The 52628-nt window shown below is 38.2% G+C and overlaps 2 protein-coding genes and 1 long non-coding RNA gene across 6 annotated transcripts; 2 read left to right on the forward strand and 1 right to left on the reverse strand.

The window, feature by feature from the left end:
* The first annotated feature begins 12084 nt into the window (after positions 1 to 12084).
* Positions 12085 to 23116, forward strand: LOC103715918 (adenylosuccinate synthetase, chloroplastic). The gene is made up of 4 exons (XM_008803714.4): positions 12085 to 12609; positions 20887 to 21579; positions 21671 to 21982; positions 22759 to 23116. Exons 1-4 carry the CDS (start codon positions 12241 to 12243, stop codon positions 22927 to 22929), a joined length of 1545 nt encoding a protein of 514 aa, XP_008801936.1. The 5' UTR covers positions 12085 to 12240; the 3' UTR covers positions 22930 to 23116.
* Positions 23117 to 25855: 2739 nt separating this feature from the next.
* LOC103715917 (DCN1-like protein 2) lies at positions 25856 to 52161 on the reverse strand. 4 transcript variants are annotated; one of them, XM_008803713.3, is made up of 11 exons: positions 51980 to 52161; positions 50946 to 51007; positions 41921 to 42057; positions 33702 to 33760; positions 29582 to 29605; positions 28673 to 28755; positions 28497 to 28561; positions 28206 to 28255; positions 27679 to 27780; positions 27296 to 27355; positions 25856 to 26335 (listed from the first exon to the last, which is right to left on the reverse strand). In XM_008803713.3, the coding sequence occupies exons 1-11, from the start codon at positions 51980 to 51982 to the stop codon at positions 26225 to 26227; spliced, it is 756 nt and encodes a 251-aa protein (XP_008801935.2). In that variant the 5' UTR covers positions 51983 to 52161; the 3' UTR covers positions 25856 to 26224. The 4 variants fall into 4 exon arrangements, with proteins under 4 accessions (XP_008801935.2, XP_026663828.2, XP_026663829.2 ...); XM_026808027.2 differs by lacking the exons at positions 50946 to 51007; positions 51980 to 52161 and adding exons at positions 48125 to 48209; positions 49039 to 49263; XM_026808028.2 differs by lacking the exons at positions 50946 to 51007; positions 51980 to 52161 and adding exons at positions 48125 to 48209; positions 49066 to 49261.
* LOC120111071 lies at positions 36778 to 39280 on the forward strand. The gene is made up of 2 exons (XR_005512203.1): positions 36778 to 36877; positions 36993 to 39280. It is a non-coding gene; the product is annotated as an uncharacterized LOC120111071 (long non-coding RNA).
* Positions 52162 to 52628: the final 467 nt, after the last annotated feature.

Consider the following 52628-nt stretch of genomic DNA (forward strand, 5'->3'; position numbering starts at 1 on the left):
GTGAATAGTGTTTTGATGTGATTTAATTGGAGGGTTTGAGCTGGTGAAACCGAGAGAAAGAGGGAGGGGGTTCTCAGGCGTGAAACAGAGGAAAGAAAGAAAGAAAAAGAGAAGAAGAAGAAGAAGAAAGAAGAAGAGGAAGGGGATTCAAGGAGGAAAGGGATCCCGGTTGCACTTCCAGCTGAAGGAAAAAACGTAGATCTCCTTCCCCTCTACGCAAGGACCTCGATTTCCAAAAAGAAAAAGGTAAATATCCATCCCTATCTAGTCTTTTGATGACATTAGGCTATACAAAGGGTGGATATAGTCTAGAGGGGTCGGATAAGGGTTGTAGAGGTGGTTAAAAGAAGAAGAATCGGATTTTGACAAATTTTTCCGGCACTACGGAAAAACTGTGTCGAAGTCCCAACTTCGGCAAATTATTTAGGGGGTCAAACGGCCTCCGATGATGATGCATGTTATCTCTTGGGAATCCTCTGTGAGTGTAGAATGTTAGGTAAAAATTTCATCAAATTTGGAGTCCTGAAAGTGGATCAAAACCGGGATGAAGTAACCCACTGTCAGTTCGGGTTACTGTTCATCCGGGTGGAAAATAGGGGATTTCATGCCATAATAGGGTATTAAGCCCAGATTAAGCTAAGGGAGACCTTGTACTCGTGCAAGGGAGTCCCTAATACACATAAATGATGAGTTAATTAATAGAAAAAGAAAAAGAGAAAGAAAAGAAAAGATTTAGGGAACGGGGGAGTTGAATCAATTAAAGTTCCCTATATTATAATTGGCACGTAGATTATGGCCCTTGATACAAGACTAAATGTATTGTAAATGCATGTCACAGTTGGGCAAGAAGCTAGGGAACAAGAGGAAGAAGTTCCCCACTGCCTGCTGTAGATTTTTGGAGGCGTATCAGGGCTGTGCCGGATTGACAGGTGAGTGGGAGTCATGTACTTTGCACCATGAGCATCCTTAATTCATTTTCATGAATGTCGCCAAGTGTGAATTGATTCCACTTGAGCATATTGATTGATATTGTAGTAGATTCCTCTATAATTTTGTTTCTCCATACTTGATTATCTTGTGCACGCATTTGAGGGAACATTGAGAGAAATTACGAGGGGTTGATGAGTAATCAAATTGATTCCGAATTGTGAAATGATTTCTTTTGTAAATTGATTTCATTTCCTCTATTTTAAAGACTTGTGAGTCGTAGCTTGATTATACTCCTTTATGAGTAATGAAATTGGATCTGAATTGTGAAATGATTTCTTTTGTAAATTGATTTCATTTCCTCTATTTCAAAGACTTGTACAGCCCTTCTCATGGTATATTGAGTTGCATTGTACTCCCGTGATTCCTCACTCCCAACCCTGATGTTAGTTTATGATTGGGTCATGATCGAGTGAGTGGTAATCTTGATTATACTCCTTTTTAGTAGAGTATTGGGAGGGTGCATTATGGCATTTATGCATGGCTTGGCAGTATCTGCAGGACACCTATAGTCGATGGGGGTTGAACATCGGCCTTTGTGCACATAGTAGCCTTCTGGGTGGGCGGAGCCCAGTCCCTTCCTAGGGGGGGACACGGCCCTAGGCGTAGGATCGGCCGGTCCTACGACTTATATTCTGCTTGCCGCCGGGCATAGTAAGACCCCGCGAGGTGCAGTATGGCTTTCCGCGGATGTAGAATTCCCGCGAGGTGCCGTTTAGTATGTAGATGTGAGATGGATTTCTGTTCTGGATACTGGCCAGCATTTATATGATCAGTGTGGTGTCTTATCCTGCATATGCATGTGACAGTAGGGAGTTGTTGCTGGTTTGCCTGGGGCGTAAAACCCACCTCCCGATAGCTGTCTAGCATTTATGTTATCGGTATGGTGTCTTATCCTGCATATGCATGTGACAGTAGGGAGTTGTTGCTGGTTCGCCTGGGGCGTAAAACCCACCTCCTGATAGCTGTCTAGCATTTATGTTATCGGTATGGTGTCTTATCCTGCATATGCATGTGACAGTAGGGAGTTGTTGCTGGTTCGCCTGGGGCGTAAAACCCACCTCCCGACAGCTGTCTAGTGATGATTTACATATTGGTGTGGTGTCATATTCGATGTATGCATATGGCAGTAGGGAGTTGTTGCTGGTTCGCCTGGGGCGTAAAACCCACCTCCCGATAGCTGTCTTATTGATGATTCAGCCTATTGACACCTGATTTATATGATTCAGTACTATGACCTGTTGAGCATATTCATGAGTAGCATATATATTTACTTGATTATTCCATATATGCTTCAGATGAGTTGAGATTGATTGTGGTGATATTGATGACTTACTCCATATTCTCTATGTTGAGTTCATGTTCATCTTGTTATTGATCTTGAGATTTTACCACGAGCCATGATTATATCTTGTCTCATGTGCATAGTACTCTCTACTCCACTCACTGAGTATTTATATACTCACTCCCCAGTTTGATGTTTTTGATTGCAGGAAAGGTATTGTATAGAGAGGAGCAGGATTAATGGTTGCCTGCTAGCTGTGCCGCTCCATAGTATAGTATAGTATAATGTAAATAGAGGTTTATACCTTTTGGTGTATTATAAACCTTCTATTGTATATAGTGCATAGTTACAGTCATAGATCCTGTTGTGGATATGGGTTTGACCATGGATGGAATGGGAACCAGATTTTTATACAGATGAGTTATATGCCTGAGATAATGTATTGATATATATTGTCCAGGTTCATTATGTGACGGATTATGTGATTGCTGCTCTGACAGGTAGTGTGTTGTATGTATTGAGATAATCCTGACAGGTCACTATAGGAAAAGTGATCATTTTGTGCATGTATCATGCCAAATTTTTTCAAGATCTATTGATGATTGATAGGTAGTAGGGTTCTACGCGGTGGCTGGTGGCCTTATGCCTACCCGCACCCTAGGACCGTCGCGGCGGCCCGCCGGGAACGGGGCGGGGGTCGTGACAATCTTGAACCTTAAATGTGTTGTTCGCCCATCAAGTAACAAAAAAACTACCAGACCCCCTCCCCTCCCCCTAACCAAAACCATCTCCAGCACCTACCCTCACTCCTCCACTTATTCTCATCCTCCTCCTCCAAAACCCTAGCCACTACCCATGTTACCGCACCCCAACTTTGCTCTCGCTCTCTCTCCAACTTCTTTCGTCATCCCCCCCCCCACACACACATTTCTTCTCAACCTCCTCCTCCAAACCCTAGCAAGCACCAATGTTCCGCCACCTCTACCATCGCATCCCCTTCATACGACCTCTTCCCTCACCCTCATCCTCTCCTAATCTTCCTCTTTTGAAAGCTAATTATCCACGGTAGCTTCCAACCCTTGGCAACGTCAGCTTCTATAGTGGTCTCCCATCTTCGGCGCAGTAGAGCCCCTCTACCACCCGCTCGAACCGTCCCCTCCTTTAAATTGTTTTGAGATATGTGCCAGTATTTCTTTCACCCTCACCTTCTTCTCATCTCTCTCCTCATGATCCTACCCACCCAATCTCCCGCTCCTACTGGATCACTTTGAGATCTATGCCAATATTTTCCCTCACCCTCACCCTCTCCTCACATTTGCTACCGAAATGCTTCGAGGTCTGTACCAATATGTTGATCTCCCCATCTACCATCGGATCGCTTTGAGATCCATGTCGATATAACTAATCCTTCGAGCTCTCTAGAACATTCTATAGAGCTCCGGCTTCTTTCTTCACCCAACCCCCTCCCTCTCCAGATTGCTTAGAGATCTGTGCTAGTATTACCCTCACCCTCACCTTCTTCTCATCTCCCTCCTTGTGATCCTACCCGCTCGATCTCTCACTCCTATGATATCACTTTGAGATCCACACCGATATTTTTCATCACCCTCACCCTCTCCTTATATCTGTTACATCAACGCTCTGAGGTCTGTATTGATAAGTTGATCCTCCTACCATCAATCACTTTGAGATCCATGTCAATATGAGTTAAAACCTACGAGCTCTCTGGAACATTCTAGAGAACTCCGGCTCTTTTCCTCACTCTCGCCCTCTTCTCATCTCCCTCCTCCAAACCCTACCCGCTCCGACCGAACCCCCCTCTTCCATCTTCTGACGCTGTACTCCTCTCTCCTCTCTTTCCTTTATCACATGCGTAGCATGGCAAGAGGATGGCTATCATTTCTTTGTGGCAACCCTCCGATGTTCTGACCAAAGAAAAAAAAAAGACAAGGAGAGGAAATAAACCTTATGTTTTAGGTCAGCAACATCCTCCCTTTTTCAGATGATGACATGAGAAGATGATGGCTGCAGTCTCTTGCAGCAACCCCCCAGTACTATGATGAGAAAGGGATACAAGAGAAAGAAAACAGGCAATGCAAACAATTCTTTCCGACAATAAAATATAACGAATAAAGTGATCTCCGTATCTTACCGTAGCTGGGATGGCGAGGTGATCGCGCCTGCAGCAGGTATAGTGAGGTAACTGCAGACATCCACGTGCGACTAGGATAGCATGGCCATACGTGTCGCCTCCCCATTCTTACTCCATATGCACCTTTTATTTTTTTTCTTTGTCTTTTTCTTGTTTCAGACAACTACATCCTCCGGAAGGAAGGTAGAAATCAACACGCGTTTCAAAGTTCATTAAGGCAAGTACGATTGAGTTTTTTTTTTATTTGTAGGGTATGGTGGAGATGCGACTATGGAGCACCCAACCCCGATGTAGAGCACCGAATAGTGAACCCTTTCTAACTTGCAGATCGAAGAGGCTAGATCACGACACACGTGGAGTCCTTCGATGTCAACATCTAGGCGAACGTCCTTTTGGCACTTGCTGTTTCGAGACACCACCGAGGTCTCCTTTAATGTAATTTTTTTATTGCAGGTATTTCTTTTGTCATTCCTTTATGAAAATTACCAAAGTTCAGATTTTTGGATGGGTGGTGTTTGTGTTCTAAGTTCTTTTTAGGCATTTTGGTATTTAGTAGGGAGAGTTTTTGTATGAATCTTTGTAAAGATCCAAGTTTTTTTTTTGGAGACTTTCTATATGAATCTTTTTAAGCATTTTGTTTTTTTAGGAGATTTTTTCTAACTTTTGATGATTAATGGTGAAAATTTCTTATACATTTGTTTTCCAGATTTCAATGGTAATTAATCCTTCTAATACGCAAAACCACTTTGATAGTAGGTTGGTGTCATTTTCTCAATCGGGTTTAGGGTCTGGACCTGATGGTTGTGGGTCTAATATGGTTGTTATGCTAAAGATTGTTCAATCATTTTTATTTTGAGTCTTTTGTGGAATTCATACACACTAGGGTTTGGCCCAAGTTGTTTCTGAGGTATTGCCCTTTGCCATATACCAACATTGTTGTAGACATCGCCACAATAATTTTAAGGCCAAATTTCCTGCATTAGTCTTGAAAGTATATCTTTAGCAAGCAGCAAAAGCTTATAATGAATGATTGTTCAATGAGGTCATGAAGAATATTTAAAAGCTTGACCAAAAAGTTTATGACTAGTTGATGAATATATCAGTCCACATGGGCAAGGCGTGCATATGATCCAAGAGCAAAAAGTGATCACATTACACATAACATGACTGAAAGCTTCAGGCAGCAGATTGGTGACCTCGAGAACAAGTTAGTGCTAACTTGAGAGTGAAACTAATGTACAAAATGCATAAAAAGTATGAAAAATGTTGCGGTTGATCTAATGCCAAAAATTAGAAGAAAAAAAAAAGATCTCATCAAACAAGATTCAAGCTTTTGCTCTTCAGTAGCTATGGGTCAAAATGAGTTTAAAGTCAAGGATGGCTTTACATTATTTGTTGTTAACTTAAACTATTGAACTTGTACATATGGTTACTGGCAAATTAGTGGCATCCGTTGTAACATGATGTTGCATGTATCAACTATAGCAGAGAAAAAATTGAACATTACTCTGACCAATTCTTTGCATGACTTTGTATCGAAGAGCATACAGAGATATTATCCACCCTATACCTGATTTGAGTATGGTTCTAGACCACATTGGAAGGTACAATTCAACCACCATTTCTCAAAAGGCTACTAGGAAGGCCTAGAAGGAATATGAGCCAAGAGGAAGGTGAGGCAGCTCCTAGGCAAAGCCAAGCAAGAAGATCTTATACATTGAGCTGTCCGACATGCACGGAGTTTGGAGATAACAAAAGAACTTGTCAAAGAGAACAAGTTGCTCACAAAAGAAAGGAAAGAAGGTAAATCTAGTACATTTGTTGTTAAAAATTCGGTTAGTAATTGGTTCATTTAATGAGAAAAAAGTTGCAACAAAGAGGGTATGCTAATGCTGCTACTACTACTATTATGACTTAGACCAGTGGATCAGATGCATGTGATGGAATGCTATAGGTAGGAGCTCAAAATGGAAGGAAAGGCAAGATGCTAATCATGCTACTAGTGGAGATGTAGTGGAAAAAGAGGTTGACTTTGGAATAATTACTCAAGGAAGCCAAGTGATTAACAAAGAAAGTGATATTGCTACAAGTGATTAACAATGGTGATGTGGGATCCGGGTTCATGGCAATTGTTCCAAAGAGAATGCAGAAAATGTCTAAGAAAAATAGTGAACATGCAGCCTTCTAAGGTGACATAATTTATGATCATTATGACTCTATTTTGGACCATTTTAGTAGTCATCAATCTATTAGGTTTAAGAACCATTGCAGCTTATAAGCTACATGGATCATGTAGGTTTTTAGTGTTATATTTTGATGTTTAAAGACTAGTTCCTTTTGATATGGTCATTTATTGCAAGTTAGTTCAAATTATGCTGATGCTTTTGAACATTGTGATGCAATTAGACTGTTGCCCAAAGAGACAATCCAAAAGGGGAGAGTGAATTGGGTTTTAATTAATTATTGACCAATTAAAAATAAGGTGAGTGATTAACTAAATCTATTGCAAGTGAATTAATTAGATCACTAGATGCAATGAGTAAAGAGAGAGAAAGAGACAAGGATCAATACAAACACAGAAAGATTTATAGTGGTTCGAAGCCAACTCTTGCTCCTATGTCTACTCCCTAAGCCGCACTTGGGAGTTCACTATAATTCCTAGGATTACAACCGATTGTTTTTCAAGCTCACAACCAAACTTGTTTTTTTCACGAGATCACAACGAACTCGGTCGGTTTTGACAGGCTCATCGACTAGAACCAAACAATTATTTTTTCGGGGTGACAATCAAACCCAGTTGGTTTTTCCGGTTCACCAACCACAACCTTACACCATTGGTTTTATCTTTGGCTCAGCAACAAACCTTACAACTCTTGATTCAATCTCCTGATTGAATCAAGTATAAAAAACAAGAGATTAATGTTCACAAGGAAAGCTTCTAAAAAGCAAATATGAAATAATATAAATAAGATTGAGTTAGAAGCCCTCAAACAGATTTGAGATGAGGAAGTGGGGCTTCTCGATTTCTAAGTCTCCTCTTTAATGAACCGAAGGATGGAGGACAGTAGGTAGAGCCTTGAATGCGAAGGAAGCCTTTTTGGTTGGAGTTAAATGCACTACTCCCTTCTTTTGCTTTGATTCACTCTTCGGATACTCTTGGTGGTTGAAAACCTTTAATGCTCAAATGGAATAACTCTCTACTTGTCTACTACTGTTCACTCAAGCTACTTAAGTGATTTTCTTCGAATAATAGCCGTTAGAGAGTGATTTGGAGCTGTTCTAACCCGTCTGCACAATCTGACAATGTATCCGTTGGGATCGGAGTCGACTCGCGCGATTTGGAGACGACTCGCCCATTGTTCCAAATTTGAATCAAAGTGCATGCCTCGTCCTGGAGTCGACTCGGACCAAACTAGAGTCGACTCGCCAACAGCTAGAGACGACTCGGGCACTTAGGGGTCGGCTCGTTCTCAGGGTTCCAGAAACCCAACTTTCTGCTTTTCTTTCTCGAGTCGACTCGGGTTTACTTGGAGTCAACTCAGCTGTCTTGAGAGACGACTCAAAATCTTCGGAAGACATCTCGCTCTCAGAGACCGAAAAATTGATTCTCTGTCTTTTGAACTGATCCGCCTCGGAGTCGACTCGGGCTTTGCTGGAGTTGACTCGGCTAACTTGGGGGTCAACTCTGGAACACTTAGAGTCGACTTGTTCACAGGGTCTCCGAAACTGAGTCTCTGCCTTTCAGACTGCTTTCCTCTGGAAGTCGACTCGGATAAACTGGGAGTCGACTCGGCTGATGTGGGAGACGACTCGTAGTCTTCGTGAGTCGGCTCGCTGACAGGGTCTGAAAAACTAACATTCTGTCTTTTTGTCAGTTTTTCCATATAGTCGACTCGGGACCATCTGGAGTCGACTCGCCAAGCATCGGAGTCGACTCGCAACCTTTTGGAGTCGACTCGCTAAAAGGGTCTAAAATCCATCGTTCTGTCTTTCTGTATGTTTTCAGTCGGAGTCGACTCGGAGAGTCTCGGAGTCGACTTGAGCTTGTGCCAGAAACTTCAAGCGTCTCGGAGTCGACTCGTGATGCAGACTTTGGTTCAAATAGAGTTCAATACTTAACCAAAATACTATGAACCAAAGCTCAAGGTACTTAGACAGAAATTCATAAAGATTTATCTGAAATACTAGATCGAATTCATTAGAACAACATAAAGCATACTCAGATGCTTTGAGCTCATTAAAATCAATTAGGGAATATTCAATCACTCCACATAGACTTATATATATGCAATCAGGTATTTATATATATTGACTTGTTCAATCTTTTTCTATGTCAATTGTTTTAATATATGTTGGTGGAGTCCATATTTGCAAAAGTATTAAGAGAGTGTTCCAATCAAATGGCAGTGGTCTAAGCAAATGATTATTGAGGAAGTGGTCCATATTTGCATGTATATTGTTTATTGCCTACAAATTAAGCATTTTAGGGAATAGGTGCAGCTTACAAGAAATCGTTCCAAAGTTTCTTCACAAGTGTAAAGTCAGTGTTGAACTATTTGAGGAAGCAAAGACACAAGACAAGGCAGCTTCTATTTCTCTTTCCAAAGTGCCTTTAGAGATGTATACTCATTTTTGTTATACAGGATTCAACACCACTCTTAGTTTAGATATTTGTTGCAAGTTAGTAGTCCTAATAGAGGACATTTGTTATTCGATAAGCTAATTAACATGAGTTGGTTCTCGGTCTTGTATGCATGACTAATAGCAAGAGTAGTACCAAAATAATCTAATTATCACTAGATTGAAAGACTGATAGCCACTCGTTTGCTTTCTGAGTCTTGTTAGTGGAGTTTCATATCCAAGCATTCAACTTTTAGATGATAGTTTTTTGTCATATATCAGTGGTATGGATGTGTACTAGTAGCTCTACAAAGTAGACTGCATTTTAATACTAATATAGAATTGCATGCTGGAGCTTCAATTTTCCAAGTGAGCAAATAACTGGCAGCAGATTCTAAATCTCTTGACTTGTTTGTGATGGTTGCCACAACTGATTATGACTCAGCCTTTATTTTAGATTGTCATATAAAAATATACGGACAAAATGGAAGATCTAAACGTCAATTGGTTGCAATTAATATGAAATTTGTAGCAAGATGTTTCTCTAATTTCTGATCTATAAGCTTGATGGCATGGTTTTGTAGTGAAATTGAAAATCCAAAGATTCCATGCACCATAAAAAAAAATTGAGCTGGTCATGTGGGTAATGAATGAACTCTACCATGCCCTGTATAAAGACAATCCAGGTAGAGAAAAAAACTAAGAAACAAGAGAGAGGATATAGGGAGAGGAGAGAGAAAGAGAGAGAGAAGAAGAAGAAAAAAGAGGAAGGAGGAGGTGAGAGCCCCCATCAGATGGCTGTGGCGGTCGACAGCTGAAAGACCCGTGATAGAGATGACTGGCGACGGTGACAAGGCGGCCGTCAACAAAAAGAAGATGAAGAAAGGGCCGAAAATGGGAGTTTCGGCTCCTCCCTTTCTTCCTTCAAGGTTTCCGATGGTGGGGCTCCGGTGACGGCCCAAGGCATCAAAAGGGACAAGCCTCCATCTCCGGCGACATGTGCCGGAAGTGAAGGAGCACGGCAAAAGGAAGAACAATCGGAGTTTTCGAATATAAAAATAGAGGATTAATAGGACTTTTTATTCTCAAATTTTTCGGCAAGAACTCGACTGGAAACGAGGCTTATGAACAAGAAAACAAAGGAGAAGAAGATCAAGGCTCATACATATGATTCCGGCAAAACTTGGTTGCATTTTCTGGCAAGCACGGAAAGCTTAGGCCATCGACAATCTATAGAGAAAAATAGAAGAAAACGATGGAGGTTGCAAGATCTATTGGTGAAGAAGATCTGGGGCTGGTTGCTGGCTTAAATAGAAGTGGAGACTAGGCTTATTCTAGTTTCCAATAGTGTCCGTAATGGAGGAGGACTCTTTCTACCCCTCCGTGTGGTTCATCGGGGCATGCCCTGTTCTGAACGAGAAAAAAGCCTTCGGGCCCTCACTTGGTGTCAGGCTGGGCCAATAGGCCGGAGCAATGAGGCTGGGCCTCACAAATATATTCTTTTATTTTAGGTGGTAGTGCTTTCTCCTTGGATGAGTTCACTTCCCACGTCGGCAATTTCCAATTTTTATAGGCATGGCTTCCCTGAACATCACAGCTTCATGATTTTTGGCATTCTCGCTACCATAGAATTTCTTCTCCATTCTTATTTTCTTCCCATCCTTCATCGGATTCAATGACAAGAAAGTGAACAAACATCTTTTTTTTTCTCTCTCTCTATAATTTGTTGAAAACGAAACAGATTTCTGTCCCTCAAGCAGAAAGCAAGGAGCAAGTTTGAATTGTGTTTGAGGAGGTTAGTGGGTGATTATTATAGGACTAAATATGTATGTATGCTTAGATAATTTACTTCTGCTATATATAACCGAAACTTCTTGCATAGAAGGATCAAGCCTCCTATGGTCGCTCTCTTTCATTCAAAGTTTTATCTTTGGTTATATTACTTTCCAGAAAAATCATAACTTTCCTGACTTTTTCACATTGTTTATCCTATATCTTATTTCATAAGAAATGAATAAGTTTCAGTATTTATTAAAATCATATATTTAAATATGCATATATATATCTTTTTCTATCCTGTTATTTTAAGAGAAAACACACTATCACAAATTATTTTTTAACATGCCCAACTACACTAGAATATTTTGTCATGTCTATTTCCAAACTAGCTGAATTTTGCAAAAATACGGTTGAGTTGATAAACAAGGAAAGATTTTCTTTGCTAAGCTCGGACCTCTCGAAAGCAATAATGGAGAATAAAAGAATTTTGAAAATAGGGTTCTAGGCTGTTACAAAATTAGGTCAAATTTCTTTTTTAGTTGGAAGAATTATGTTAGTTTCCACCAAATAGGCATGATCAGTAGAAAAATCATTCAAAAAAAAATAAAATCCTCCTAGAGCTAAATCTAGACCTCTATCTCAATTTTTTTAAAACTATTTTGCCTAATTCTTTTTGAATTGAGAAATATGTCTGATCAAAATATTTTCTAAATAGACAACTTTTATTTTAACTAACTCTTTTGGAGGACTAAATGTTGTTGATGGCCTTGATTGCCACTTGAGTCAATCCTTTTGAGGGGTGAAAGCAATTTTATGGATCTCATAAGTTATCCAATTTGAAAATAAAATTATTTTCGTCAGATGCCACACAGAAAGATTATAGCTTTCGAAAGTTCAGGTATACATGGCTTCTTATATTGTGTAATACACATCCGATCAGGATCAACCCAACATAGCTGAAATAATTTAAAATGAGTGTTTAATCTCTAGGATCAACAATTTTTCCTTCCCCTCAAAATTTTGTTAACAATGTTTTTGATTATAGTGGACCTTTTCCAAAACTGTTATTAACTCTGATTTTGATTGAGCTCTCATAAGCCACTCAAAGGTCCCTTGTAGATTGAAATTGACTCAATGGAAGAACCTGATCCCCACCTTCTAATAAACCTTTTGACTGCATATCATTTTCCGACAATATCGGCATCAACTTAAAGCTACTTTGCACTTAGGCATGAAATCCCAGCGCACTAATTGTTCCCGGGCCTAATTCGGATTGCTTTTACATCGCAATAAGGACCAGGCCTTTCCGGCGGGTCGGATTCATTGAATCATCTCCGGTTTTCCGAATCCATCTTTGTATAGAAGCCGAAAAGGTTCGCAAATCTCTCGCTCGCTCTCGCCTCTCGCTGAGAAACCCATGGGCGTCTCTTCTCTCACCCTCGAGCACGCATCCATCTACCCCCGCCGGCGATGGACTTCCGCCGGCGGCGGGAACTGGAGTTCCGCAGGGTCGCCGAGCAGGATACGGATCCCTTGTTCTGTCGGCCCGTGGAGGGATCCACAGCGGTCGGGGAGGGCCGCCGCCGCCTCCGATCCCTCGTCCTCCCTCAAGGTGACTGCCTCGGCGGCGCCGGCGACGGCGGAGGTGGAGAAGGGCGGCGAGATCGGCCCGGTGGGATCGCTGAGCCAGGTCGCCGGCGTGCTGGGCTCCCAGTGGGGGGATGAGGGCAAAGGGAAGCTCGTCGATGTTCTCGCCAAGCACTTTGATATCGTCGCTCGATGTCAGGTAATATTTTCTCCTTCATTCTTTTTCTTTCTTGCTTTCTCTTTGTAATTTATATTAAAAAAATCTATTTTGGTATTTAGATGGATTTCGATTGATAGGGTTATGGTGTTTAGGGGTCAGTATGGTTTTTGTTAGTGTAGTTCAAAGTGGATTTGAACAAGCTGCATCCTAGCTGTTACCAGCCTCTACTGCATGCATCGCCGATCATGTCATATACAAGACATATTTTGGGATTTGCATGGAAAGCTAAATATGCAATAACTGATATATGGCCACTATCTATGAGTCGCTAAGGGCATGTTTTGTTGCAAGGAACTTGCTTAGAAAATTTAATTTTATCATAAAATCTTAATTTTCTGTTTGTTCGTTTCATTAGAAAATTAAGCCAGTTTTATAACTAGCTTTTCAAAAACTTTTTCCTTTTCCGTGGAAAATTCCTAAGCTTTCTGTTCCTTTTCCATGTATCTCCTTGCAACCAAACATACCCTACGTACCCATGTATCTATTCAACATTTAAGATGGCCTGCATCATTGCACATTTGCCCGGTTCAACATATATGGAGTTAGTACACAGGCGCATGCCAATTCATGCTAATATGAGCTTGCGTTCTGCTTTCTGGTTCTGAGACTCTGCTCAACTGTCCTGAGCAACCTTATTCTATACAATCTAGAACTCTTTCATGATGATTTTCTTTTCTCTTTGTTCAATTATTTGAAGGCCAAATCTACATGTCAGGTGCGGTAATAACTAAAAATCATTGTTCTGTGCTGGACCAGAAGTTAATAAATCAATGTAACTTATAGTGTGCGACCTTAGCTCAGTATCAGCAGAATGTAAAGCACACTAATTTGTTGTTAGTTCATAAATAGCTACATGGCTCCTTTAGCTTTCAGTATGAATTTTGGCCTTATTGTGCTGTGAACATGTACGGATAATTGTGTAATGGTAGTTTCTATGACAAATCTTTTAAAATAATGCAATGCATGTAATGATGAGTGACAATAGCATATCTCTAGAAAGAATTTTAATCTTAAAGTTCTACATATTGGTTTAATATTATGTATAAAAGTCAGTATGTTTATCTATTTAAAACATGTCTTTATATTGGTATAGAGCATCAGGAAAAATGAATAGCATAGCATATTCTAGTGCAAAGAAGAAAGAAATACAAAAGCTTTATTCCAACTATTTGAGGTCAACTTTATGGATCCTCATTCACCAAATATTTCTATTCAAAGAGATACAAACCTATGCAAGGATAAGAAAAGGTATATATGTAACATTTGAGGGAAAAACCTTTTGGATCACCATGATCACCCAATCAAGCAAATTCTTATAATTCAGATGAAACTAATCATGTTTGCTTAGAAAGAGAAATTATGCCTCTCATCTCATTAGTAAATTTGTTTATTCTCTCTCTCTCTCTCATACATTTGTCTCTCCAAAAGAAAATCCATATGACCTTGCTCATCCTAAATAGAAGAAACTTAAAGAAGAGTAAGCATAAGCCCTTTTTGTTGTTTTTGTAGCAGAGTAAGCATAAGATTTAAGACATATGATGCTTCAGAAATGGTACATTTGTCCATAAAAAATCAAGACTCAAGAGTCTAAACAAGTTTTTACTATAGATTCCCCTCCTTTTTGGGATAAGGTTTCCTTTTCTACTCTAGTTATTTAAACAAAAAATTCCACAGAAAGATATAAAGCTAAACTAGTAGCTGATGGATACACATTATGCAATTGATATGTTGAGATTGAGCTAAAAGACTGCAGTTGCAAATAAAAATTAGGCTATTTTACAATCTTCACCTGAACAATAGTTTCCTTGGAACACTAACCATACTTGAGATCACTAGCTACCAAAACTGAGAGGACAATGGAATTGAAAGTTCTTTTTTATTTGTTTTATATGGAGGGCAACCCATGTCATAAACTTTCCTGGCTCCTGAATTTGGGGAAACACCCCTCCCATGTCCGAACCCAGAACCTCTACCACTTGGAGGACAGGAGCAACCACTGAGTTATAGATCAGTTCACAGATTTGAAGCTAAATTAAATAATTTATAGCTTTAAGAAGTCAACCAGGACCAGTGTGGCACTTTCATGCTGGAATTGGAACATGCTGGAATATGGTTACAAAAAATCTCATAGTTGCCATATGACCTTTATGAAGAATGGAACAAACAATATTGGGAATCTTTGCAGAGGTCTTTGTATTTACTGGAAAGTGCTAGGTATGGTATATATAGTTTCAAGCAAAGTTTAAGTATTCGATAGTACATATTGCAGGCACTGCTATTTCCCATTTGTACCAATATGCAAGCTTTAAAAGAGGTATTTTGTTGTCAAATGAAAATATGCTCCTCATCTTTCTCAATATGATGGGCATCTGGTGCAAAGCTTTGTCTCTCTCCACGTAATCTCAATCATGTAATGAAAACTATTTGAAATTTCTGAAAACCACAAATAATATAATATGTTTGGAGAATGTATTCTTTGAACTGTCATACACTTAAATTCATTATATGTTGCGGAAAAGCAAGTTAATTCATGCATTCTTTTAGGATACGTTATTACATATAGTTAAAATGATGATGCTTTATTGATGTCGTTTTAGGAAATAATACTTTATGCTGCACATAAACATCTTCAACTGACATGTTTTAGTGAACCAGATCTGACCAGCTTGAAGATTAATAAAAGATTTCTGTCAAGTAATCAAATATTTGTTGGATGAATGTTTATTACATGGAACTGTAAAAAAAGTCAAATGTGTTGCATGGTCTAAGGCGTAAGTATGCTAGTTGTTACCCATTTATGAACATAAATGCATGAGGAATTTAATGTGAGATTGGTTGTAAGAGTGATATATCAGAAGCTAGAGATTATCCATGTTAAATGCTCAATGCTAAGAGTATGTAGAGCACACTGAAGCGGATTGAAATTATCGATTAAATTGGGTATTCTATACACTTGTAGGAATATATGGTTGATTTAAGACATGCAACGAAGTGATGTATTTATTCAGGTTAAGGTAGAACGGTAGGAAATAATCTAACTTTTGCCAGAGCATATGCTGCTGATGTTTTCATTGAAGAACTCAGTAGAAATAATCAAACTTATTGACATCATATAAAAATGATGATGCTTTATTGGTGTCGTTTTAGGAAATAATACTTTATGCTGCACATAAACATCTTCAAGTGACATGTTTTAGTGAACCAGATCCGACCAGCTTGAAGATTAATAGAAGACTTCTGTCAAGTAATCAAATATTTGTTGGACAAATGTTTATTACATGGAACTGTAAACAAAGTCAAATGTGCTGCATGGTCTAAGGTGTAAGTATGCTAGTTGTTTCCCATTTACGAACATAAATGCATGAGGAAATTAATGGGAGATTGGTTGTAAGAGTGATATATAAGAAGCTAGAGATTATCCATGTTAAATGCTCTATTCTAAGAGTATGTAGAGCACACTGAAGCGGATTATGAATTATCGATTAAACTGGGTATTCCATAGACTTGTAGGAATATATGGTTGATTAAAGACATGCAACGAAGTGATGTATTTATTCAGTTTAAGGTAGAACAGTAGGAAATAATCTAACTTTTGCCAGAGCATATGCTGCTGATGGTTTCATTGAAGGACTTAGTAGAAATAATCTAACTTAGACATCATATAAAAATGGTGATGCTTTATTGGTGTTGTTTTAGGAAATAATACTTTATGCTGCACATAAAAATCTTCAACTGACATGTTTTAGTGAACCAGATCTGCCCAGCTCAAAGATTAATAGAAGACTTCTGTCGAGTAATCAGATATTTGTTGGACGAATGTTTATTACATGGAACTGTAAATAAAGTTAAATGTGCTGCATGGTCTAAGGTGTAAGTATGCTAGTTGTTTCCCATTTACGAACGGAAGTAGTTCCCCACGGCTGACAAATAGAGGAGTTTAGGCCGTAAAAAGGCACCGGCCCCCACTGGGATTTTGCTTTCCTTATCTACGCGCGCACTGCGTCAGCACTGGCGAAAAAGAGGCCGGCTTTACTATATAAGAAGGGGCGGGCCGGGTGCTTGTGGGCCCCCCTCTGCTGCAAGTGCTTGTTGGACCCCCACCCCTACCCAGTCTATGGAATTTAATGGGAGATTGGTTGTAAGAGTGATATATAAGAAACTAGAGATTATCCATGTTAAATTCTCTAAGAGTATGTAGAGCACACTGAAGTGGATTGCAAATTATCGATTAAACTGGGTATTCCATAGACTTGTAGGAATATATGGTTGATTTAAGACATGCAACGAAGTGGTGTATTTATTCACGTTAAGGTAGAACAGTAGGAAATAATCTAACTTTTGCCAGAGGATATGCTGCTGATGTTTTCATTGAAGGACACAAATAGATAAGACCATGGTCTGCCGTACCGGTCCGTACGGGCCGGTACGTACCGGTCCGGCCTGGGACCGGTACCGGATCAGCGTGGAATCCGGTACCGGTAGTTTTTTGTTGAAGAACCGGTACGGGACCGGTTCGGACCGGTACGAAACCGGTTCGGACCGGTACGCCACCGGTACGCCACCGATTTCATACCGGTCTGGGCCGGTACCGATATGCCGACCTATACCAGTACGGCGGACCTTGGATAAGACCAAATGATTTCTCACACAATTTGGGCATGATTAGATGTCTAAGCAATAATGATGTCAATAAGCTATTTGGTCATCAGTCGTTTATGTTTTTCATCATTAATTATACTATTACATTGTGCGGTGTCTACATGGGTAGGTGAACTCACCAAGCTCTGTAAAAGGACTGCACTAACGATTAAACTAGATCAAATTTTTTTCTATAGCAGGAAAATACTTAGACTCATAGAATATGACTCTATTTGCATAGCATGAATAAATAATATCACGATCTCCTTGGTTGGTCCCATAAGATTGTCAGATGGTTCTAGATTGTTGATCTGGGGATTATATTTATCCTTTGCTTCTCTTTACCTAGGTGTCTCATAAATCTATAGGAGCACAATACAGATGTTGAAAAAATATGAGAAGATTAATCTTTATATAATAACAGTCATGTATAGCCCAGATATATTCAGCTCCATCTCCACCACTCTTCTAGATGTGTTGCGCTAGTTAACTAGTTAAACATAAATATAATTTGAACAAGTTGTGTCTCCAACTATATTCTACATGTTGGTGCTAATGTCTAACAAATATGACAAACAGCTTATAGACATAAAATAGTAAAGAAACAAACATGATATACATACGTATGTAACTTCATCCTATTTTCAATAACACTAGAATAAAAAGTAATGAATGTTCTCTCATGTTAAGCTAGTAGATATTAGAAAGGTCTAGTGATTCCCTCTTGCTAAGTCTCCAGATGTGACAAGTAGCTAGGTGCCAAGTATTGTAATAAAAAATCAGGCGTAACAAAGCCCTTATCTATAGAGTAGAAAATTGGAGCATGGCTCTGTTGATAGAAGAATAGGAAAATTGCTCTTGTTTGAAGAAGGTTTTAGAGTGAAAAAGAAACCCTAAAATTCATGGTGTACATCAACAATATAAAGAGGGTTATGTTGACATTGATGATCGCTAAAAGATTGAGGATTGGAAGTCATTTCCATATGTAGAGGAATTTGTGTTGGCATTTCTGCTAGGAGATTGGTTACTTGAGAAGGTTAGAACAAATACTTGAAGTGACCAAGGTGCATGTGATCATTTTGGGGATAGAAAAAGGTAGTCTGATGCAAAACTATATATTTATCCAAATAATTTAATTACTTAAAAAACTGTTGAGTTTAAATTGAAAACATAAAGAGCGAGTAATACAAAATTAGTTTAGAAAAATCTTACTGGAAAATAACCACAAGAGATATTGCCAATTGTATGGATCAAGACTATGCAAACAGGATCAAGGAATATAAACTGCAGCACAAACATGAATGATTGGCAGTATACTAGCATGTGGCATGCAATTGGTCAAGTTCATTAGGACCTCAATAACCATCCACCATATTATTTCTAAAAAAATTCGCTATGGTATCTTGTATCTACTAATAGAGTATAAGTTCATGCAAAATTAGAGTATAACTTTATGCAAAAAACCAACTTAAAATGATGTATTGATTTTTTTAGTGTGTATTATTTAGATTTTTTAATCATTTTTATGCATTAAAATATGGTGATTAAATGCTAATAAGCATATGGTTACTTCTATGGTTCTTTAATTTATATGTATCTATATATGAACATCATTGTATATGCTATTAAAATATTTTATAATAGTATAATATATTTTTTAGTTATTAACTTATTATCATGTCCTGATGTTTAAGACTCATTGGGTACTTGATGGAGTCTTCAAGTTGACTCAACTTGGCTGACTATCGGGTCGAGTTGAGATTTTGGGTTTTTGAATTATGGTTATATGTAACAGCACATATTACTGACTAACAATACGACAGAAAGAGAATAAATTTCTTTTGTGCAATAAGGGATTTGAAGTATATATTTTACTAAGACTCATTGGGTACTTGATGGAGTCTTCAAGTTGACTCAACTTGGCTGACTATTGGGTCGAGTTGAGATTTTGGGTTTTTGAATTATGGTTATGTGTAACAGCACATATTACTGACTAACAATACGACAGTAAGAGAACAAATTTTTTTTTTGTGCAATGAGGGATTTGAAGTATATATTTTACTAGTTTCGGTTCAGATTAGAATTCTAGTAGTCCAAATCCAATCCATATTCTAGTGGGTCATTTTGTGAACCCAAGCAGCATCCAAAGAACTTCAGTTCAAGTTGGACTGGATTAATTTTGAATCATTTCAGTATTGGAAGCAGGAAATCCACTAGCACCCCTACTTGTGGGTGATGCATTCTTCATATGATGGTGCTGGAGATGGATCATGCTTTTGCATTTGTGCTGTTTCTAAGTTTTTTTGGCCCCTATAGTTGCTTTTGACATCTTTGTGCAGCTTCATTTTTCTGACTATACTTTCTTGATATCTGTTGCTTTCCTGCTAAGATACATCCACCTCCCTGTTTGGTTAATTAGAGAAATATTTGTTCGGTCATGGATTTTGTTATGTTTACTTTTATTGAACTTTTAAGCTAAGTGCAAAACTGTCAATTCTAGTATAGCTGTCAATTTTTTTGTCAACAAACACATTGATATATACATACTATTAGTAATACAAACTCATGAGCTGACATTCATCCATCAAATCGGAGGCAATAGAAAAAAGGCTTCCTGAATCCTTCAAGATTCAACCCTTTTAAGAGCTATGCATTTCAACATTACCATCTTCTCCAAATCTCGCCTTACAACTTCTGCCCGTGTTACCACATGCCTGTTCCTTCTTCTTGTTCCTTTAATGCAAATCTGATCACTTCCCATACTAGTGCCATATCGGATTCTAGCTACTCATGCCCAAATTATCTCTCTATGATTTAATGTTGATTGATTTAACTTTCACTTTTTCTAAATTTAGTAGCTGCTTTTTACCACGTACATATCACCCCAAAATTTTAATCTCTACAATGCTCATGCCTGAAACTCCTCTGCCGTGCCATATTTTAATCTGTAAAACTTTGTGGGCGTTATAATTGTCTCATAAAATTTTCTTGTTAGTTTCATGTGCATGTGATTCTCACACAACTTTCCTACAGTATCTCTATTCTTTTATATAAAGAACATCTAATTAGCAAAATGATCACATTGGAGTATTTTTCAGCCATCAATTATTAATGGAACCTCAATTTTCCTTTGCAGTCAAGGTACTTTGTTTTAGTTTTGCAAGTTCTTCTAGACCCTTGTCCTGCAAAATTTTCACTTTGTTCCTATTTTTTATTCATCCAAGCATTCATGGATCAAACTGCTGTTTTAATATAAAAAATTTACATGCTAAAGAATGTACAGTACTTGGATCTAAATATTGACCAACTCAAGTATAAGATAATTGACTTAATTGATTGGAACTTGGAAGTAATAGGTTGAGTAATGTTGACTGCTTTCTTGAGTGAGAAAATTTTATATGAAGTCAACATGTTTATTAACCCTGCTGAATGAGGTTAACTGCTTCACTGTAAGAGACATTTATAGTCCTGAGAAATCTAACCTTGCTGGATACATAATTCATTTAATTCAAAAAGTTCGTGAAATGTGGCAATAAAATTTCTCATTTATAGATCCTCAATTATAGCTATGATTTTTTTTTCGCTACTTATCTTAAAGCTTTATTCTGTTGGTATTAGGGTGGAGCAAATGCTGGACATACCATCTATAATGCTGAGGGAAAAAGGTTTGCTCTCCATCTTGTTCCATCAGGAATCCTTAATGAGGAAACTCTCTGTGTTATTGGTAATGGACCTGTAGTGCATCTTCCTGGATTATTTGAAGAAATTGATGGTTTGGAGTCCAATGGAGTTTCTTGCAAGGGAAGATTACTAGTATCCGATCGTGCACATTTGTTGTTTGATTTCCATCAAGCTGTAGATGGACTTAGAGAAGCAGAGCTTGCAAATTCCCTTATTGGGACAACTAAGAGAGGAATTGGACCATGCTATTCTAGCAAGGCAATAAGGAATGGATTAAGAGTTGGTGATTTGAGGCATATGGACACTTTTCGTCAGAAACTTGATATTTTACTAAGAGATGCAGCTTCACGGTTTAAGGGATTTAATTATAATGCTGACATGCTCAGAGAGGAGGTTGAGAGGTACAAGAGGTTTGCTGAACGATTGGAACCCTTTATTGCCGATACCGTGCACTTCATCAATGAATCCATCTTGCAGAACAAGAAAATTTTGGTTGAAGGTGGTCAGGCAACTATGTTAGACATTGATTTTGGAACCTACCCATTCGTAACTTCCTCAAATCCTTCAGCCGGTGGGATTTGCACCGGCCTGGGGATTGCTCCAAGATGTGTTGGTGACCTTATTGGAGTGGTGAGAACAATCAGTCCTTTTTCTTCAAATCCTTTTGCTTGAGTGTTATAACATTTTCGTATTAAATCTCCTCTTCCTCCCTTTTGTGCAGGTAAAAGCTTACACAACTAGAGTTGGCTCAGGTCCTTTCCCAACTGAAATCTTAGGTAAAGGTGGTGATCTCCTTAGGACTGCTGGAATGGAGTTTGGAACAACTACAGGCCGTCCTCGACGTTGTGGCTGGCTTGATATAGTTGCACTTAAATATTGCTGCCAGATTAATGGGTTTTCGGCTCTCAATCTGACCAAGCTTGATGTCCTGTCCGAGCTTCCAGAAATTAAACTGGGTGTCGCTTACAAACAACTTGGTGGTAAAAGAGTGAAATCATTCCCTGCAGATCTTCAAGTTCTGGAGCAAATACAGGTAAGTTTGTGATAAATATAAGAGTTTTCTGTTAAAACTGTTCTGTGTAATTTGGAATTTATCTTAAACGTTTCGTTCCTGTATATAGGTGATGGATTTTCTTTCATGAAAACAAATTCCTGTTCTATTTTCTATTTCTACTGGTATTATGGGTTATATTTTATCCCAAATTACGAAGTTAACTTACAGAACTACGGTTGGATCACTGCATGGAAAAATTTATTTGGATGAAACTCCTCGATCCTCCTGTATACAAGATTTCCATCTAAACAGTTGCTACCTGAAAGCTTTTTTTAAAAAAATGTTATAAGGAGAAAACCCCTTTAGATATCTGTAAAGATTTCAACTCTCTGGTGCTTTTCTTTTTCGACTTTAATATTTGTGGGCCTGCTTCTTCTTCCTTTTCTTTTAGCCCTATTTATCTCTTTCTCTAACATGTGCTTTTGTATTTGATTTAGATTTTTTCCTTATTATACCACTTTCTTAAACTACTTTTAGCATATTTTATAGCTGTAGTTTTGGATATCAACATATCATAAGAGCATGTAAGTTGATGAACTAGTAACTACCCATGCTTCCAAGATTCTCTCAATTTGTTGACCCTTGAGATAAAAAGATTATGCACATTTGCTTATCCAAATGCAGCTAGGATGGATTAGGATTGGATGCAAGTCTCACAAATTGGTGCCTGATTGAGATTGGTGGCTGATTTTTTTTTTTTAAACTCCTCTTTGCACTTCTAGATTCTGATATACCTGTTGTTTCGTGTGTTCAAGGTTGACTATGAAGTGCTGCCTGGTTGGCACAGTGACATCTCTTCTATCAGAAACTACAAGGACCTCCCCCAAGCTGCTCGTCAGTATGTGGAGAGGATAGAAGAGCTTGTTGGTGTACCCATTCATTACATTGGTGTTGGACCAGGTCGCGATGCCCTCATATACAAATAATTCAAGCTTCTTCATAAGAATGTTTACCATCTGAATTCCAAAAGAATAATTTTCTGGCTTACAGTTAATGTTGAACATCTTGAAACTGTATTTTTTTAATCATTTTAATATCCTAATCTGTAGAATAAAATTTTGGTGCTAAATGCTTCTTTCCTTTGAATTCTAGTAATAGATTGTTTATTGCTTCCATGTGTTCTCTGAGGTGTGTAGAACCTGTAATTAATCTCGGTTGGTTGACATTGGTATCTTGCATCTTTATGTAGGACCTCAAAGCCCAACTTGCACCGTTGCGTATTTCAGTTGTTGGCAGGTTAGACTAGACTTCAAGGCAAACTGCAACTTGCATAATTGCATTAGAGTTAAGAGATTGATTGCAGTTTTCAAGTTAATCTGTGTCTCTGTTCTCAGTAAAAGACCATTCGGATTCACTGTTTTCAATACAATCACGTTTTCATCAGTCATGCCTTCATGGTTACGGGATTTCATTTGATTTTTCAGCTTGGCCGTCCAAGTTAATAGTTTAGGTTATTTTGGGCGGATTTTTTTGAATTTTGTTAAAATTTTATTGTTTAGGCTTGGAGCCTGGTTGGTTGGGCAGAGTGACTATGGTCTATTTGTGCTGTCGAGAGGGGCTAGAGCCACTTTTACACTGAATCCCGTTTCCTTCGCTTTTGACCTGTTTCTGCTTGAACCGCTGGAAACTGAAGTCACTCCAAAGTGGTGTGACGAGGAAGCAGGATCCCGGAGTAACTTTTGAGTGGATGTCCACTCCATCATGTCTCAATCAAAAAATGGGATCCTACATTAATGATCTGAATTATTGGATATGATTTACTATTTTTAAACTGCATACAAAATAAAAATCATAAGATTTTTATACCTTTAGCCTTTTCATACAGCATATTATTTTGTAGAAATAAGTATCAAAAATCCATTATCATTGGCCAATTTAATGTGGACCTAGGAACCTTATTGATTTCAAGTGTTGCAAGGCCTTTTTTGAGGGGCTAGAGATGATCCTTTCTAGCCTTGAAAATCATTTAGGTCCTTGGAAATGAAATTAGGAAATACACGGGGATGTTGAAGATTTTTAAATTTTATTTCAAAAATTTAGCATCGCCATGAATTGACAGAAATGTAGTTTGGATTGTTAGGTTTTGATGGGTTCCTTTTGGAGTAACTGGTTTTGTTACTTTCAACACCCTTGGGCATCCTTCTGAGGCCTAAAAATTTAAGATCTTGCTCCTAATCGAAAGTTCCTTGGTTTTAATGGATTTTCATCCTACTAACCCCCTTCTCTTACTTCAATAAACCCTAGCTTAATCAAATCTCACTTTACTCTATCCCCCGTTGATTCGATTGTGAATTTTATAAAGTGCAATTATATTCATTCTACCAATTGACCCATTTTTCTAAATTCCAAACTTTAATTCACCCATACAATCTAATTCTAAAACCCCAAACCATTTTGAATCTAACTTTTATTCTCCATTCTACCTAATTCCATCAATGACCAATTATATAGGCTCAATTGAGCAAGATTCTGACTAATTCTATCAATTAATTTAAATGGGCTAACTCCGGTTCATCTGAGCCTGATTCATTAACCTGCTCAAATTAGACTTCCCCATGCTCAAATTGATCAAATTTTATGCATGCAAGTCAATTGGATTTAGCACGGCTCACTTTTGAACCCAAATTTAACATTTTTTGAAACTCTTATCAAATGAGCAATTAGATATTAAAAATTGAATCATGGCCTTTGCGTGTGACCTAGATGTGACATTTAAAAGTTCATAATTTTTGGACATCTCTACATTCTCAAATAGAAGTACCCAAAACAATGCCTAAATTCCTCTCAAAAATCATCAAAAAGGGAAAAAGGATAAGAATCATAGCTCTCTTTTTTAGCCAATAATTGGATACCACTTGACATTATTTCGACCTTCTTCGATTCAAAAAATATAAACTCCAATAGTGATTTCTAATCTTTTAGCTATAAGCACCTCTTGTAGAGAATTTAATTACTTCACTACCAAAATATAATTATTGGTCATCCTAACCTAAACCATCCCGATCTTCTTGACCTCAGTCTTAGCCAATGTAAGTAACTTCAGTACAAACCGATGTTCTATCACGCTTGAGTACTCTCTCTCAAGCACCCTTTTATTCTCATTAGGGTCCCCACCACCTTCCAGCAAATAGATTTTTTTGCAGGTCTTGTTGGCCTTTCGAATTTGCAGCGGAGAATTCTCATCACTCTTGGCCGACCTGCCTTTCACCTTCGTAGGTCGGTACCTCGGGCTGAAACCAACCTCAAATTCTAGCAGCAACCGTTACCATCAAATAAAGGCAATGCCACTCCTCCTCTCTCCCAGATCAATGTTGGTGGGAAGCAGGCATTATAAGAATAATTACCAATTAACAGGCTGCCAATTTTTCTAATTTGGACCATCAAAATAAAACTATTAAAATGTAAGATTTCTTCCACCTTAGGAGCGCCATACTCAAGTGCCCTATAAAATGAGATGCTCTGACTTCAGCTTCAACCCCGGGGGTGGGGTGGACATAGAACAGAATATGAAAATTAATCTCTCCTAATCCCAAAAATATAATATAACACAATACTACATTACAATGTATAAAACATAAAAACATAAATAATGCAGTACAAGTGATATGTAGGCTCATCCATGTATATTCCCCTTTCAATTCTCCAAGTGAGAATAAACCAACAAGGAGGGGAACCTCGGGCAATAGACCCCATCCAAGATCTTCCAATGTCCAAAACAAAGTCTTTAGTTCTAATATTCCAGAAATCGCGAGTGGGAACAAAAGGTTCAGCCCATGTCAACTGATTCCCATACGGCAGATTACTGATGCATGAGGTAGTCAGACACCCGATGAGAGATTTTGATATGGAAGGTTAACATCTCTAAAATCAACAGCTCTTATTTTTCATCCCAATTGTGCAAATGTTACCATCCGTTACAAAAAAACCAATCACAGGCAGCTTGCACCAAAAAGTTACCAAATAGTATTAAAACTCAACCATATGATAACCAAGACATCAATGAATCACTAATACCATTTGGATATTCACTGGCCAGCCAGAAGAGTAGAACATTTCTTCCATCACCATGCTAAAGATTCTCTAATGGAGCAACTGATTGAATTCAAGAGCAACTAGTGCCATACCGTGGGTGTAAAAAAATTCAAATACTGAAAAGAAATTGATAGTGATGTACGCTTGTGTGCTAATTGTCTATGCCACAATTCATCTTCCAACTTCCTTTCAATTTTTACGCTGGACAATCCCATTCTCGAACAAGTACTCCACGAATTCATCAATAAGGTAGGGCCATGCACCCTCTGCATCATAGTTGGATAACTGAGGATCGATTGTCTGCATAGAACAAGAAAGAAATTAAAAAATTATATATATGCTCAAGTGCCCAAGCAAGCAGAAGATTTTTCAGGTTACAGGGTAGAAAAGCTCCCTTTTGTGAGCATGCTACTGCATTATTTCATTTGAAATGAGATAAATTACAAGGAATATAGATCTTGTTATAGAACATGATTCTAAAAGGGGATAAAAATCAAATGTAATAAAATTAGCAAAATAAAATAAGAAAAAACAATACATAAACTTAATCTTAGATGCAAGTCCAACCAGCACATAAAATTGAAAACAGAACAAGAAAATCATGTATGTGCACATGAATAAATAAAAATATTTTACATGCTTTATACACATGCAACTAGGTTCAAAGGCTTACTTTTGGTTTCAGTTTTGATCTAAGTTTCCAGTTTTAGCAGTTCCATTACAGTTTTAGCAGTTTCCGAAAATTATTCAGAATTTTTACAACCAATAAATATATTAAACAAAATATATTGCATTCATTTGTTAAACACCTACAGGCATATGAGTTCGCTGTACCGGTCAGTACCGAGCGTACCGTACCCGTACCGATGGATACCGGTATCGGTATACCAATATCGGTACGGTCGGTACCGAGCGTACCGTACCATACCGACACTCGGTACGCCTATACTAGTGCGGCACCGGTACGGGGTTCGGGACCGGTACGGGGAACCTTGGGCATATCCATATCAATCATAAACTACATATGGATGTGAAGTTGATGACAACTATTGTCATATTATGCATCAGGTACCAACACGTAAGTTTATGAAAAAGAATACAATTAGATATGACTCTTCTCTTTGCCTATAAAGTTTAGCTACAGTAACAAACCCAGAGTATCCTAGAGTTTCTATCTGCATGGATTGCCCTTGAGTTTACAGAAATACAATTTAATAACAGACTTGAAACAATAATATGCAACAAATATTTCGCATGTACCTTAGCAAATTCCAATAGCTGGGACCAAGTGTCCCTTGAGATTGCCTTATTATGCCTCACCTGAATCAGAAAGTAAAAATCAAATAAGTTGCCATAAAGAATTAGATGAAGAAAGTAAAAAATGCATCCAGAAAGATCAAGTGCAAAGGAAAGTGCAGCAAAAGCATGCAGCAGCATCAGACAGATAAATGCAATCTACATGGAACCAACCCAAGAAATAAGTACTAAATCAAGTAAAAAAGTCATATATCAAAATAGGTAAGTTATTACAACTTAAATATAAGGCAGAAATGTGATGCAATTAAATTTTGTTGCCGCAACAGAAATTTGATTAAAGAAAGCATGAAGCAAAAATTATTAAATAGAAAAGGTAAAAGTACTACTTGTAAGAACTGGCACCAATGGTCAACCAAGGGCCAATGCTTTTCAGCAAACAGTAACTGCCACATGCCAATCGCCGTATCCAAAGCCAGAGATTTTTGACCCTGCAAATATCACAACACCAACAATATTTCCAGTAAAAAATGATGGTGAAATCAGAAACTAGGGTCAAGATTAACGGAGGAAGTTAAGCAATGGAAATTCTTCACTTCAGTTGATGCCATCATTTGTGACTCGTCACAGTTTGTTCTGTACTTCATATGTAAAATTTATTACCTCTTACTAAGTGATTGAATTACAGTTCTAACTTATTAAGGAGCACTACATTTCCCCAATTAGATATGAGATTAATTTCGAGTTTTCCCCCAAAAAAAATTAAGAGCCACCAAAAATATGATCAAGACAGAAATGACATAAAATCATTAGTCATTTAGTGAACTTTAACTGCATCAGTAGGTGGCAGAAACAAGGTTGATCAAGGACCTTACAGAGGCAAAACAGATTATAATGGAAAGAAACTAATTCATACCTGATCTTTTGCCCAACCAAATGCAAAGTTGTAGATCTCACGAAATTTATCTGGATGACAGAGAACAAAGCAAACATCAGTTTGATGAAAAAATACTTTTCCACCTAAGTAATTCATTTTGCAACATAAAGCTATCTTAAATATGGAAAAGATTCAACACGTGCCAAAAACACATTTTCATCAACATGTACTATATGGTTTCTTTTTCTATTTTTAAATTTTAACTAACATTTAAGCACATTTCAATGAAGTAAATACTGGATCACTTCCCAGTGATATAGAAACACATACTTTCATCTTTAAGCTCAGCATGCAGTGATGGTAATTTTTCGCGAAATTTTTCAATTGAATCTACCCTGCAAAAAAAATGATTCAATTTTAGCTGTATCCTTTATCGCTTTAATAAAAAAAATCATTTGAATATAAAAAGTGGGGGAAAAATCTATCAGTAAAGAGTAAAATCTCACCCAAGTGATTGTAATCCACTTATAAACTCCTGCCGAGAGAACTCACACATTGTAGCAGCCTTCATATGCCAAGATACAACCAACTGTTGCAAACACAGAAACCCAAGTCATGCAGCACCTTTGCAGCAGGTAATGTCAAGGTGACTCCCGTAAAATTTTAAAGCAAATATTATGTGAACTGCAACCTTCACACATTGGCAAAGTTTGCTGTCCAGAAGAAGCTTCCATGTATATTAGGTTAGTAATTAATTATTATTATTTCGCATCAGCAATATCTGATTGAACACAACTTATCCCATTGTCAAGCTAAAATCTACTTCAACTGTCAAGCTTAGTCACATGCAGGTGATTAGCTTCATGAATTAAAATCCAATCTGAGATTGATTAAAAAAGGTTACATGAAGAACACTACTTCTGATGCCGATCATTTTTGAATTGTTCCCAACGAAAGCAACTTTGGGAAAGAGAAGAACCTGCCATGAAACTTGGAAAACTGATTGGCAGAGCAAAGCTACTTTACTGAATAACCCAGTCTAGACAAATACAACCAGGGAGAAAACCTTCAAAGTTCCTACAGACTTATGCATGTACACAGGACAATTATAAATAACAAATTGCAATCATCTTTCGCATATAAAATAACTCTCTAAGCAAGGCCAAAACTTAATCCTCATATTCAATCCTCTTATTCCGTTAGACAACTGCATAGCAAAACTTCCAGATCCTACTTAAAATCCAAATACCCATTCATGGTTATAAAGAATTCCTTTAGAAATTTAATATGCCTCGAAACATTACCACATTAATGTAAAGGTAAAGGAGTCCAATATAAAAATCATTTATAATCTCGTCTAAGAATAGCATAATTTACTCAAAGAAAGGTGTTACTGGTACTAGAAATGTACGCACCATAACAATATCTTGAGGATCCACCTGCAAGAGCCAAATGAAAAGAACAGTATGTCACTAGATATAGGAGGAATTTATAAAAAGGAATGAAATAAATACATAGAACTTCTAACAGTAGGCTTCAAGAAATCAAATATGCATACATGGTGCATTGGTTATATCATGATATTCTGTACCTTAGTGAGTTATTTGGTTCACAAATATTTAACTACTAGAGGTAAGTGAGATTAATACATAAATACCGAACTGTTATAACATCAAATTCTGTACCTTAGTGAGTTTTTTGGTTCACAAATATCTAACTAGAGGTAAAGTGAAATATTGCTTCACATAGTTTGTCTTGATGGTTTCACTTTGTCATATTCAGCTAGAAGGTGGAACCAGGAGTATTCCAACTAATAGCACATGTACAATAGCTCTTGCAATTATAGTCACTAAGGTTAGCCAAACCAGGCCAAATCGACTGGTTCTAGATGTACCGAACCGGATCAGTCGGTTACCAGCATGATTCCAGCTTTTGGTTGGGAATATAAAGCTCGACCCACCCCATTCGTATTGTCTCTCCCCCATTTCAAAACCCTAATCCCCGAAGCCGTCCATCCCTTACTGGTTCGACGACGACGACGACAAGATCCCCAACCAGGTAAGTCTCTCTCTCCCCCTCCCCCCTCGGTCCCTATCGTCGAATCCGAAGCTCCCCCATGACGGCTCGGCTTCTTCCTTCCCTCTCCCTCTCCCTCCTCTCTTCCTCTCTCTCCTTATCCCTCTCCCACTCCCTCTCTATCTCTCTCTGCTTCGATACACGCCCCGGAACGGCACAGTACAGATCCATACCATACAAAACTGGTCACTAGCCAATACGACCTTTGGTATCTGTCCAGTGAACCTTGATGATCACCAAATGTAATGATTACAAACTAACCAAGATAACATTAGAAATCTATCAACATAACTAGAAATTTGGCACCTCCATTATCTAGCTTTCTAGGTGCGTGCACTCGGGACATTGTGTGTGTGCATGCATACAAAGAATGATCTTTCATCTATTAAGAACATGAACATCAAGATAACAACTACAATTTTCTTCACAAAAGGTGAATAGGCTCATCCACTAGACTTCATAGCAAGGTACGTGGAACCGACCGAACCGACATACCGGTGGAGACCGATACCGGCTCAAAAAAAAAGAAAAAAAATGCGCGGACGCTAAGGTACGCGGTACCGACTGTACCGACGTACCGGTAGGCATCGGTACCGGTACGGTACCAAACCAAACCGAGCCGAACCGGTACTGTACCGATGGGGCTAAAAGCCAAAAAAAAATTTGGAGCCGGTACGGACTGGTCGGTACAGGTCGGTACGCATCGGTATCCGTCGGTACGGTTCGGTACCGAAATATGTAGCTGTACCATACCGGTAGGATCCGGTACCGGTATGTACCGGCCGGTACCGACCCGTACCGATCGGTACGGCAGACCATGGCGGACGCGTTATGCTACGGAGTGGCATGAAAAGCCCACACGGGGCAACACGTGGGCTCGCTGCCCCGCACGTGGACGCGCGATTCCCACCGCATGGAACACGCACGGGCACGAGTCGGGGACGTGTTTCCCCACTCGTGCCCGCGCCCCTGTGTGCGGGCGCGCTCCCTGCGGCCTCTCTTTTTCTTCTTTTTTTTCCCTTCTCTTCTTCTTCCCAACCGACCGGTTCAGCAGACCTTGCTTCACAGTATTAAATTATACTGAGATTTCAAAAAATCTGATTTTTCTTTTCCTGCAAAAAGGAAGCTGTGTTGACTTGGAAACATCTCCAAACATAGTTTACTGTCATTCTGCTATGTCTTGGAGGGATGCACCAATATTTGTCTTCATTACCAAATGTAATTTTACATGCCCATCCAGCTAATTTACACCCACAGCTAACTTGATGTCAGGCAAAAGTTTTAACCTACAGTTCATATGCATTGTACGGGGAACACGGAGGAGAAAGAATTAACAAAGTAATGCAAATTTAAGATAAACCATGGAGAAGACAGAAACCATGACATAACCTAGAGGTTCAAATGTAGGATAGAAGAAAGAGATAGAGAGAGAGGAAGAAGAAGAAGAAGAAGAAGAGGAGAGGGCGGGAGAGAAGAGCAACTTGAAAATCTGTATTCTCAATAATGCAAACCGTGCTCTCAATTAACATAGTAGTGGGTTTATAAAAACATCCCAAAATCCTAATAAGATAATCCCTGAAGTCCACATGAAAATTAAATTCTAGGATCCCTAAAAAATAAAAATTCTCCAATTTCTATATTTATGCATAACATAAGTGCATTCCTTTTGAATGGACGGTCCTCCATCACACTCCCCATTTGGAAAAAACTTGATTCTGGATTAGTTGACTGCAAGTACCACTGGAGAAGCTCAGGATCTAAGGCACAAAACTTATCCTCTGTAACCAAAGAAGCATCAGATGAAGGACGGCCTTTCCGTTGGAAAAGATAATGAAGCCACCATCAAAAGAAGTAACAACCTCATCATTCAAAATTGTCTCAATCTCATCTCTCTGCTCAGGGAAATGTGGCACCTTAGGAACTACAGTGTGTGTAGAAATGCTAGATGCCAAAGCAAGAGGCTCAAAGGTACTTGACGTCGAAGCACCTAAGACACATCCCGACCGCATGGGTCACGAGTTTTGGATGCACGAAACACAGATCCTGGCTACATGGTCCCGAGTCTAGTACGTATGAGTCAACTAGATTTTGATGATTAGTTATTTTTCTATCTCACTTAGAAAGGTTTGATGTTAGTTAATTGTACATAGTTTGATTTTTGTAAACTTTCTCTTTGATAACTTTTGATGTTATTAGGAAAGTTAGTTGTCAGGATTCTTCGAGTTAGAAGAAGACTTGAAAAAAGCCCCTTTGTGCTGCTTATAAAACCCCACTGAGGCTCCTTTTATAATCACACTAGAAATACTTAAGATCCTTGAGTTATTGATTAGTGAGAATTCTTTTGTGGGAATTGTTCTTGCCTTCTCTCTATTCTCTCCTCCCTTGTGGTGGATTCAAAGGATTTGCGGTGGGCATGTAAGTGATTTGCCAAAGTGGTATTTGCGGCCTTGGAAGAGAGTGATTTGCCCCCGCTCCTCTCTTTCCTTCTCCTTCTCTCCCTCCGACAGCTTTTCATTTCGGTTGCCAGAACCATCCCAGTCCATTGCCAATACGGCTCAGTACTCCTCGAACCACCCGATTCTAGACGGTTCCACCGACTATGTTCAGGACTATTTTTTTCTTTGGCTTTTGCACTTTGCAGTAGCATTCTCCTCTAAAAAAACAAGTGGAAACCACAAATATTATCCACAAGCATCTCGGCACTCCCAATCAGAAATCCACTCAAATTTCCTTTACATACATAGATAAGATCCATTTACAATAAGAGGTCTTCCAAAGGAGCAATGCATAAATCTACAATCATGCATTCAATTTCTAATTCAAACTTCCTGTTTTCTAACAGCAAATTCTGAACATGTTGCTGGTTTCAAATGCTCTATTTTGACTAAAGAAGAAAACTAAAAGGGAGAGTCCTCAAAAAAAGAAATATCCATCTGGGTATACAATTCTATTCTTGCAGATTTCCTTATCTGTTCTTTCCCTATTTTTCTACTTTCTTCATATAGAAGATACTCTTTCTTGTACCAAGCAATAACATTTTAATACTCTCTCTCTCTCTCTCTCTCTCTCTCTCTCTCTCTCTCTCTCTCTCTCTCTCTATATATATATATATATATATATATATATATATATATATATGCCTTATGACTGGTGAGTTATGATTATTGTTCTGCGTACTTGCTTTGTATTCATAAAATTCATCAAAATATCTCAAACAAAATATCAAACTTGTGGGCATTTATCCCATAAAAAAAGCTCATCATTTTGGTATTGCTTTGTTAAGATTTTCAGGGTGGGAAGAGGGAACCAAGAATTACTATATAACCAAAACTTGTACAATATTTAGAAAACGTAAAACAATTGACAAAGGTATAAATAAATTGGTGCAGAAAGTGAAAACATGGTAAGAAAAGGACATAAAATGAGAACACAAGAAAATACAACCAACAAAAAACTCACCTGCAAGTCATTGCAAAGAAGAGATATACCATCAACCATGATCATATCAACATAAGGGTCTGCAAAAATCAAAGAAGTTTTCTAGAATTATAATCCAAAGAATAATAAACTTGGCCGACTGAATTGAGCAATTAGGGGCAGGGGGTGTCGAGTAGGAGTGAACTCTAGAATAGTGACCATGATAGTTCCCATAATCACCAAACACCTGTAATGTTAAATCTCCAGATCATCACTCTGACCAGCACCTTAATAATTTAATGAAGCTGATAGTTCTGTTGGTTTTTTTCAGATTTCAATCTGCCCATGCAAAATTTCAACTACTAAAAGAGAACAATGACGATGATGAAACAAAATCATATTGCCGAGACCATTTCTACCAGTAGAACAACTTTATCAATCATACAGCACTAACAAAGGCGAAGCGATCAATAAAAAAAGAACAATAGACTTCAAGAACAAGTTACCAAAAAGGTATTCAACCATCTTAGAGCCCAAACATTTCCTTCCTCAATTTCATCCGAAATGCATGATGAACAAACAGCAAGTCACAAAGAAACAGGAAGTTCGCCCTAGATAAATTACCAAAAATTCACTACTCTATAGCATCACTCCTTACTAGGGAAGCAACAAATTATCTCTTAACCATTAAGAAAAGTTAAGCAGATATCTGTACCAGACATAACTCATTTACCATGCCTGAAAAAACATGATAGTGCTCCCTATTTCTGACTAAATTGCTTCCAGTCAGGGCAACTTCAAATGATTATGAAGTAGAAGAAAGTTAAGGAGGTACTAAACAGAAGGTAGTGGAAAAATAGTGGGTCATACAGAAAAGGATTGAATGGTGATTCCTTCTTTAACAGGATATCTTGAAAAAGGCAAATTGGAAACTATCAAATATCAAGGTGGCTGACATAGTACTCCACGACTAATGTAACTAAGCCCCTTTATGGATGCTTGATTATCTTAAATCCGCAATATCTCCCATCACATGTCTGAGTTGATAGGTTGAGAATACTAACAAAGTGATGAAATGAAGGAATCTAAATCCACCGTCCCTGTAATTTCAAAATGCCAAAAACAATTTAAAGGGTGATTTCTAATTTCCCAAAAATTATGGGATTTGGAGTCACCTTCTCCTATTAATTTGTCCAACTTCAGCATCATTTCATTTCCTATCTTAGTCCATCACTATAATGTCGAGACATCACAAAGGCATTATGTTTGGGAGTCCAAATATGTTATGAAAAAAGGCAGAAATCCAGGATTCAAATGGGTACTTTCTGCATCAAGACAACTCAGCAGCAATCAATTCCAAAGATTTCTGATACCAGGGGAATCAAGTGCATGCATTAAAATGTCTCTGAAATAGCAGTCAATCATACAACATTAGACAGAATGGTGGTTCAAGATTAATAGAACAGTGTTGATCGTCAAGATAACTCCACAATCAACAAGCTATATAACAGCCAAATATCACAAAATCTGGCATATACCATGCATGTAAATAAATAAGGATCATTTATATATTCAAAGACATTTGTTGCTCCCATTTCACCTATGCAACTTAAGTGCAAATGCGAAAACAAACACTTGATAGGCCACAGACCATAACCAGGAGAGATTTACAAATTAATTATAAGAATTTGAACACACTGTAGTTTGACTCACATGAAGATTATAAAATAAGACTAAAATTATTCTATAAAAGATTCAACTAGCAAATTGACATACACGTGTGCTCTCCATCATCGCATGCCACCAGCGAAGCTAGTAAAAGTTAAAGTAGTCTTTCAACATCATGACAATAAGTCAATAATCACATGGCATCCAGCCACCAAATACTAGGCCCAAAACAAGATAGCTGGTCACACTGTCAACCAGGCACATCTCATCCCAAAACCTACATAGTGGCACCTGTTGAAGAATAAAGTAGTGACTAAGCTATAAAAAAAGGTTGGACATTATTGTCTCCTTTATCACATGGAAAAGCTGTGAAGACCTTCAAGATGAGCCCACAATAACATCTTATAAGATCAATGTTATGCTTCATATAGTTTAAGGCTGGTTTTAAACCCGAGTGGGATTGGGAGTGTCCCTACCATCCTGTCTTGTTCCTATGAGAAAACAGAAATTGGGACAGGGAAGGACCCCAAAACCCACCTATGCAGGGTGAAATCACTCTAAGGCTGGGAGGAAGAGAGAAAGAAGAAAGCAACAAAGGAAGAAAGGAAGAAAGGAAAGAAAGAAAAAGAAAAAAAAGAAAGGAACGAAGGAACAAAGAAAAAAGGAAAGAAGAAAAAGTGAAGGAAAGGATGGAAACAAGGAAGAAAGCAAAGAAAGAAGAAGAAAAATAAAAGAAAGGAAGGAAAGAAGAAGAAAAAAAGAGAAGGAAGAAGAGAAAGAAAGTAAGGAAAGAAAAAATGGAAGGGCAAAAGAAGAAAAAAAAGAAAGGAAGGAAATAAGGAAGACAGTAAAGAAAGAAGAAAAAGAAAGAAAGAAAGAAAGAAAATGAAAGAAAGGGGAAAATAAAGGATGGGCAGTACCTATACTGGTGCTCAACCGGGATGGCTGCCAAGATGAGGCGGGATGTGGGACATTCCATTCCACGTTCAAACCGAGACACCGCCATCCCCCAGGGTTTAAAAACTTGGTTTTAAGTAAAAGAATTCATAATGGACCAGCAAATGCAAGCTAAGCGTCCCATCTGCTCATATACTAGATATTAATGTCATCGGCAGAGGAACAGAAGCAATGAGTGAATAATGTAATCATCGAGAAAAAAGTATGATTTGGAAGGAGCAGAAGATTCAATTCTTGGATTATCAATCTGGTATATATTATGAATGGTGGTTGTCAAGACATTGGAGATGGGATAAACAAATAGGCATATTTTATGTCCCTCTCGGTGAAGCATGGCTGACGCCATAACTTTAGAGGAGAGAGCATTTTGTTTACATGTTCACAGTGATAAGTGAGGCTTGAAGTTGCATTACATGAATGAATGTGTCCTGTTTTACATAAACGTTATGATTGACTATGGGGAGAGAAAACAAAAAGGTTGGGGTGGGGGGTGGGGGGGGGGGGGGGGTGGGGGGTGGGGGGTGGTTAAGTTTGATAGAATCTCATCACATTTAGTTGACACACCACCCTTAAGAGTTAACAAGTTAGAGAGTGTGTGTGTGTGTGTGGGGGGGGGGGGGGGGGGGGGGGGTGGTTGGTGGTTAAGTTTGATAGAATCTCATCACATTTAGTTGACACACCACCCTTAAGAGTTAACAAGTTAGAGAGAAAAAGAGAGCATAAAAGTTGACAAAACTCCAAACACTGATGCAGCTATATAAACAATCAAAATGAAAGTTGAGCGTACATTGTAGTTGTGACATCATGTAATAAATTTATTTAAAGGGGATGACTTTAACGAAACATCAAAATACAAAGTTTAGATCATGACCCTTTTTGCATGTGTAGCAATTAGAGTTTGTATTATAAAAGAAACTCCACCCGAGACAAGTTCATCTCAATAGCATCAGAGACATATCATCATTATCATGCAAACCTTTTATTATCAAATTGGATCTGACTATTCTAAGCCTAGAAAACTTCTTAAAAAGTGAAAAGAATTTAACAACGAACCATCAACCTAAGCTCAATCCCTTAAGATTCTAAGAATCAATGGTAAATCTTGGGAAAGGCAATTTTAGACAAGAAAGAGACCTACTGTCAAACCTAGCTGGCCCGTGGATGAGTACCCAGAGCTACCTTGTTTGTTGCAGTCTAATTTCATGCAACCTTGGAGTAAGCCACTAATATTTCCCTATATTTTGAGATGTTATTGATGAAGAGATGACAAGGTTTGGTTTTCTCTGAGGATTTGTGTAATCTACAAAACACAGAATGTACTAAGTCCAAATGAGAAACATATTCCTATGAGACATGCATAGCACAATGAAAGATACAATCACACTCCAGTTTAAGATATCTTCTAGTGAACCTGCAAATTGCCACCATCACTCTGGTCCTCATAGACTACTAATCTTTTCCTCTCATATCTTAAGATCAAGTGCCTATAAGCTTCTTACAAAGAGAAATTCATACTTTAATTCAGACATCGTCACGTATTCTTTTCTAAGGCATATACTACATAAACTTCTTGAAATCATCATAGTATTTTACAAGTTTTATCCAAGTTCCTCAATTTTGTTACAATTTGATGGAAATGTATATGAAAAAGCAATTGTAAGATATGTAGTGAGTTCCTGTTAATCTATTAATTGCTTGAACCAATGGTGCATGCAATATAGTTCCTTTTTAGTACCCTCATCAAACTTGGAATATTCCCAGCTTCTACAGGAATTTTCTCTGAAACTTCATGTGATTATCAAATAAATCAGAAGTCTTAACTTGCAGCTACAACAATTTTTTTTATATAAAAAAGTCTCAGTCAATGTCTGATGTCTGTATTCCTCTGATACTTCTCTGTTATCGAATCCCAAACACTTGACCTGCATTCATTGTAACTTGGAAAGCTAACTATCGATGTTCGCTCTAATTAATCATAAATCCTAACATTATAACCCTGATTAAAGATTGTAAACAAGTAATTCATGGAAGTATTTGATGCAGGACTAAATTGTATCACATCCATAGACTGAATTTTGCTAATTTAAATTCCTTTAATTGGAGGCTTTAGATTTGAAATCATTAGGGTTTTTTTTTGAAGTCCAATAATACCCAAACAAGGTTGTACCATAAGATTTTTAAGCCCATAATTTTTGGAGGTCAAGAAACAGTCAATTTAGGTAAGTTAAGAAGTTGGTTATTTTTCATGCCAGCGTAGGTGTAGATAGTGATGCTACAGTACCTGTGAGATGTTAGGGTCGGTAGGTAGTTTGTTTTGGAAATTTTATTAGGGATTTGTTTTTATCTTTCTAAACAATCCCAAAAGGATTAAAATTCATTAACTTGTGGATCAACTCTGTAAGTTTGTAAAGAGAGTGGAGAAAAGACATTCTTTGTGCTCTTCGCTCTCACTCGCTCTTCCCCCTCCTATAACTCTAATTCTCTCCTTGTCCTACATCAATTTGGTATCAAAGCCAAAGAATCCTACCTTTTCTTCCTTCTTCTTCTTGATCTTATTTATATTTACTTCTTATTTTCTTTTTGTTTTATAATAATCATGAATGAGGACTTGAGTTTCAGAATTGGTGATCTTAATGAGCAGGTCAAATATGAGATCTTTTGCTAGATGGACAACAAGTTGGCATCTATCAATAATGATGTGATGTCGATGCAGGTTAAATTGCAAGCAATTGCAGTGGCTTTAGGTGTTGAAAAGCTCCCTGAGATCGAGTTACCAATCATGAATCTTAAATATGACAAAGCCAAAGAACTAATGTGTGAAGAGCCTAAGATTGAAGTTATCATGTGAAGAGTCTATGAGGATCCATCATGCAGCAATACCACCATCTAGGACTTGTTAATTGAAAATCCGTTAGTTGATGATCCGTTAGACTTCTCAAAGGCAAAAGATCAAAATAATGAAAATCCATGTGAGGAGCATATATAGCAAGATCAAGTAAGTAAGATAAAATCAAAGATCAAAATCAAGCCATATGAAGATCCATTCCTTACTGATTTGCTTGATTCCTTGAAGATCGCCATCAAACGAATGATCCATGCCATGTTTCTTGTAAAACAATGGACATCAAACAAAAAATGAATGATCTTATTGCAAGAGAAGTTTATGTGGGCCCCCATGATCAAATCAAAGAGGCTCGATGGAGGATCAAGCTTTTGGAGAAAGAACTCGGGGACAAGAGCCGCATAGCTAAAGTGAATAATGCGAGACATAATTGCATCACATTCGATAGCCTGAAATTTGCTGATTTAAAGTTCTTTAATTGTAGGCTTTAGATCGAAATCATTAGAGTTTTTTAAAGTCTAATAATACCCACTCAAAAACATATCACAAGATCTTTAAGTCCATATCCAGGAGTTAATTTAGCTAAGTTTAGGGGTCGGTTACTGTTTACATGACTATAGAGTGAAAAGTGATGCTACAGTACCCATGAGTTGTTAGGGGTCAATAAGTTGTTTGTTTTACAAATTTATATCAGCTATCTTTGTAAAGAGTCTCAAGAGGATTAAGTTGTATGTTTTAGAAATTTATTAGTCATCTTTGTAAAGAGTCCAAAGAGGATTAAATTCATTAACTTGTTGATTGAGCTTGTGAGTTTATAACAGGGGTCTAGAAAAGGACTTGTATGTTATTTCTTTTAAAAAAATGAATAGACAGGTTGAGCCAAGTTCGGTCATCTTACTTCCTCTCTCTATCGCTCTCTCACTCAATCTTCCTCTCCTCTCTAAAACTCTAATTCTCCTATTGTCATACACAAGATCCGCAATACCAAAACCGGCACCCATGCTAGTAGTCCAGCGGAACGGTATGATACACTCCCATGCCACGCCGTTCCAACATGAATCGATAGGAAAACTGGAACGAGAGGGGGAGAGGGAGAAGGAGAGAGGAAGAGAGAGGGAAGCAGGGGGAGGGAGGGAGAGGGAGAGGGAGGGAGAGGGAGAGAGTGCAAGAAGGCGACGGAGAGGGGGAGAGAGAGAGAGAGAGAGGCAGAGGGAAGGGGAGAGGGGGAAGGAAAGAGAGGAAAATAGAGAGAGAGGGTGAGGGAGAGAGAGGGAGAGGGCAGCAGTGAGCAAGGGTTGCCGAAATAGGGCCGAGGGCAAAGCCCTCTCTCCCTCCATGCGTCGGAACAGGGACGGAGCCTCTATTTCGAAAGGAAACCGGTGCTTTGGTCCCATTTTATATTTTTAAATGGCTGAAGCCCCTATTTCGAAACCCCTGTTCCAATGCATGGAGGAGAGAGGGCTTTGAAAGCCCTCTCCCACCCCCCCCCCCCACCCCCTCTCCCTTAGCCCTATTTCAGCAGCCCTCGGTCACCGCCTCGCTCTCCCTCTCTTTCCCTCCATTCCTCTCCCTCTCTCTCTCTTTTCCTTTCTTTCCTTCTCCCTCTCCCCCTCCTTCGCCATTTTCTCGATTTGAAGCCAGGAATCATCCCAGTCCGCCACCGGTATAGCTTAATGCACCCTGAACCGGGCGGTTCGGAATGGTTCCACTATCCTAGGTCCTACATCAGTATTGACTAATAAAATCCTAAACCCTAAATCAAATAAAACAGTCCATGCATTACACCTTCTATCATAAGAAACAATACTAAAGCTATCTCATATTAAGCATTGTTAAGAAGCAGGGGTGGCCTAACATGGTTCTAAGATAAACACATAATAGCCGCATAGATCTTACTTACATGACATTCTGTTTTGTCATGCAAATGGTATTATATAGAACCTATCAAGTTATCATGCATCACACTATATCACACAACGCATGCTCATAGTTTTAAATGATAGTATTGGATAAAATTTCTTCCCTTCTTTACTTCTGAATGGTGTTATATATAATCAAGGAAGTTTATCATGCATGAGAGTATATCAAGTGGTGCATACTAATTGTTTTAAATGCTAATATTCGAAACAGTTTCTTCCTTTTGTTATTTCCAACTATGAAATAAATACCTAATGCAATACACATACTATTTACTCATTTAAAGTATGGGAGATGAGGCCTGAAATATGGCATTCCAGAAAACACAGTAACCCTGAATACAAATAACAAATGACGTAGCACCTCAAAATGCTCATACAAATACCCTGACCTATAAAACCCCTAAGACAAACTTGTTTACATGCTTTAATCTTCGAACCATCAAACCATAAACATGTGTCAAATGGGATTTGATTTCTTAGGGTGCCTATAAATGTACAAAGTCGAAGCTAGGAAAGCAAGTGTTCAGGAGCACAAGACTTGAACTTATTAAAATTTCCAAAGCTTGATAAGTTGATGTCAATGGTACACTTCTATGCAAATATACAAACTGATGTCAACACGTAAATTATCAAAAAATAAATAGCTTAAGAGCTTATCCAAAGGCAAAAGCATAAGCATTAGTCCAACAATTTATTTCAATGGTAAGAACTTTACAATAGAACTAAGAAGAGAGAATGAAAAGTTTGAGCAAATCAACCCTCTATATTGTCACCATATTACAATCCAGCTATTTATGGATTAGAGGAATTCTAAGGAGCACTTACAGAATGTAATATTTCTTCAAAGCTGGGATACTATAAGTCACATAACTTGCCTTTGTATCTATTGTATAGCTCTTCAAGACGTCTAGAATCTGTCACTGCTCTAATTTGTGGCTGGCTATAGAAAAAGTCAAAAGCCCCCTCTAGATGCCAATCACTGGCTTTCAAAGACTGAAGAGCAACCTTCTCACTGCACCATTCCAAAAGCATGACTTAGAATATCTTAATGCACAGAAAACAACAATTGTTGCACAACATTAACAAACTGATAGCTGAAATTAACTAAATATTCAACACATTCTGGTCATGCACAGGATGCAAAATACATAACTAAGGAATTGGAAATTTGAAATTAAGAATGACTTTAGCATCAGTTCAGAAAAGGGAGAAGATTTTTAATGGACTATAATGATGGAGGGCTCATATAAAAGCTTCAAGCAGGAATGGCATTTCTCGTGGGGGGGATCAAACCCTACATGGTATACAAAATAGGTAAGAGAGAGAATAAAGAACATACAAACAAATATTTCAGTGAAGAGGCAAAGTTTGATTAGGTATTAGAAAATGTTGTAATAAATAATCCCATAAATAATCAAACTAGGAGGATTTTCAGGCAAAACTAAGATCAAACAAAATGTTATAATAAAAATAGCCATAGCAATGCAAACACGGAATAAGGTCATCAACATGATGGAGATGAAGGTGGGTAGAGTGAGGCACAAAATAGCAAAAGGAAAATCTGAATAAGACAAATGGGTCTCTAACATAACAGAGGCAAGAGAGAGGAGTTCTATAAAAATCAGAAGGTTCTTTGCTTGAAGCAATTCAAGGGAAGCCATCCTTCAACAATCTAGCGACTGTGAGAGATAGGGCATCCAAAGGTAGAAGCAAGGGGAGCTGGGGTGACCCATGCCGGCCCAGGGCCCCTCCACCTCCAAAAGAAAAAGCTCTCTAAATACTCTGAATAACCACTAAAACCTAACCATTCTCCCCCCGGCCCCTTGCCCCACCCCAAAACCCACCTCACCCCAAAATCTAGCAGAAGAACACCTATACTCACAAGAACGACATGTTAGACCTAATTATGTCAATGAAAACAATAGTAGTTATCTCATACTTTTAGACATCCAGATTGGCATGATATTATTATTCATAAAAAGAGGAAATGTTCACCATTTAGTATTTGACTTAATATCATCATATTGGAAAACTGAGATTCCTGTCAAATTAAGAAGTTCAATGGAAATAATAGAAAAGCCAAATCTGGTGAGATGCCCGACTATGTCTCGCCATATATCTCCCAAAGCCCATTTATATTCTCCATCCTCTTTCACAACCTAATTCTCCTCTCCCATACAGATGATTCACTTCTCCACTTCAACTTGACAATGGTCAGATCACCGCATATATTACTTTCTTTTTCCCATGCCATGATAGTTGCAAATAAAATAACATTATGTGTAACTACTTGGATCCATATTTGTTAGTGCAATAAAATTATTTCTTGTTTCAAGAGGCGTTGCACAATTCCAGTGTTTGATGCAATAATGATAATGACTAGCTAATCTACTATCACGAAGTAACTGCACAGATGCACTGACTTCATTCCCAAGTGGACTCCACATTTACTATTTCTTTCTAAATTGCTCTCTTTCCATGAGCACAAGTGTTCAACACTCCATCGTGTGTCCCATGGCATTTCCCCCTCCACAGCCCATGTGCATTTGCATTAAACTTTTGGGGGTTCAACTCAATCCCTCGGTTCGAAGACACCCTTTTACACATGGACCTTTCCTTTAATTAGAGAGTTAATCTGAGATGCACATAATTAACTGGTTCGAGAGAAGTGGAAATTTGAAAAACATAACAATAACAAAGTACTCAAGGGCGACGTGCCTACAAATGTTTCTTCATGTTTGTTCAGAAACATCGCTCCTCTATAGGGGCTCGTGCCATGTAATATGCATCTTACCTTACTACTCATGTAGTAGTTGACCATCCACCAAATTGTGTACTTGCACATGCTACAGTTCTAGTCATGGTATGCGGTACCGCGCCGAACTTCTTGGTTGGGGGTGGGAGGAAATTGTGCGGTACCGCCTAGTTCAGGGCGGGAGGGAACCATGCCAATTCCCTCCCACAAAATGAAAAATGCATTGAACCAATACGAACTGCTCCAAACCGTTCCCCCCCACAAAATGAAAAACGCACCGAATCGGTGCGAACCGCTCCAAACCGAGCAGTTCAAAGTGGAACTAGTACGAACCGCACGATTCACACCAGTTCGGTCTGGTTTTGCCCCCCTCTCCTCCAATAATTGAAGAGAGCAGGTGTGAGAAGCTCACATTGCTCATCACGCCTCCTCACTTCAATTTTCTCCAAAAAATTCCTATGAAAATCAAAAATTAACAATGATTTCAATAATAAAACGCAAGATTCAAGCTTCTTTCAAGATATTCCCGCTCTCCCCCTCTCTATTTCTTCTGTTTTTTTCTTTTTTAGGCTAAAACCAACAAAAAAATGAAAAATGAAGATCATGCTAAAAGTTTTGATTTTAGCATGATTTCATGATATGTTGTAGATTTATGAATGATCTACACAAGAACACTAAAATCCTTAATTTTTGTTAAATCTATTATTTTTAAATTAAAAAATTAAAAAATTAGATAAAATAAAAATTAAAAGCTTGTTTAAGGGCATGCAAGCTACTCTTAATCTAAATTTGGTATCTATTAATTCAAGTTTGGGCGCAATCATAGTCTAGGCCCGAATTCAAAAGAAAACATATTTTTCATCATAGCAAAATTTTATTATTTTTTAATAATTAATAAACTATCATATACTTGATAAACATGCAAGAATGAATCCACTGAAGAGAAAGAAAGATCTAAAGCATGACATTAGTTGAGATCATGGGCAGATGATCTCAAGTTGGCACGATTGGAGCTGCAACTAGAATAGCATAAAGTTTAAGAAAAGAGGGGTAATCAGATTGAAACAGCACTTGGTTGGTAGTTATCCCAATGAATATATGTACCAAAAATGCCCACAGAAGATCCGGCAACTAATGAAGACATACTTTATTGATTTTAAAGCAGCAAAGGAGGGTTGCCTAAAAACGGACGGACGTGGACCGTCGAACAGCAAAGCCACCTTCCTATCATTCAAGAGAGTTAAAGGAGGCCTTTGTTCCAGATGACGAGGCATGAATCCAAGCTACCATTTGGACGAAATTGGATGATCAGTAATAGCAGGACAAAGTGGCTAGGCATAGGGTTCGATTTGGGCCCCCATAATATAAGTCCAACTCTGATTCTGAAACTGACAGAGCAGATCCAAAGTTCAGGAAGACCTCAGTCAGAAAAGTCGTCATTAGAAATGATGGTCGTATTGCATCTATGTTAAGAGCTTTTTGCAGTAGGAAGAAGTCCTCTAGAAAGATTCAACTAAGAGCCACTATCTATGATCTAGATGCACATGCCTTCTCTAATAGAAATTCAAAATTGTAGAAGATTGACACCATGTTGAAAAAAGATAAGAAGGATATGTTATGAATTAGTGCATCGTGATTCTGCTTCAGCCACATCCAGTCGAATGCAGTGAGCAATGTGTACTATAGATCTGTCATTTTCTCTATATAGGATGCTGATCTAAATATGAATCCTCCAAAACTGAAGGACATCTATGGTGAGCTCCTTGACAACAACAAGGAGTTACAGAAGTGCATTGCCTCGTATAAAAGCAAATGGCCCACATGTGGATTAATGGTGATATTTGATGATTGAATCGGTCCTACTGAGCAGAACACCATTAAGAGGAGCATCATCAACTTTCTGACATATTATGGCACGAAGACTTTCTTGCAACAATCAATTGATTCTTTCAATCAGGTACATGATGCCATACAGATTAATAGAGCATGTGATTGATCAGGTAGGAGAAGAGAATGTCGTGCAAGTCATCAATGATAACTAGCCACAATATAAAGGCACTGAGGAGATCATGATAGAAAAGCGGCTACATATTTTCTGAGCCTCATGGATTGCACGTTGTATCAATCTCATGTTAATGGAGATTGAAAAAATTCGTAGAATACAGCAGACAGTAGAGGCAGCCCAGTCCATCACCAGATTTATTTAGAACCACACATAGATCCTATCACTGACAAAGAGGTACACACAAGAAAAATCTTGAGATCAGTTGTTATACAGTTTGCTACTAACTATATTGCACTTGATAGCCTCTTTGAGAAGAAATCAGAATTGCATCAAATGTTTGTCAATGCTAAGTGAGGTGAGTAGATTTGCAAGAGTCGACACTAAATAAAGCCATGTGGAGAGCTTGATGACAAGACAGGCAACAAACAAAAAGATAGTGAACAAGTCATTATATAAAGTGTTTTGAGCTGTGGATAGTGAGAGATACCCCCAAACGAGCTTTCTGTATCATATGGAGAGGGCAAAGAAGCAGATCATAGAAGCAGATCCGAAGCATTTTCAGGAGTGCATCGATATCATTGAGCAAAGTGGAGTTACCAGATGGGTAGAAAATTGCATTTAGTAAGCAAGAACATTAAAAATTTGACTACTCCTGTACTTGTAAATATTTGACTAAAATAATTGCAAATTCTATTGGTAACTTATTATCTGAACCTGAGGTTCCAGTGCAACGCATCTAGGATCGATACAAATAAGAAACTTCTGATCGCCCTATGCAATATTTTTCAAATAAGATGGAGCTTGATCAAGAAGTCACGGCTCTATGTCTGCAAGAAGTTAACTTAAGTGGCATGCGTAAATTAAGTCAATTCAAGTCTTCAAACATTAACATATTATAACACATCTCTTTTCCATATGTGAAAATATTTAGGAGGGGCACTGACAGCTTTGGAGCCTCGACAGCCATGGAAAGTAAGAAAACTATAAATCGAAGTATATTAGATATCAACGATAACTATTACTTGGTGTTATATAATTACTAATATGATACTATCTTATATATAATTTTCTTCAATGCTTTTGTAGCTGAATGATAGGTTCATTTTGGTCTGTCAACGAGAAATCTTAAACAACTAGCCATTCGAATTCTCTCTCAGATGGTCTTCTCGAGTAGCTACGAGCGCAATTGGTTCATTCTCATCCTCATCCACAGCAAGCAAAGAAACCATCTAAGACAGAGGCACCTCAATGACTTCGTATATATCCACTACAATCTAAGATTAAGGCTCAAGTGTATTCGAAAAGAAGAGCTGAAATATACAGATCCGATCCATAATGATTTTATTTTGGATGAGGATGATCCCATGATCTAATAGCTTGTAGGCCAGTAGTAGAAAACAGAACTTAATAGGCCTAGGTCGCCTCCACGATCGACCAGTTTTATAGCCAGCGAGGCTAAGACTAGGATGAATGCAAAACAATGGGCAGAACATAGCATTCCACGCACGCGTTCAGCCGATCAGCCATTGCCATAAGGGTCAGTGGGAGCCGATCATTACATAACTCCATGTCCAAGATATCCTTCTAAAGATGTGACTAAGAGATGCTTAAACGAGATCACCATGTTACCCAATTTACTCAATCAGGATGGCGCGATCAATCCTCCTAGCATAACCAGGCAAAAAGAGGCATGAAGAGAAAGCAAAGAGCTGCTCGACACAACTTGAAGGAAAAAGCAAAGCCAGTTGCAATTTCGATGGAGAGAGTGGAGTCAGTTCACTTAAACTCAGAACCAGAAAGAGCAACAGAGATAATTCTAATGATGATGGATCTAGTGGCCAAACATAGTGGAAGACATGAGATCATTGTTTATAAGATAGCCACAAGATAGTCTTCAATTCATCTGTAAGTCCCAATTTATACATGCCACACAAAAACCACGATGCATGATCTAGTAAAGCCCACAAGAAATGATTGCATAACTTTGAGAACGATCAAAAGGACATGATGCAGCTACAATTGACCTCGCAGGTGAAGTAGAATCTATAGATGTATCAGATTCTGAATCATACATTGGATCTTATTATCTACAATCACGGACAGCCTATGACCCATACGGATATGAATATGGTGCGTCTGAGACATTGTCTTTCTATAACTACTATCCTATACAACCTGAAACACCTTACAAATCAGATTTTGCTACTGGCATATTCGAATGAACCCCTTCACAACTGTATTATCAAACAAATGATATTTTCCATAACTAGAGCTTCAGCGAGAGATCCAAGACCAGCTATAATCCGGGGCAGCGCGTACCTTATAAGTTCAGTGTACAAGACTACAACGCCATGTAAGAAGAGTAGACTGATGTGCCTCCTGAGTATGTAAATGATCCCAACATCTACGAGAGATATCAATACTCCATCAGATTTTAGATGACGAAATATATATTATACATTAAATATATTTAATTGATTGTATGTTTTGTATTTCACAATTTTTTTTACAAATATACTACTACATCTACTTTAATTGCATTTCATGATATATTTAGGATCTATTTAGGATCAAGAAGCAGCATTTAACATGTACCTAATGATAAAAACATCAAGGATGTTAACCCTAATAAAAACATCAAGAGACATCGAGAAACACCAAATTAAAGTTAAAATCATTCAAAAAATAAAAAAATTTGACATTTCATTAAATGTTAAAAAATTAAAAAAAAAGAAAACAGGCATGCTGGTTTGATGACCGGCATGCCATGGCATATCGTTTGTCGATATTGTACCGTAACATACCGAATCGATGGCTGACCGGCATTGGTACCAGTACTGATTCAACCAACCTTGGTTTTAATACATATTTAGTTTAACTATTCCGCAAAGGAATGAGCATATGGAATTAATGTGTCAAAATAAAAGTCTAGGGTAATTCAATGCTTGGAATTTGATAATAGCTCAGACACACATTTATGGCTTTTTTTAATGGAATGACATATCTTGTAAGTTTTAGAAGTTGGGACTTGCATGGTTGTTAATAAGTTCTAAAGCCATGCAAGTGGAAGAACCATGAAAAAGTTATTCAAGATCCACTGAACTAGTACTAGGGCTTGTAACCAGTACGATACGGTATGGATCCATACCATTCCGTTCTGGGACATACCGAAACAATAAGAGGGAGAGAAAGCACCACGGTATGGAACCGTACCATTCCGTTCTGGGACATACCGAAACAATAAGAGGGAGAGAAAGCACCTTCCATCCAAGTTCCAAGCACCTTCCATCCAATTTCCAAGCACTTCCAATGCCTCGACACTGCCCTCCTAGCCAAGCAATGAAGGATGAGGGTCTCGGGATCTCGCTTTCCCCGTTCATGGCATCCGCAGTCCGCCATACCAACTATAGCAGCCAAGCAATGAAGATAAGGGGGCGCCGCAAGGTCGTGTTGGGCTTCAGGGGGGAGAGAGGCAAAGAGGGAAAGTTGGAGAGAGAGAACTGAAGAGGGGGAGAGGATCTTCTTCTAGGGTTTCAATAGGAGGGTTTTTTTTTGGGGGGGGGGATTGGGATGCGTGATGAGGCTCAGAATGAATCTTGAGAGCATTTAAAAAACCAAACAAAGGGTCTCAGGGTCTTTTAGAATACTGAGCAAGGCTGAACCGACCCTCCAGCCATTCCGGTTCTTGACCGATTCGGCGCAATACAGCCTGAACTGCCAAGTCCTGGTCAATTCAGCCTTCCTTAGTTGTGAGTAAAGAGAAAAGAGAGTCTATCGAGATAGGATCTTCGATTTATGACTAAACATAAGAGATAGTTGTGCGATGCATATGATAGTGTAAATGCAAGGCTATAATTAAAGAGGATAGGGAGTCAAGAATATCCAATTAAAGAGAGGAGAGAGAATCTACTGAGATAGAACGTGTGAACTATTTGATACATATCATTAAAGCTAAAAGATAAAGAAACAACGGAAGAGGAAGTAAATATGTTTCCTTTTTTATTGTTAGTTAACATGATTCTTTTTTTTAATGTACGAGGCATGTGAGGAAACAATGTGGAGGCCAAGGACAACGGGAGCGATTGTGTTTCTCTTTTTTTTTTTCTTTCTTTTTTCGGCATGGGGATTGCAAGATAAGGTGAGGCATCAAAGCCAGCCCCAACCCTTAAGAATTATATACAATAGATCAAATTTGTCATATCTAGAGTGCTTTTAATACGAACTGTTACAGTACATGAAACCTCGATTGTGTTGAAAATATATCCAGATTCAAAACACCAATCAATTGCAACCGACATATATTACATCCATTATAATACTAATATGTAACTATTTTGGCCACTGTTGTCTGATGATATCCTACATTGAAGAGTTTAAACACAAAAGAAATAGTATTTTAAAATGAATTCCTCAAAAAAAAATCATTTTACTGAGCAATTTAAATCAAAAAATAAATTTATAATTAATTTATAATATTTTTGTATCAAAATTATAATAAACGATGATAATTTGAGACCATCACTATTATAAACCCATAGAAAAATTGTTATAATCATGTCAATACATTGTCCTTAGCAACTCATGCGCCCTCGCACCCCCCCCCCCAAAAAAAAAAAGAAAGGGGAAAAAGTTAGAATTCCAATTCCTTCCCGGACAGCATCAGAGATTAACATAGCTGCAGTTGAATGGATGGTTAATAGATGATAAATTAAGCATTCATATTTTGTTCACCCACAGATTATGAATTTGACGATCAAGAAATCAGTGGAATGATTGAGTTTGCATTTTATGCCCAAATTATGTATATGCCTAAAGTCTTCTCATTCTTCCCCTACCTCCGTTCCTTCTGTTTCATTGTGAGAGACAGGATGCAAGTACCGTAAAATGGTTGCAAGGTTATCCAATTTATGTAATTTTTATGTAGAGTAGGTACTATTTTCATGTTCAATCTTCATTAATGAATTCACGAAGAATATGATAACACTCCCATAAATAAATAGCCTATAATGATGTCAAAAGAACCCAACTACAACAAACCTAGTTGATCCCAACATATCCGGACCCATTAGCAAAGTTCAAGAAAAAAGGTAAGACTGAGGAAGTTTGACAACATGCATTAATTAAATATTAGGAAGTATACCTGGTTCCAGTTATTGTCATAAACTGCTGAACTTTGTCACGATGTCCTCTTCCCAATTTATGCTGTCGACAGTACATACAAATTTATTGAGAAGAAGTAAGACCTCACTCAAGTTAAAAGAGCTAGCCAAAATTAAAAATTTCTTTTTCAATTGTTAGAGACAGAGTTCAAGCCTGCAGCATAGTTCACAGCAAGAATATTTACAACCATGAGATCCAACATAGTTCACCCAAAAATAAATAAATAAATAACCAAGACATTAATGAAATGAAGGCGCACAAGTAACTCAGCAGCCAATACATGTTCTTTAGATTTCAATTTTTCTTGAAATAGCTTCAAATTGATGAAATGAATTCCTCTTATGCATTTGGCTTGAAGATTTTAACTATCGAAAACCCCAAAACTTACTGCAAATAAGAAATCTTTGACTGCACAGAAAACCTCTCGCCTTTTATTGTTTCACAAAGAATTTATAATCCAGAAGTATATACATAACTTTGTACTATTCATGGGTATAAAATATATACATAAATCTCCCTCATCCCATCAACTTAAGCTTTTGGGACAAGCGGTGATTTTAATATGGGATCGGAGTAGAGATCCTGAGTTCGAACCCTGTCTCCGCACTTTGTAACCTCATGATTAAAAATTTCACATGTTGAGCTCACCCATTAAAGAAAAGTCCGGCCCACATGTGAGGAAGTGTAAGAAAATATAAAATATATAAATAAATCTACCTCATCTACCTTTTAGGACATGTGGTGATTTCAACAATGGGTATCTCAAAAAATTCGCATTAGGAAGACGATTTATATATATGACCATTTATATAAATCAACAAAGGAGGAATTCCCAAGCAATAACACTGCTTGAAAGGAAAAATAATACAAACAATATAGATAAAAGAGGAAAGAAAAAACCTTCTTGAGAATAAAGAAAAATGGGAAAAAGAATCACAGCCATGAAATGGGAATCTCTGACCAAGAACTGAACGAGAGATCGATTATAGAGTGGAAAAATCACACGATACTAACCATGTTGAGTTCGTCGAGGAAGCCCTAGAAATCCGAAAAGGAATCGTTCGAGAAGGCGTCCGAGAGAGGAGAATTAGGGTTCGGAGATATCTTCCTTCCTCTCTCTCCACCCCCCTTTTCTTTCTTCCTCTCCGCGCCCCACTCACTTGGCCCCGAACCAGCGTCTCGAAGGGAGAGTGGAGTTATTTCCGCCTCAATACATAAAATGCCCTAATTTTTCCTTTATTACCAAGGCATTTAATTCCATTTTTTGTAATATATAGGCAAAAGGGGGGCTATTTCGTAAAATGGATCGTGAGAGGACGGCGACGGAATAGTTGGAGCGGTACTTGGGGCGAAATACCAGGTGCGCTCCGCCCGTTGATGTCTGATGAGAAGCTGTCCTCGCGGCCGTTGATTCAAGAACGGACGGTTTCAAATAGATGGGTCCGAGGGGCTGCGTTCTATGGGCCCGGAGACGAGCTATGCCTATGGATGATGCTCATTTTGGATGTAGCACTACGTTACGCCTAATTCCATGGTTGGAATCATGGACATGACGCGTAGGATGGGACCCTCCCGTCATATCGTGTGGCGCCCTTGGCAAACGCTGGGGACGGACCCTTCATAAGCATACCTTAAGATAGAAACAAAGTTCGTCAAAATACAA

Source organism: Phoenix dactylifera, chromosome 6 (assembly GCF_009389715.1).
Source record: "Phoenix dactylifera cultivar Barhee BC4 chromosome 6, palm_55x_up_171113_PBpolish2nd_filt_p, whole genome shotgun sequence".
Classification (NCBI taxonomy): Eukaryota; Viridiplantae; Streptophyta; class Magnoliopsida; order Arecales; family Arecaceae; genus Phoenix; species Phoenix dactylifera.

What these genes read in the sequence shown, in the direction of transcription:
- LOC103715917 (XM_026808027.2), bottom strand. Translation starts at nt 49,204, where the DNA reads ATGGCGGACTGCGGATGCCATGAACGGGGAAAGCGAGATCCCGAGACC. An exon ending in TTCTTTGCAATGACTTGCAG is followed by an intron (nt 29,606 to 33,701) that starts GTGAGTTTTTTG and finishes TGGCTCTTGCAG; the next exon opens with GTGGATCCTCAAGATATTGT. An exon ending in AGTGGATTACAATCACTTGG is followed by an intron (nt 28,562 to 28,672) that starts GTGAGATTTTAC and finishes TTTTTTTTGCAG; the next exon opens with GGTAGATTCAATTGAAAAAT.
- LOC103715918 (XM_008803714.4), top strand. Translation starts at nt 12,241, where the DNA reads ATGGGCGTCTCTTCTCTCACCCTCGAGCACGCATCCATCTACCCCCGC. An exon ending in ATATCGTCGCTCGATGTCAG is followed by an intron (nt 12,610 to 20,886) that starts GTAATATTTTCT and finishes TGTTGGTATTAG; the next exon opens with GGTGGAGCAAATGCTGGACA. An exon ending in AAGTTCTGGAGCAAATACAG is followed by an intron (nt 21,983 to 22,758) that starts GTAAGTTTGTGA and finishes CGTGTGTTCAAG; the next exon opens with GTTGACTATGAAGTGCTGCC.